This window comes from Cryptomeria japonica, chromosome 2 (genome assembly GCF_030272615.1).
Source record: "Cryptomeria japonica chromosome 2, Sugi_1.0, whole genome shotgun sequence".
NCBI lineage: Eukaryota > Viridiplantae > Streptophyta > Pinopsida > Cupressales > Cupressaceae > Cryptomeria > Cryptomeria japonica.
Window position 1 is genome coordinate 96,079,841 of NC_081406.1, and position 72,089 is coordinate 96,151,929.

A 72,089-nucleotide genomic window follows, 5' to 3' on the forward strand; every position below is an offset into this window, starting at 1 on the left:
AATCGAACGACGGCTAGCAGCAAGAAAGACTCCTATCCAGGGATAACATAAACTAAAATCCAGTAGCAAGTAGCAAATGCAGAACACCAATGATTTTCATACCTTATTGAGAAAGGTAATGATACAAACACATTAAATGCAATGATTTCGCAATTTCATTCCGAACGCGGAAAATTGGTAGATTAGACCCCCGCACGCATGCATTGAATGCATGGCGGCGTACTTTAAGAAACTGCTAGTTCCCAAAATGTTCACTTATTTCAAAAAAGCCAAAGAATGACATCACTTTACAATATGGTTCTACCTCTCTGTATTTAGCAATAAATGCACTTCTCAAAACATTAGAAACCACGGGACCCACCAACATTGAACCCGTATGAACATCTTGGACCAACTTCTTGAGTGTTCAAGTAGTTCAAGATGTACGCCGCGTCAAACTGTTGACCACTTGCCGTGTTGAACACGTTGAACATATTTGAACCCTTTGAACTCAGTTCAATAAGTTCAACACAAACGTTATATTACCGAATAGGAAAAAAAAAAACCTTTTGGAAGAGCTGCTGCAAAATACTTAGAGAAAACGTTAGTACGAAAAACTTTTTCCTGAACACCTTGGAACCTATTGAACCTAAATGAACCTGTTGAACCCAGTTCAGAACGGTTCGACGTGTTCAAGGAGTTCAATCAATTGTCTGAACTTGACTTAAATGACTAGAAAAAGGATTTGAGGACACATTAAGGACTTGAACCAAGGTAATATGGCATGAACTAGGACTCCAACATAAAAAGAAAAAGATGACCCACTCTCACCATGAAGAATAAATGACGCGGTAACACTAATCTGTTTATATCAATATAGGAATAATTACAAACTGTTAAAAATTTCCCCTTTTTCTATCTCATCAAATGCATTCCTAAATATAGCTTATAAATATTTCCACACTACAAGAAATTCTTAATTGAATTCTCCAAGATAGAGAAAAAAAAGTTAATAAAACTTTTAATTGGCAATTGTATCCACTTTCACAGAATAGCACGGCAGTTTCAACCACTACTATTACTTGAAATTCAGTTTCCTTGATTCTATGGTGAACACTTTACATCATAATTTAGGATGCTATTGGAATTTGGAAGTGCTCTGACCCTTTCCTACCTTATCTATATTTCTTGCCCATCTTGTGTTGCTTACCATTTGGTACAGATCAAATTGGTATTTAGAATCAATTCTACTCCCTTCAAACATGGCCTCAATACATTCCAACAACTCCACAACTTCTACCATACTTGGTTAGTCTTTAGGTGAATCTTTTGAGCACAAAAAAGCTACTTGAAATAGTCGAATAAGATAATTGCATGTAGAATTTGTAACAACTCCATTGCACAACAACAAGCTATCATCAACCACCTCTGAAATCCTATCAACGAAAGCCATACTAACTCACATGCACAAGCTGAGTCCATCAACATGTTGAAGTGGGTGCCTCGTACATACTGAGGTGTACGGTGAGTCCACCGTATGGTGGTTGCTCACCATGTTGTGTGGTGAGTCCACCTTATAGTGGCTGCTCACCTTACGGTGAGAGACATTGTCGTATGCCGGTGGCGTACGGGTGGCGTATGGTGAAACCCATCACGGTGTTGTACGGTGATACCCAGCCCCACAATGGCGTACGGTGATGCTCGCACATAGTTCGGTGATGGTTGGTTGGACAAGTGGCATACTAAATTTGTTGATCGTTTTGTGAAGTGATGGTTGACATACCAAAATCTATAACGAATTGTGGTGTATAAATCATTGCAAGATTCGTTAGAAATGGATTGTGAAAAAAGTCGCGTAGATTGTACACAATCAGAGCCTGTGAAAAGAAATTTGTTGTTGAATGTATGTAACATTGCTTACAATAATACAAAGAAGACACTCGATTTTTGGTGTGTGGGTTTTTTCCCAAAAGGGTTTTCCAATGTAGAATTTGGTGTTTATTCGTGTCTTGTGTACTTGTTGTTTTTCCTATGCTCTTGTTCTCCTATTTAAATGCGCATCTTAATAGTCTGAAATAGATTTAAAAGTTGCTCTTACTTACTTCCTCTGCAAATTTGGCATTTGGAAGACATTTCTGCATTATAGCTTTCCTTACAAGTGGTATTAGAGCCTGACCAGTTATTGTTATCCTTGTTGGGTAGGGTTGGTTTTTTGTGCCAAATTTGTTTTCAGTAGGAGTTTGCAAAGTGGTCATCCGTGAATTGAGATGGCTAGAATGTTAGCAAGAATAGACATTGAAAAGTTCAATGGCAGAAACTTTGAGTTGTGGAAACTTAAAATTGAAGATATGTTGGTTGACTGAGATCTGTGGATCGTTGTGTCTGGCAACAAGCCTTTAGGCGTGAAGTAGGAAGATTGGGATCTAGCGGATCGAACGGCCAGAGGACTAATAAGATTGAGCCTTGCAGATTGTGTTCTGTTGAATGTCTATGAAGAGAAAACCACACATTCTTTGTGGAAGAAGTTGGGAGACATTTATCAGGGTAAATCCTTGGTAAACAAGCTCATCCTAAGAAAGAAGTTGTACTCTCTGAAGATGGATGGAGGAATGTCTGCGACAGATCATCTAAACGTGTTCAATATTGTGATTGCACAGTTAAATTTTGTTGGTGTGTCCATTGGTGAAGAAGAGCGTTGTATGTTATTGCTGAGCTCTTTGCCTAATTTGTGGGATCACTTGGTAATGACCGTAGGATGTACTACTACCAATTTTAAAATGGATGAAGTAGTTGTTTCACTTCTATCAGAGGAGATGCAAAGGAAATCCTCTGAGGCGGCTAAAGAGGCTCTCATTGTCCGAGGCAGATCTAAGGACAAAAGCAAGGAGAAGGACATGAAGTCAAAGTCACAGGAGAGATCCGCTACTCCTAGAATGAAGTCCAAGGCAAAGTGTTGGAACTGCGGGCAGAAAGGTCATATCTGGAAGGATTGTAGAGAGGAGAAAAAGAAGAAGAATAATTGTACTTCTGACACTTAATCTTCTCAGAGTGACATTGATGCCTTTGTAGCAGCCTTGGCAGTGCCTGCATGCGATGATGTATGGCTAGTCGATTTGGGAGAATCATTCCACATGACATCTTATAAAGAGTGGTTCTCAAAGTATGAACCGTACGATGGAGGAAAGGTGTTTCTGGCAAGCAATTCCACACTAGAGATCGTTGGAAGAGGAAGAGTCAGAATCCAGTTCCCCAATGACAGAATAAAGGGAATTGATGGAGTACTTCATATACCTGGTCTGGCTCAGAACTTACTCTCTGTCAGCATGTTGAATGATGTTGGAGTTCAGGTAACATTTCTACATGATGGTTGCAAGATGACTAGAGGTTTTATTGTTTTAGCTAAGGGTGAATGCATTGGATCACTATATAGATTATATGCCAAACCAATGTGCTATAATAGTGTCTCTATAAAGTCTAATAAACCTGCTATGGCAACACATGATGTAAACTCTATGGAAGTTAAACTTCCACTAGAAAAAACAATGCTCTAGCATTATAGGCTTGGCCATATTGGTGAGAAAGGTTTAAAAACCTTGAAGAATAAAAACTTGGTTGAGGGGTTGATTGATTGTAATCTTGAGTTCGATTTCTGTGAACATTGCACATATGGAAAGCAAAGTCGTGTTCAGTTTTATTATAGTTCTCAAAAGTCTTCTGGTTTGCTAGACTATGTTCACTTTGATGTATTTGGTCTTGTGGATGTTCCTTCTTTGTCTAAGTCAAGATATTATGTGTCATTTATAGATGATTATTCAAGAAGAGCATTCGTTTATTTTATGAAGAGTAAATTAGAAGTGTTCAATCATTTTAAAGAATTTAAAAGCCTTGTTGAAAATCAGACTGGGAGAAAGATTAAATGTTTAAGAACAGATAATGGTGGCGAGTTTTGCAATGTAGATTTTGATAAATTTTGCGTAGATCATGGTATTAAGAGGCATAAGACTACGCCCTATACTCCGTAGAAAAATGGACTAGCTGAAAGGCTGAATCGATCTTTGATGGAGAGAGCGAGAAGCATGTTGAGCAGTGTTGGTTTGGAGCAAAAGTTATGGGTTGAAGCAGTGGCTACAATGTGTTACTTGCTGAACCGCTCTCCTACTGCAGCGCTAGTCAACAAAATGCATATGGAAGCATGGTCTGGTAAGAAGCCCTCGTTAAGACTGTGGGATGCAAAATTCATTCTTCTATTAACAAAGTAATCAATTAGAAGCAAGGGAAATCACGAATCCCTATCCTAATCAGAATTTAACAAACAATACAATGGAATAATGCAAGATAAAATAAAATAGGAATTATAAATCAATTCAAATAAAAATCCCTATTCCAAGATTGCATATCACTTCCATTGCTCTTCTCCTCTTTGTGGTATGATGGCTCTCAGATATTGCGCTGGTAACCTGCAAGTGACACAAAGATTCAAAGTTCATGATTTAGAGTCATTGTCCAGGATTGAGGAGGATGGAAAATGGAGATTGGATGCTCAATTTATAGAAAATTGGATGAGATTGATTGAAAGGTGGAACAAAATGATCAAGAGGTGTGAACTCAGGTGAGCTCAAATGTAAATTGATAGTTGAATTGCTGATTGTGGGAGTGAAACTCAATAGATTGAATAGATTAATGGAGTCAACTGAATGATGAAAGAGTTAACTGAAGGAAGAAAAAGGATGATTGGAGGAAATAAAGAAGATGACACAGAGAGCTTAATTTAGAAAAAGCTAACTGGAAGATGAAAATAGAAGTTGGAGAGATAAATGATTTAATCAATTAATTGATTTAATTAATTGATTTAGCATGTGCTTGCATTTAGATTTAGATTTTCAATTTAATCTTTGCATGAGATATTTATTCAAATAATTGAATTTATTAATTCAATTTAGCATTTGAATATATTTAGAACTTGACTTTGATTTTCAATTTGGTTTTTGAAATCATGCACATGTTATTGAATTTGGAAGAAATTTAGAAGAAATAAGAAATTAAATGAAATTAGAATTTGGAGAACTAGAAGAATCAATTAGTTAATTAAATAAATTAAAGAAATTATTTAATTATTTAGAAAGGGAATTTAATTAAATAATAAAGATTATTTAAATTAAAGGATTAAATCATAATTAATTAAATAATAAATATTTAATTAATATTTAGAAAAGGGTTGAATGATTAGATGATGATAGGATTGAGATAGAAATTGAGAATTAATTTATTTAAATAATGAAGATTATTGAAATTGGGGAATTAACCATAATTAATTAAATAACAAATATTTAATTAATATTTAGAAAATGATTAAAATGATTAAATGATGATAGAATAGGAAATAGAAATTGAGAATTAATTTATTTAAATAATAAAAATTATTTAAATTGGGGAATTAACCATAATTAATTAAATAATAAATATTTAATTAACATTTAGAAAATGGTTTAAATGATTAAATGATGATAGAAATAGAAAATAGAATAATTAGTAAGATTATGAGGAAATATGAAATTAGAAGAATAAGATTAATTAACTTAATAAATAATTAAAGAATTATTTAATCAATTAGACGAATAATTAGTACATGATCAATGAGACATTTTTAGGTGTCTACATTTGCCCCTCTTTGAGACAATGTCGAAACGATGTTGTTTCAAAGAAAAATAAATTTTTTTGCCCCAGTATGCCCCAGTGATACTTAGGGTGTAATGCCCCCTTGAAAGATTGTTTGTGCATTAAAGACATGAATGATCTCTCGAAAAAAGAAGAATGTGAGATGAAAGATAGAAGAATGGTTAGAGATAGAGATAGGTGACATGAAGATGACATTGAGATAGAATATGAGAGAATAGATTGATGAAAGAATAATGTTAGATGATAGAGAATGATTAAGAAAGAGATGATGAGAGAAGAATGTTTAGAGTGAAGATGGGAAATCAATAGACCATCAATAAGAAAATGAGATGAGAATAAGAATGAAATTGAATGAATCACGAACCTTTGTCACATATTTTATTACATCAATATATATTCATCACTGAGCCTTATTATTGAACAATGGAGCTTAGCACATCAGGGTATAAGGAACCAAGATGTAAAGATATCTCATTGAAGAAACAAACACGTAGCAAACAAGCAGCAAACAAACAAAAATATAATGCCCATCATGGCTCCTCTAGTCACTTGTGGACATCCTTGAGTAGCATAGGAACAATATCTGTCGCCAAATGATAAAAGATAAAGACTAACCCGAACAAAATTCAGCACCTTGTGCCTTCGTTCTCAGTTGCTTGATGTGATAGTTGATAATGTCTGATCTCAGAAATTTGCAGACCCCATTTAAGACTGTCCTGTCTGATTTCGAGTGTATCCTCTTCTGTTTAAGACAAGATAATGATCACGTTGATATGGATATGATACGATTGATAAGACAATTTGATCAATTGACTGCAGATGTTTGACTGGATAGTCGTATCCTTTGTTAACTTCGTGCGAAGTGTTTGCTAGATATCTGCTAGGGTATTTATTTCTCACAATACATTTTATTGCAAGTTTTTTGATTGACTGATTTTTTGTTTTTTAGTTCTTTTCCAAGAGCTTTTTCGATGTTTTTGGATTATGTAGATCGATATTTGAATGTTTTTGTTTGATTTTCTCAGGATCGTATTTGAATTTTTTTGGTATTTTTAGTTTTTCAATGTTAATAGATTTTGTGGTTTTCGATTTTTGTGGATTTTGAGTTTTTCAATGTTTTTGGATTTTTTAGAATGTCTTTATATGTTTTTTATAGATTTTTTCAGTACTTTATATGATTTTTGGGATTTTTTCAGGACTTTATATGATTTTTTGGATTTTTTCAGTACTTTATATGATTTTTTGGAGTTTTTCAGGACTTTATCTGATTTTTTGGATTTTTTCCAGACTTTATTTGATTTTTTGAATTTTTTCAGGACTTTATCTGATTTTTTTTTTTGATTTTTTCAGTACTTTATCTTATTTTTTGGATTTTTTCAGGACTTTATCTGATTTTTTGGATTTTTCAAGACTTTATATGATTTTTTGGATTTTTTCAGTACTTTATCTGATTTTTTGGATTTTTTTTTTTAGTTATGCCCCCAGTGTGCAGACTTGTATGACATGATGATCTGCAGAATGTGTGTGGAGACAAAGAACTTTTGACATGACCTATGTGAATGCAATATGTAGGATGAAGATGCATTTCCTATTCAAACAAGGTTGACTGTGCTTGTTTTTAGCATTTGTAATACACCGATTGAAATGAAGGTGCAAAACATTTCATAGATAAGCGGTCAATCGATCTCTAAGGTCCCTGGGAACATTCAAATCAACACACCTAGTGACTAGGATTTACAAATGGAAACACGGAAAACTTCCCCATTGGTTATTGAAACTTTGATCTTCTTTAGCCCATGTGTGTGCAGATGAGTTAATTCATGCTCTTGTGTTTACTAAAGATCCTTAGCATCCTATATGACTAGCTACATTATTTTTCTAACTTCAAAAGCATCCCGAATAGAGCCTCATAGCCAGCAAGCCTTGAGAGCTCCGACAAGGTTATAGACTGTAATTTCTCAAATATTGCTCCATTGCGAGTAGGCGTTCATAGCCTTGATGGAGTTATTTGTATGTTCCCATAGTCAAGCTTTTTTATCGCATTTGTATACATGATATTTCAGTTATATATCATTGCTCTTTTTGCCTTTAGATGGATATTTGGCATAGCTCTTTTTTTTCTTTTTATTTTCTTGCCTTGACTTGTAAGTAATGTAACCTACTTGGGTGTGACAATTACAACGGTGCTGAAGTATAATTTCAAATTTTTCACTAGTCATATGATCAACTAGGTGTCTAGAATGAATTAGAGATCTTGTTAAGGTGTGAGATATAGCAATTGATAGATTGTGGGTTAACAAGTCTCAAATAGTGAAATCACTACCCAACCATAAGTAAAGCATCGTCACAGGGTAATGTTGAGAATGAATGACCTTAGGACCTCATAGACTTCATGTCCGAATATCTAAGAAAGGAAATGACCCTTGTTTCCCTTAGATGCAAACGAATGATAAACTTGAACAGTTGCCTTGTTTTATTCATGCTACTATATGCTAATGCAGAAACTTTTGCAAATGTGACTTCTAAATATGATGGTGCTTGGAAAGAAACTGTATGCAATGCAGAAAGTAAAACCTAAACTAACCCAACATTTAGGTATAATATTTGTGTAGGTAGTTCATTGGCCTTTGTTTGAAAAGTCGGTTAAAGATGTCTTTTTCAATAGGATATAAGGACTTAGCTAAGTGTATATGTTCAACATCTCCAATGTTGATTTTCTTATTTTTTGGATTTTGTGGATCATTAGATGGAAATCCAGCTCTAGAACCCATGAATTCAGCTATAGCCTTATTATTTTCAAAGAAATCCAACCGTGGTAGATTCTCTTGCCCCCAGTCTATCAAGTGTGGGTGTATGAGACAAATTGATTTTGGTTCTGAAGTTGTAACATGAGCAGGTGTTATGCCTATTTTTATTGAAGCACTTGAAGAGTATGATGAAGTCAACCAGGTGTCATTCTCATTAGTTGGTATTATGCTTGTTTCTATCATGACATTGGCATTTGATGATGACACACATACAATTATTGACAAGTTGCTCTGTGTAGTATGATCTGGATTGGTGATTTCATTGATAAGGGGTTCATGAACAACTTGTGTAGAGGGATTGGGATGACTAGGAGAAATGGTAAATTCATTTGAGAGGAAAATTATGAAGAACATGGAGGATTATGACATGGAGATGAAGGGATGGAAGGATCTTGATCAAGATTTGGAGAAATAATGGGCTCTTGTTTAGGACATGAAGGTAAAGGTATGCTTTGATCTTGTCTTGGAAAAGGATTATTATGAAGGATGGAAGAGATGTCCTAATCTTGTTTAGGAAGTGGATGTTGGATGGGACTTGAAAGGACACTTTGTTCTTGAGATGGAAGGGTTTGATTATAAATGGAATAGAAAAGAGCGAGGGGATCATCATAAGATTCTTGGTCGGTGGGATCTTGATCAAAAATTGGGTAGGATGGAAGTGGTTGTTCTTGATCTTTATTTATTTCAGGACTCATTTCTTCTGATTTTGGATCATCATCTTGACATGGGGAAGGAGTTTGGATATTCATGGGAGATTCTTTGAATGTTTCAACCTTTTGACTTGATGAGAAAGGATTTTGAATGAGACTCTCTAAATCATGATTTGGATTGGATTGGTTTTGTGCTATGGATGCCCCTTGGGAGGTTGTTTTATTAAATAAAGATGGTGTGAATTGGTCTTGCGTGACTTCAGGGGATGATGAAATGGTGGATAGATATGGTTGATTTAGGCTTTGGTTGAAAGAGGTTTGATTTTGGTTGAATGAATTTTGATTTGGACTTTGGTTGAAAGGGGTGTGATTTTGGTTGAAAGAGGTTTGAAAGTTGGATTGATGTGAATTGTGATTTGGACTTTGGTTGAATGGGGTTTGATTTTGGTTGAAAGGGGTGTGATTGTTGGGTTGGTGTGAATGGTATGATTGATATAATGGGTTGAAAGAAAAAGAAGGTTTACATGACTCTAATGTTGGTTGAACTGAGGTAAGAACGATTTTATTGAAGAATGAAGGTTGGCATGTTTGAATGGTCTCACAAGAAGAAGAAGGTTGGTCTGATACTGATCCCCTCATGGTCATCACTTCTCTCATCATGTTTTCTAACCAGCCCCTATGGTTGTCAGGACTAGCCATGTCTGTCACTTGTTATTGCAAAGTCTTGATTTGTTGAGCTAAGGTTTCTATGGATGGCGATGGAATAGGAATGGAAGGGATGAATCGTCCACCTTCCCTACAAAATGTATAATGCCAATCCATGATGTTTGATTGTTTGGTTTGGAACTAGGATCACAACATGTATGATGTTTTCTCCATTTCTCTGGATTGGATAATGTTTGATTTGTTGAACTTGACAAACTTGTTTGAGTTGAGGTTGAGTTTGGCTGATCCTTTGATTGTGTTTTGGATGTTTGGGGTATGACTTTATAGGATGATTATGCAAATGATGATGAACTAAGACAAACGTATATGAGGTCTAGACAAGGATGTATATGAGGATGATAATGCGGACTCAAAATTTGGACTATGCAATGACTATGGATGATAATGAAGACATGAATGAGGACTACGTGAAGACTTTAGGATGATAATGAGGACGTAAGTGGGACTATGAAAAAGACTTAGGACGATAATGAGGATGTAAGTGGGAGTATGCAAAAGACTTAGGATGATAATGAGCACGTAAGTGGGACTATGCAAAAGACTTCCTAGGGTCACAAGTATGTCAGGACTTTTTTGGTTTCAAAATGGACTTTATTTTCTGTAACTTCAAGTATATGATAAGTTTTTGTAGTTTTCCAAATCTGAGAACAATTGCTGGTAGGTATGTATAGCTGACTAACTCAATTTTCATACAATCTTCGAAAATTCAGAGATACGTGGGATAGGGCTTGAAATAGCCCAACGGACTAACTCAATACTGGTCTAGCACAATGATACATAAAAAAGCACAGAATACAATCTTAGGCTAGATATTGGACACCATTCAGTGAGGCCCTTATAATAAAATACCAAAAAAAAATGAACAGATAGAGAGTTTGGCAGCACTGGCTCCACTCCACAACACACACTTCTCGGGCATGCCAGTCTCTCTTACCATGAAGATCCGAGGATCTTTTAGCTAAGGGATTCCTGTATCATAGTGTAAGGTACATGAAGGGTATCTATGGGGTACGATACGCACTCTCGGAACCACTGAACGGAGGATTTTTGGCAGCTAATTTGGTTCTTAGTATTAGGCTTTGAGGGATCCCGATCCAACGACGGATTCTCAGAGCAAGCCACTTAAGGCTTTAGTTGAGCTTATCGGTGCAGGGAAGGCCCCCACATACGTTGAATTCACTCAACACTCTAGCCGCCTAACCAGTATATTTATATAGCAGCTCGAAAAACTCACTTGAGAGTACACTGGGAGAGATGATATCCCCAACGCATCCCAATTCAAAGTACCTCTGTGGGGTGATGAAATACCGAGTCAAAGATACCCCTCACTACGTAGAACAAAAGAAAATTTGGATGTCCTTGTCACCTTCCTTCTTTCTCCCAAGAGCCCGATGGCAGGTAGAAAGTCAGTTAGTGCAACAGTAGGTCCACCCCAGAAATAATAAAAAGTTATTTTCCCTTAAGAAAATGAAAAATGATTTAATCTAATGCAGCCTAATTCACGTTCATTTTATAGCCCAAATTTAGGTGCTAGATCCGCATGTGCATGTCAATTTTAAACACCAAATCCAAGTATGAAGGCATGCATGTCAATTTTAACCATTTGTTGATTTTTAAGCACCAAAAACCAAGTATGAGATACACACATGTCAATTTTAGCCCATGTTCATTTTAAACACCAACAACGAAGTGTGAGATTATCCATGCATGTCCATTTTAACTGTTGTTGATTTTAAGCACTAAAAATTGAAGTGTGAAGTGTGCATGCCAAATTACTAATCTAATCCTCTCTGCAAATCCGCCACAGGCTGTAAAAAGAAGATTAGTAGCAAAATAAACCAACAGAAAATAGAAATTCAAAACTTGACAGAGGTGATTGCGTAATACTACCTGAGCGATTGTGTGATACTTACAGAGCGAATGCGTAAATCTAACAGATCGAATGCGTAAATCTGACAGACTGAATGTGTGACGCTATCTACCTGATTGCGTAGCACTAATAGGTCGATTGCGTGACAAAATACAGACAACAAAAAAAAAATTAAAAACTAAAAAAAAGAAAACTAAACTCTATCAGGAATCTACACAACCAATTGTGAAGCCCTAGCCAAATCCCTCATCATCCATTCAATATTGATTAGATCATATTTAACTTGATAATAAAGAACTAAGCTTTTATATCTGTCTAAGGCCAGTTATTCTTCCGAATCCTGTATCAATTTTTCTGCCTGGAGAACTTTTTGATATCGCTTGGCTTCTCTCCTTTGTTGTTTCGTCCTTCTTGCACCTGAAATCTTGAACTGAACTTTTCTTGTCATAAACTGTGTTAATCAAATCCTGAAAAAAAGTAATTTTGATCCCGGATTAACCAAATTTAAGACAGAATTATATAGAACCGATAACAGACAAAAGAAAAATAAAACAACAATTAACCCTGCGGATGCGTGACCCAAAAAGGGCGATTGCGTGATTTGGACAGGACGATTGCGTGACCCTGTCAGAATGAATGCGTGACCCCGAAGGGTCGAATGCGTAATTCTGTCTATGCGATTGTGTGATGATGTAAGCTTGATTGCGTGATGAAAAATATTTTCTCAAAATTAGTGCAACCTGTAAAAAAAATGAAAAATCCGCACAATCTGCAAAAATCACACAGAACACAGAAAAGGTTAAATTATTGTTAGTTCACGTCGGGTTCACCAAAATGTGGGATGCAAAATTCATTCTTCTATTAACAAAGTAATCAATTAGAAACAAGGGAAATCACGAATCCCTATCCTAATCAGAATTTAACAAACAATACAATGGAATAATGCAAGATCAAATAAAATAGGAATTATAAGTCAATTCAAATAAAACTCCCTATTCCAAGATTGCATATCGCTTCCATTGCTCTTCTCCTCTTCATGGTATGATGGCTCTCAGATATTGCGTTGGTAACCTGCAAGTGACACAAAGATTCAAAGTTCATGATTCAAAGTCATTGTCCAAGATTGAGGAGGATTGAAAATGGAGATTGGATGCTCAATTTATAGAAAATTGGATGAGATTGATTGAAAGGTGGAACAGAATGATCAAGAGGTGTGAACTCAGGTGAGCTCAAATGCAAATTGATAGTTGAACTGTTGATTGTGGGAGTGAAACTCAATAGATTGAATAGATTAATGGAGTCAATTGATTGATGAAAGAGTTAACTGAAGGAAGGAAAAGGATGATTGGAGGAAATAAAGAAGATGACACAGAGAGCTTAATTTAGAAAAAGCTAACTGAAAGATGAAAAATAGAAGTTGGAGAGATAAATGATTTAATCAATTAATTGATTTAATTAATTAATTTAGCATGTGCTTGCATTTAGATTTAGATTTTCAATTTAATCTTTGCATGAGATATTTATTCAAATAATTGAATTTATTAATTCAATTTAGCATTTGAATATATTTAGAACTTGACTTTGATTTTCAATTTGGTTTTTGAAATCATGCAAATTTTATTGAATTTGGAAGAAATTTAGAAGAAATAAGAAATTAAATGAAATTAGAATTTGGAGAACTAGAAGAATCAATTAGTTAATTAAATAATTTAAAGAAACTATTTAATTATTTAGAAAGGGAATTTAATTAAATAATAAAGATTATTTAAATTAAAGGATTCAATCACAATTAATTAAATAATAAATATTTAATTAATATTTAGAAAAGGGTTGAATGATTAGATGATGATAGGATTGAGATAGAAAATGAGAATTAATTTATTTAAATAATGAAGATTATTGAAATTGGGGAATTAACCATAATTAATTAAATAACAAATATTTAATTAATATTTAGAAAATGATGAAAATGATTAAATGATGATAGAATAGGAAATAGAAATTGAGAATTAATTTATTTAAATAATAAAAATTATTTAAATTGGGGAATTAACCATAATTAATTAAATAATAAATATTTAATTAACATTTAGAAAATGGTTAAAATGATTAAATGATGATAGAAATAGAAAATAGAATAATCAGTAAGATTATGAGGAAATATGAAATTAGAAGAATAAGATTAATTAACTTAATTAAATAAATAAAGAATTATTTAATCAATTAGACGAATAATTAGTACATGATCAATGAGACATTTTTAGGTGTCTACAAAGACATTTACGCGTCTTTGGCTATGAGGCGTATGCTCATGTGCTTGATGTGAGTAGGTCAAAGATAGATAACAAGGTTGTGAAATGCATCTTCATTGGCCATGACATTGGTGTGAAGGGATACAAATTATGTAACCCTCTCACTGAAAAAGTGTTGTACAACAGGAGTGTTATCTTTCATGAGATGAAACCCATCTCAGCAGATCTGTAGTCAGAGAAGACAAAAAAAGGAAAAGAAGAAGTTGAAATCCCTTTAGCTTCTAAAAGGGAGATATTACAAAACCTGAATGTGCTTGAGAATGAGGACTCGAATGTGCCAGAGGATGAGGAGAGCTCGAGTAGTTCTACAAGTTCAGAGGAACATGATCATGAACCTCATGTTGAACCTCATGAAGCCTTACCGCAGGAAGTGAGGAGATCTACGCGAGAGAGACGACAACTCGATAGGTATGGCTATTCACCAGAGAGAATTAATTACTCAATGTTGAATGTTAATTGTGCCTATGTGTTTCTTGTTGATGCTGACGAGCCGAAGAAAATGAAAGAAGCAATCAATATGCCAGATTCAAATTCTTGGTTGGAAGCCATGAAAGATGAAATGAAGTCATTGGAGAAAAATGGAACCTAGGATCTGGTACCCTTGCCTAAAGGTAGAAAGCATGTGGGTTGTAAGTCGATATTTAAGAAGTATGGTCCAGATGGTAGTATTGACAAGTATATGGCAAGATTGGTTGCAAAGGGGTATTCTTAGAAAGAAGGGGTTAACTATGGAGAAATATTTTCTCTTGTAGCTAAGCTAACATCCATTAGGTTTCTGTTGTCACTTGCAGTGGCACATGACTTTGAAATTGAGCAGATGGATGTGAAGACAACATTTCTTCATGGTGATCTGGAAGAAGAAATATATATGTCCCAGCCGGAGCATTTTGTGGAGAAAGGTAAAGAACAATTGGTTTGTAAGCTTAAGAAGTCTCTTTATGGTTTGAAACAATCACCCAGAATTTGGTATCAAAAGTATGATACATATGTTTTATCTTTGGGTTTTACGAGATCTAAATTTGATCACTGTGTGTAATATAAAGTTGAAGATGATCGGATAAGTTTATTATTGCTCTATATATAGATGATATGTTGTTTATAGGGAATAGTTAAGGAATGATCTCAAATTAAAAATCTCAGTTGTCCTTGAAATTTGAGATGAAAGATTTGGGGGCAGCGAAATTTATTCTGGGGATGGAATTCAGAAGGGACAAGGCTAGGAGGAAACTTTGGCTCAGTTGGAGCAAATATATTACCAATGTTCTTGAGAGGTTCAATATGACTGATTGCACTAGTTTTATGCAAGTGTTTTTGGTAGCCTCATGTATGCAATGGTCAGTACTAGACCAAACACTTCTCAAGCAGTGAGAGTATTGAGTTGGTTTATGGAAAATCCGGGCAAGCCACATTGGGATGCTGTGAAAAAGGTACTTAGATATTTGAAGGGTACGTTGCAATACACATTATGCTATCAAGGTAATTCAAATAGATCAGATAGATCTATTAGCATTCAAGGTTATGTGGATGTTGATTGAGTTGGGGACATTGATAGAAGAAGATCCACCAGTGGGTATGTGTTCATGGTGAATGGTGGTGCTATCAGTTGGATGAGAAAATGACATTCTATAATCACGTTATTGACAACTGAGGCAGAGTACATGGCATCTACTCGTGCATGTCAAGAAGTTGTATGGCTTAAGCACTTGTGTTCGAATGTTGGTTATGACGTAGGGCAAATTACAATTTTCTGTGACAGTCAGAGTGCAATATGTTTAACAAAGAATCCTACTTTCCATGCCAGTACAAAACACATTGATGTGCAATATCACTTTGTACATGACATGGTTGAAGATGGCAAGGTAAAGCTAGAAAAGTTTGGCACTCAGGAGAATGTTGCAGATGCATTGACAAAGTCGGTAAGCACAATTAAGTTCAAATGGTGTGCAAGCTCGATGGGGCTTAAAGCCCCTAACTCCTATTAGCCTTGTTGAGTAACTCTGCATATATCAGTAAGTACCTCGTCAAGTGGGAGATTGTTGAAGTGGGTGCCTCATACATACTGAGGTGTACGGTGAGTCCACCATACAGTGGTTGCTCACCGTGTTGTGTGGTTAGTCTATCATATGGTGGCTACTCACTGTACGGTGAGAGATAGTGTCGTATGATGGTGGTGTATGGTGAAACCCAACACGGTGTTGTACGGTGATACCCAACCCCACAATGGTGTATGGTGATGCCCGCACATAGTTTGGTGACCGTTGGTTGGACAAGTGGCATACTGAGTATGTTGACCATTTTGTGAAGTGACGGTTGACATACCAAATTCCATAACAAATTGTGGTGTATAAATCGCTGCAGGATTCGTTAGAAATGGATTGTGAAAAAAGGGGTAGATTGTACACAATCTAAGCCTATGAAAAAAAATCTGTTGTTGAATGTATGTAACATTTCTTACAGTAATACAAAGAAGACACTCAATTTTTGGTATGTGGGTTTTTTCTCGAAAGGTTTTGCCATGTAAAATTTAGTGTTTCTTTGCGTCTTGTGTGCTTGTTGTTTTTCCTATGCTCTTGTTCTTCTGTTTAAATGTGCATCTTAATATTCTGAAATAGATTTAAAAGTTTCTCTTGCTTACTTCCTCTGCAAATTTAACGTTTGGAAGGCATTTCCGCATTGTAGCTTTCCTTACACAACAAACATCTGGTTTGTTGGCCTCTTTCTTGTTAACATCTCCAATAGCATAATTCCATAGGTGTAAATATCTCCCTCTGCTGAAATCCTTGCACCAACTCCATACTCTGCATTAAACCCATGTCAATTTCCAGTTCCACCAATTAAAAATTTAAAACAGTAATAATAAAATTGAACCAGCAAGGTAAATCATGAAAAACAAGTGTTTACCAGGGGCAATGTAGCGTAGAGCACCTTTCAGTGTTGCTAATGCTGAAAATGAATCCATAGAATTTTCAAATAGTATATGGGCATTTCCAAAATCAGCTATATGTGTTGTCATATAGAAGTCCAGAAGTATATTGTTGGGCTTCAAGTCACAATGAACAACTTGAATTGAAAAATCATGATGGAGATATGCCAAGCCACGGGCAACGTACATGGCTATATGTAATCGTGTCTGTAAATCAATTTTATAGACACCCCCAATATTACACTTTCTAGAATCACAATGCAAATGCCTTTCCAGGCTCCCATTAGACATGAACTCAAAAACCAAACCTTTGAAGTCAATATTAGAGCATGAAGTTATGACTTATTATATTTCAGTGTTTGGTTTTACCGAGCACTTGGCATTCAATATTGAAACTTTTATGAGCTGCTTCATCCTCCAAATTGAGAGCCTTAATAGCTACCAATGTTCCATTATCCAAAACTCCTTTATATACAGAGCCAACACCACCAATTCCTATCAAGTTGCCCTTGCCAAATCCATTAGTTGCAGTATTGAGCTCCTTATATGAGATTCAGTATGTGACTAGAAAGGAGATAACCGAACTTATGTATTTAAACAATTTATGGAAGTTCCAGGGGCCTCCAGTTGACCCTGCACTTGGACATGTTGGTAATGAAAAAATCCTTTGCCCACAGAGTCTAGGGTTTCCTCTGATTAATGATGCCTTGAGCTTTGTAAACAGTCCTACTTTAGGAATTTATCTTTTCAACAAATTGAATGAAACATTTAGAAAGCTCAGTACCGTTAGATTTTGAAGAGAATCTGGTATTGTACCAGACAATTTGTTGTATGAGAGAGATTAAGATATTGTAGATTACTACAAGTTACAATATTACCTGGAATGAGATCAGATAATTGATTTCTAGATACATCTATTCCTTGAACCATTGTCATTTTACCGATTTCACTTGGTAGGCTTCCTTATAGTGAATTCCAAGACAGATTGAAGTAAAATTGTAAATTTGTTAGGTCTACAACTTCTGGCGGTATTTTTGCAGTGAGATTATTATGGGTTAGGTTAGCTAGTTCTAGGTTGAGAGATCTGCCAAGAGCATGAGGAATCTTTCCAATAAATTGGTTGTTATCAAGATGAAGGTGCCTTAGTTGGGGAAGATCGCCAATACTCTAAGGAATTTCTCCACCAAATAGGTTAAATGATAGAGAAAGTAGCCCTAGATGCTTAAGGGCACCAATCTCACTGGGAATGGGTCGTTGCAAGTTGTTTTGGTCCAGATACAACCTCTCTAGCATCTTAAGCCTTCCTAGTGTACATGGAATGGGGCCAATGAATACATTACTGATAAAGTTTATCATTGCCAAGTTGGTGAGATTGCCAATTTCTTGAGGTATGCTCCCTCCTATAAGATTTTGTTCCAAGGACAATACAAAGAGATTGGTAGACAACTTGCCAATAAAAGGGGACAAATCCTCCGCAAGAGAGTTATAACCCAAGTATAAAGTTTGTAGTGAAATTAATAAGTGATGTAAGATAGGGCAAAGTTCTTGACCTAGTGAGATAGTATCATACAGTAAAAGATGTTTGAGAGAGCTCAACATACCCAATTGGAGAGGCACTGTGTCGTTGATATTGTTTACGCTGAGGTAAAGAAGGTCTAGTTTGGAACAATTACCTAGAGATGTTGGTATTCACCCACTAAGATGATTCTATGCCAGACTTTGCAGATTGCTAAGCATTTGACCTAGCTTTGGAATAATGCCAGAGAGATTGTTGACACTGAGGTCAAGAGTTTCAAGTTTGGAAAAATTACCTAGAGATGTTGGTATTGGACCACTAAGCTGGTTCTCAGAGAGACGCAGTTGTTGCAGATTGCTAAGCTTTTGGAGCTCTCAAATAACGTCATAGAGATTGTTGAGCTTGAGGTCAAGAATATCCAGTTTGGAACACTTTTCTAGATATGTAGGTATTGGCCCACTAAGCTTATTCCCCCTCAGATGTAGTTCTTGCAGATTGCTAAGCTTGTGGATCTCTAGAATAATGCCATGGAAAGTGTTGAAATTGAGGTCAAGAATTTCCAATTTGGAATAGTTTCCTAGATATGTTGATATTGCCCCACTTAGCTGATTCTCTAAGAGACGCAGTTCTTTCATATTGTTGAGCTCTGGAATGGCGCCATAGAGAATGTTGAAACTGAGGTCAAGAATTTCCAATTTAGAACAATTTCCTAGAGATGTTGGTATTGGCCCACTTAGCCAATTCTCACTCAGATTCAGTTCTTGCAGATTGCAAAGCTTTTGGCTGAGCTCTAGAATAAAACCACTGAAAGAGTTAACAGAGATATTTAAAGTCTTTAAGAAAGAAAGATTTCCCAAGAAAGGAGAAATAGAACCCACTAAATCTCTGCTCTAAAGATCAATTTTAGACACTCTCATCAACTTATTGCATGAAATGTATGTCCAATTGCAGAGGTTAGTGTTGCATTCCAATAGGATAACATCTTGTTTGGATCAAAAGTGATGGAATTATTGAAGGTCAGTAAAGCTTGCTCATCATTAAAGCATCCATTTTTATGGGTTTGTGCAGAGGAACAAAGTTGAAGATAAAAGAGAAGAAAAGGCACGACCAACGCAGTAATTTTCATGGCTAATCGCTACATTACTGAATACCTTGTTAGAAGAACAATCTATAATCACCATATAATTGGGGGATTTTACCGCTAATTTCGTCGGGTTGTATGCTGGGAAATTTGTATGAGCAAATTAATCATATTTTCCTCTTTATCTCCTCAAATGCACTGAAAAAAACATGTCACCAAAGTTTTCCCAATTTATTGAACTAAAATTCAATTTATTGGACTGAAAACAATTTAGCATTGTGTAATTAAGCTAGAATATTTTAATTTAGATAATATCTAAGAAAACTCTTCTAATTGGTGAACTAATTATGTTTTGAAAAGATTTGTCTAATAGATTTGTAAGAATTATTTTGACAAAAGGTGTATTGTATATGTACTCTGATTGTTTAATAATTGCAGCAGACAATTAGGATTGTAAATGGGAGGGATGGACTGGGCTTGATGTTCCAAACAGTAGGCAATATTCCTTAAGATTGACTTCGCTAAAGTGTATGATCGCGTTGAGTGGCCATTTATTGTGGCTATGCTCAAAGCTGTTGGCTTCGACCCTAAATTAATTCAGTCTATCCAGATGTTATTCGGAGATGCCTCGGCCTGCATCACCATTAATGGTCATCATTCTAAGGCTTTTGGTCTTTTCAAATCCATTCGCCAAGGCTGTCCTCTGGCTCCTGCTTTATATGTTCTTGCGATGGAGGGTTTTGGGTACTTACTTGCTAACACCATCTCTATTGGGCGTGTCCATGGAATCTCCCTGCCTGAGTCATCTTCTCAACTTGTCAATGGCCATTTTGCAGACGACTCCTTTCTCACTCTCACTGAGGAAGAAGATAATGTTAAGGCTTCTCTTCAATGTCTGGACACCTTTTTCTTGGCTTCTGGCTTGGTCATTCAATGACACAAGATGCATAGTTATAGGCAGTCTTTTCTTCCCACCCCGCCTTGGATTCTTCAATATGGCTATAAATGGCTTCATCATGGCAATTTTTTTTGCTTTCTGGGCATTCCTTTTGCCTTTCAAGCTTTGCCTGTGGATCTTTGGAATGTTGTTTTAGCCAAGATTGAGAAAAAACTAGCCTATTGGATAACCAAGCCTCTCTCTCTAGCTGGTAAATTTCAAATTTGTTCAAAGGTTTTGGCTCCCACTCATGTCTACTACTCTTCATGTTGGGCTCCTTCTAAGGCGTCTTACATGAATTTGGAAAGACTTATGCGGGCTTTTCTTTGGGCCTCTAGTTCCGACCATCAAGGTTTTCACAGAGTCGCTTGGGAGTTTTGTTGCCTTCCCTAGGAGTCTGAAGGGCTCAACCTTATTTCTTCCCAGAAACAAGGGCTTGCCTTATGTGCTAAATAGATCATCAGAGCCTTATTTGGTGACGAGGCTTGGAAAATCCTTCTTTGGCATTGCATTTCTTTGAGATTTCCTCCCAATAGGCCGGCTTGGAAGGGGATTGGTTATCAAACCCTGCTCATTATGAAAGACCCAGTTCAGATCTAGGGTACTTTTGTTGTTAAAAGCATCTGGTGTGCTTGGGAAGCTATTAAGCCTTGGCTTCGGTGGACAGGTGATGGTTTTCATGATGGGATCTCCATGAATCAACACAACCTCTAGTGGTCACCTCTTTTTTAGGTGCAAGGGTTACTGCTGGCCAAAATACAGGGTGTTAGTGATCTGCGTTTTTACAAACATGACATTCAAACACCTAAGGATCTATTTTCTAGAGTTTCTATGAGTCTCCGGTCATGGGATGACCTCCAGGTACAGTTTCATTGTCTCAACCTGATCGACAGACTTATGACCTTCTGGTTTCGGCCTTACCCTCACATTTATTACATAAGCTTGGCATTAAGTGTGCCAGACCTTGGTGGAAGGATTGGAAGTGGTATCCTTGGGCTCCTTTCACCAACTACAAACCAAAAATGGGTTATCTCTGGTTGGTACCCCATTTTCCTATGGTCCTTATTCTTAACCAGCGGTGGCATTTGCAGTCTTCTCAGAAATCTTGGAGACTCAGGTTTCTTGTTGTCTGGTCTGCCACCAATGAACCCAAGATTGCACACTTTGCTTGGTGTGTGCTTTTTCAAGGGCTGGCTTTAGGTTCCAAACTTAAGAATTTGGGGGTTCCTGATCCCCGGTGCCCTTTTTGTGGTCACCTAGAAACTTGTATGCATATTTTTTGGTTCTGTAGAAGAGATCAACAGTATTGGAGCTGGATCCATGATTTCTTTCGGCCTTTTTGGCCTGAGCCCTTTTCTTGGCATATGGCTCTTCTAGGAGATTCTCCTAGAATCCCCTTCAAGTTGTCCTACATATGACATGCTTTCAGAATGAAGATCCTATTTACTCTTTGGAAAGATAGAAATGCAGTTTTTTTTACTCACAACTCTTTGGATATTAATGTCTTGCTTTATGTTGAAGCTTGCATTTGTAATCATGTATTAATGCAGATTCAGGTACAAGCAAATAAAGTGGCTCTTGAGGTGGGCCACTTACAAGAGCTAGTCCTTCAGCATTGGGGCAATGCCCCCTATGCAGTTGCCAGAGTGCCACCAGATTTTGTTTCTATTGACTGCACTCTGCCCCGTGGTCGAAGTTCCTCTACCCGACGCTCTCAGACCCCGCGGTCCGAGGCTCCTCACCACTCCTCTAGTGGGAGAGACAATGCATGAAGGCGCCACTCGACTTCTCCTCTGCATCATGGGTCTAGCTCGGGGCAACCTTCTGTTTCTCTTATTTCTTTGACTCCTGTTGCAGACGATGGCTCTAGGTGGCCTATTGCCACCACCTCCAAATTTCCTTGCCTGGCTCTAGCTATTTCACCTCCCAGGTGCGGGGAAGGAGAAGATGAAAAAGACCCTAAAGATGGATGGTCCATGTCAAACCCGACTCCTGGCCCTGTTGATGTATGGGGCAAGAAAGATAATCCAGATCCTCCCCCCTCGGTTGCCTCTGCTTTGGCTGCTTGAGGAATTTTTCTGATCATTAGCTTTGTTTTTTGACTCCAGCTTCTTTCTGTGTGACTCTCGCGGGGTGATCTTGTATCCCTCGACCTTTTTTGTGATTATGTACTTTGATATTTTTTATCTAATAGAGAATGCCTATTCATCAAAATTAGGATTGTAAATAATGTTTTTTCTTATCAAAGCTCACGTTTGATGAAAGATGCATTTTCTACGATCTGCATAATTTAAAAGTAATTTTTATATCCTTCAATGTTGGCCTCTCATTCTTCTCCGATGCCCTCCATTTTCTTTTTCATAATCCTCATGCAATGGAATAGGAATTATAATAGCCAAACATAAAGATTTATGTCGTAGTTAGCTCATATTAATGTTATTTAAGTGAATGTTTTGTGTATGTAGTGTCTTCATTGCTACTTTTAAATTTATTGTCTTTTATGGCAGCAAATATATATGAAATATAGGGGAAGAATACCAGTTACAATAACTTCTCACTCCTTGTACACCCAACCCTTCAATTATTAACTTTTAAATAATCAAAAAACAAATAATAGAAAAGTTCATTAATAAATTACACATGTAACAATATCTGCTCAATTTTTAGATTTTTTGGATCATAATTGACCCATTTGGGCACCTTTATTGGTACCCATAGCACACAACTACTAGAGCATTTGTGCATAAGTATTGGCAATTTTAAGTGCACGATTATTGGAGCATCTTTAAGTAGGTTTCTATGGGTGCACAAACTTAGCTATAATGACTACTAGTATGCTTTTAAATCACATTTCATATGACAACTAGGATGATGAATAAGAATTGAAATATTGTCCATGTGTCTGACACAAAAATCATATCAAAAAATAAGCATAAGAAAAGAAATCAAAAAACAAAATTGATAAGAAAAAGTTAAAATTTAATTTTAGAGTCATACACTAATGGTGTATCCTAAATGTGAATACTTTTTATTTATGTATATTTATATTAAAATTGAACATAACTTATTTATTAATAATATTATAATTTTTTTTTAAATATAAAATAAAATATCTTTGTTATTATTATTATATATAGTCGATCTAATTTATATATATGACATTGTTAACAAGTTTTATATTTATATATAAAAAATATGTTGGAAATTAAAATATTATCATTCATTTATAAATATGTGTATATGGTGAAAATGGAAACAATAATAACGATATTGAAAGGCTAAATGAATTCAACCACAAAACTCTAGCCTAACAACAACAAAGATCCACCATAACATATGAAGATTACCTAAGACAATGCAAATCAAATGAAATCACAAAGATTATACCATCACATGTCCAATAGGGTTTGGATCTCCATTCTTCCTATCTCCATTGATCTTGCTTGATATATTTGCTCTCAGATTTTATGTGCACAAGAGATCAACAAAGAACGGAATGTGGTTGCAAGTAGGATCACATATGTTCAAAAGCGTAGTGTAGTCAAGTAGTCAATGGGGGGTTGAATGCATAGTTGAGTAGAATGATTGATTAGGATGCATAGATTGATTAGGGTTGATAATGAAGGAAGCATCTCCTTATATAGAAGACACTATATGAATTGGAGGAATAAGATTGAGAGGTGTAAGAGATGTCGGCTATGATTAGAGGGTAGGTAGAGGAAATACTAAAATAATGAAAGGGTAGGTAGTGTATAAATTAAGAGATGAATGACATGTGTCATGGGTAGAAAAGGTTAATGAATTAATTAAATAAATAAATATTTATTTAATTAATAGAAGAAGTGGGATAATTAAATAAACAAGATATTTATTTAATTTAGAAAAAGGAAAATTTAAATAAATAAATGTATTTATCTAAATGAGAAATAAGGTTAGAAGAGGATAAATGAATTAATTAAATAAATAAAGATTTATTTAATTAATAGAAGAATTAAGCTTAGATAATTAAATAAATAAAATATTTATTTAATTAGACTGGACAATTTTGGGTGTCTACATTTTGCCCCTCTTTGAGACAATGCAGCCTGTCGCGTTGTTTCAAAGAAGATAATATGAACTGATACAAAGTTGCCCCAAGATGGGAATGATATGCCCCCTCGAGAGATTGGATGAAAATGTCTGAAAAGATCACAGACAATCTCTCGATAAGAAAGGAAAGCTAGAATGGACTGACCGAATAGGATAGAGTGACAGAGTCACGGGGTAAAGAGGACTGACTCGGGAGACGAGAGCTAGGGCTAGGGCTAGGGTAGTCTATAAGATAGACCACGAGGACAAAAAATCCTCATTGTCATCCACACATCCAAGAGATAAGAGTGTAGAGAGAGAATTGAGCAACAACAGTCAGCAGCGATGGCATTTGTGCATAGATTCGATCGCGTTCGCCGATATCAAAGGCCAACAGATGCAAGAGAGCTGGTAAGTACCACAAAATCTCTTTGTACTTTGTCGCAATAAACATTGTCATAAATGCATGTTAGGTAGCACATTTAATGCACATTAGGTATGTCTAGAAAAATGTCAAAAACGTGTAGGCGTGTCTGTGTCAAAAATGTGCATTTATGTCTTCTAGGGAAAATCAACAGTTCTGTGATGAACATACATTGTTGATTGGATAAGCTGCTGAGAGGATACACTCAAGTAGGTCCTCTAGGGAAGACTGGGATAGATCGAGACACTTTGTGATGAACAGTGAGTACCAAGACAAAGTACTTTGTGATGAACAGGGAGTACTAAAAAAAAGAGCAGCACTTTGTGATGAATAGTGAGTACCACTAGGATAGAAGCAACACTTTGTGATGAACAGTGAGTATCACTAGGACTGAGATGATTGATTTGCTTGACTACAGGAGGATCTACCTATGCTAAAGTCACGAGAGAGGTTCCCTTTGACTCAGAGTTTACGAGCAGAGCCGACAGTTGAGGAGAGAGCTGCCATTGAGGTTATGGGTTTGAGATTCATTCTGTATGTGCCTGAGTTTCAGGTGAACATGGGATTGCTGACTGCGCTGGCTGAGAGATGGCACTCAGAGACATGTACATTCCATTTGTCGATGGGTCAGATGACAGTCACCTTGGAGGATGTATATAGGATACTGAGGATACCGATCGATGGGGAGTTAGTACCCTACGATCGAGATGGAGATATGGATGCCCTTAGATGAGTGTTCTAGGATCCAGGACTGGAGATGAGGGCGGGACATGTGGCATGGGATACCATGACATGGACAGGATTAGTACTACCAACAGTGTTAGCAGGAGTTATTAGTGGGTTCTTTTGTCCGGATAGGGTGACACGAGAGGTGGCTGCAGAGGACACAGGGGCCAGGAGAGATGATCTTGGGGCGGGTCCTTCTAGGGCTCAGACTCCATCGAGGCCAGCCGACTCTGAGGGAGGGAATTCATCATAGCCATAGAGGGCTCCCTATGTATCAGTATTGTACCATTTTTGTATGATGATGTAGACACCCGCGGGTGATTGTAGCCATATGATTTTGACATCATTGTATCATGACACTTTATATATATATATATATATATATATATATATATATATATATATGAGATGATTCATCTTTGCGGTAGCTATATGCATGTGTACCTATGTGATGAGATGTTCTTATGTGATGCTTATGATATGGATGCAAATATGTATACGATGCAATGCAATATATATTTTTTTTGTTCTTTTATGTTTTATAATGTTATGCCAATGCAAATGTGAATGTATGAAATGTAGATGAATATGATAATGCAAATAATTATTTACATGATGAGAATATAAAATGTGCTAACATGTGTTGTGTGTAGGATGTGATGCAATTGTGATATCTATATGTATGTATGAAATGCTTAATATGTGGTAATGCAGGTGCAACTATATGAAATGCAAATGTTTTTGGTGTGTCATTATACTCAATCATGTGATAGCAGGCTATGCGGACTTGAGAAGGACGATAGAAGTCAATCAAGAAAGGGGGATGAAAGATAGAAGATATGAAAGTGAAAGAGCTTCTTGTGCATTATTATCATTGAGCTTTATTATGGCAAGTAGGTTATGGCATATGTTTGACCCAGAAAGTCATTGTACCTATTTGTATGGAGATAAGATAGGCACAAACAAAGAATGCCCCAGTTCATACTAGACTCACAGTGTCCTCATATCCTTGGACAAGTCATAGCATTACTAAGAGACAATCCATAGACAACAAAGAAAAATAGGTGATGATACCCCATCCTCGCCTTTCTAGTCAAAGACATCCTAGAGATAGAATCTCTAGTCAGAGACATCCTGGAAAATCTAAAAGACATGTCACCAAAAGATAAAATCAAAAGAAAACCAAGACTCGACCCCAACATCCACTGTAGTCCTCAAGTTTAGTATCTCTTGTCACTTGTATAAGTCTTATTTGATTGTGGTCGCAATGTTTACTTTCACAAAAGGATAGATCGTACTGAACCATAATGTTGTCCGAGTCTGTCGAAAGATTTGATTTGTTGAAGCCCATTGTTGCTGTTGTGTCTCATCTAAAACTGACTGAATCCATGAAACTGATACTTTATTGTGGAGAAGATGAAACTTTATTGTGGATTGGTGAAGCAGATGTTGCTTTATTGCGGATTGTGCGTGGCTAGACTGAAGAAACTGTACTCCTTGAAACATGTGATGCTCTCAGTTCCACACCCATCACTAGATGTAGGATTATCCTTAGCCACAGATAGGAGCTGATTTATTATGGATGGAAAGGGTTGTGAAAAAGAATGTTTATTATGAATGGCGAACCAATCTTGGGTAGATCAATAACAAGCCATGATGGGAATGTGTAAGTTTATTATGAATGGATAGGTCGTGAGTGTGTGCAAAGTGAAGTGATGAAAGAGAATCCTGAAGGAGGGAGGAGCAATGTCACTACACATGGCGCTGGTGACCCAGTTTTCACCATGGTACTTGCCGAGGGTGCCACCAAAGTGGTTTTCACCGTTGGACAAAATTATTTCTCTTTACTTTTCTTGATTTTTTTTTATTTTTATTTTTATTTTTTTTGTTGTCACAAGGCGCCTATTTGCCAGGTTTTCACCAAGTAACGATTTTTTGTTTTATGATTTTTTTTGTATTTTTGAACTTTTTTTTTTTTTTTTTTGTATTTTTGATATTAGGATACTCTGAAGAGCTATGTGTAAAACATGCGAAGGTGCATGTTGTTGATAGGATCCTCCAAAGGTTCACCCTCTGTAGTTGAGAGCTGATATGCACCAGATCCATATGTTGTTATGATGATGTAAGGACCAAGCCAGTTTAGTTCGAACTTGCCCTTCTTCTCTCTGTCTTGTTGATTTTTAGGATTTTCTTTGAGAATCAAGTCACCTACCTCAAATGTGTGAGGCTTTACCTTGTGATTGTAACTGCATTTTTCCTTGACTGAATTATGTGTAGCTCGAGTGACTATCATCCTTGATAAAGGAACTGAGATAGAATTACTAGTGTGTGGACTACACAGGCCCGTATGTGTGTCACCTGAAGAAGTTTGGGCATCCCTGATAACAAAGTCCTTTGAGGAAGTTCCATTAAAGGTCCATGATGTATCACCAAAAGGGAAAGGATGTGCGAAGCAAGTGGATGAGGAATGAACGCTTATGATTGCGAAAATAAGTGAAAGTAGGATAGCATGATGGAGACTTAGGATCAACAAGTATGCTTTTTGATTTAAAAATTTAGAACTTTTGCCCTCGGTTATTTTGATATTAGGGGAGATCAACTCTTGCTCTTTTTTCTTCATAGAATTTTTATCCTTGAATTTGATTTTTGTAGAGTCCAATAGCTTTTGATATTGATTTGGACTAAAGGACTTCTCTTTATTTTTGACTTTTAGATTTTTCTTTTCAAAGCTTGATTTTTTATCCCCAATCAGTAAGGGCTTTTCTAATTCTTGTTGATCCAAGTCTAGGAGCGGAGTGGAAATGGAATGAGTGGATGATATGGTAAGGCTCTGTGATTTCTCAAGAGGGCTGGCGATACACTCAATAGATTCTTTATTGGAACCACTCTTAGGACTATTGATATCAAGAGTTGCTTGCACCACTAGAGGAGATTTGCATTCAGACTTAGTAGCCACAACACTAGGTGGTTCACACCCAATTCCTTGGCATTGCAAATTGTTTGTAGTTTGTTCTTGTTGACTGAATGTCTTAGCAGATGGTGGGAGTTGAGCAACATGAAAGATATACTCATCACATCCCAAGTCTTTAAACTTGAACTTTTCTTTGAGCTCTGTTTGTTTTGATGCTGAAGGTTTCAAGGATTCTGGATCCACATATGTCAAGGATGGAGTTGCTTCTCTATTAACTGGAATTGTTATTTCTGATCTAGGTCGTAGATTGTTGCAATATATGAATGGATTTGGGTCAGCTTTGACGATTACTTCAACTCCATTGTGTGGAAGCTTGATAGATCGATGATATGTAGATGGGACTGCCCTCATTTCATGAATCCATGAATGTCCTAGCAATATGTTGTATGTGAGATCTAAATCTAGGACTTGACAAACCACATCCTTTGTAACTGGCCCAACTCTGAGAGGTAAGGTGACTGTGCCCTTGGATGAGCGCTCTTCATCATCATATGCCTTGATGGTAATTTTGTTTGTAGAATTCACAGCTTTGTTGGAATATCCCAATTGTTTAATAGTGCTCAATGTACAAATGTTTAGACCTGCTCCTCCATCTATCAGGACTCGTTTGATTCTATGTTTGTGTATGAAGGCTTCAATGTGTAAAGGTACATTATGTGGCTGACTTACGGAGGCATCATCAGCTTCTGTGAATGTAAGGGAGTGTGGAATGGAAATGTATCCCAGCATGGCTTGACACTAGTCCATGTTCAGATCAGTAGGAACGACAGTTTCTCTCAAGATTTTGTCAAGAATGGATTTATGTGCGGGGGATATGCGTAGGAGCTCAAGAATGGAGATGAGCGCGGGTATCTTCCCTAATTGTTCTACAAGGTCATACTCAGGTTTGGTTGATGAGGAAGCGGTGTTCTTGGCTAGAGCACCTTGCAAAGTGATTTTACCTCGACGGGTTGTAACATGACATTCAGAGGTAGGTTCAGAAGAAGATCCAATGCCTTTTAAGACAATCTTGGGTCTCTAGGTAGAATTCTCAGGGTTTTTGTTCTTGATGATAATGGTAGAGATGTAATTGTCCACCGAGATGTGATTGATAGTTGAATCATAGTTGTAGGATGCTCTGGTATAGTTGGTTTGATCATCTATGACTTTAGCTTTTCCTTTGTCATGTTTTGAGAATGGTTCCTTAAACATTTCATGTTCTTGATTGGATGAGTGTCCTTCAATCTCAATGTCACATCTATCAATGAGATCTTGTATGATGTTCTTCAGTCAATGACAATTTCCTGTCTTATGACCCTTGCTCTTATGAAATTCACAATATTCATCATCATTCCACCAATTTGGTTTAACCTTTAGTTCATATGGAGGAAAATCTGGAATAGTGATTACCTTGTTTGCCACTAGCTTTTTGAAAACTGACTCAAGTGGTTCTCCCAATGGAGTGTACTTCCTTCGTGATTTAGAAGTTGTTTGAGTATTCACCTGATTTGATCCAGAAAAAATGAATTTGGGTCACACTATATTGGCATCAACAACACCATCATTGACTGTGTTCTTGTTTTTATTCCAAAATCTTGGCTTGTCTTTTCCTTTAAAGTCATCTTTGTTTTCCTTGAATATCTTAATGACTCCTTGTTCAATTAGGACCTTTTCTATTGCTAAGCCTTTTTCAATGACATCCTTGAAGGTAGACAAACAAGCTTTCCTTAGATCATAGCCAATGTCTTTGTTAACATTTTAGGTGAACATCTCTACCATTTGTTTTTGTGGAATTTCACAAGAGCATCTACTAGCTAGATTCCTCCATCTTTGTAAAAATGATGAAAAAGACTCTCCATCTTTTTGCTCGGTGTTGCACAAAGTAGTGACTGATATGTCTGTCTCTATGTTGTATGAGAAATGTTGGATAAATGCCTCTGCTAGATCACCCCAAGACTTAATTCCAGGTGGAAGTTGGGAGAACCATTCCATAGCTTGATCACCTAAGCTTTGTGGGAATAATCTCATCAAATATATCTCTTCTGAAGCTACCTCAATGCAAGCTGTGAAAAACTGTCTTATGTGTGCCTTAGGATCTCCTTTTCCTCTATATTTATCAAACTTAGGTGTCACAAAGTATATAGGAAATGGAGGCATTGGAATGCTCTTGTCAAATGGATAAGGACATATGTCTCTCATTGTGTATGTTGGCTTCGGTGTATTTATGTCCTCCATTTTCTTTTGTAAGTCCCTGATTTGTTGCTCCAAATTGCTCTTAGGTGGAGATTGACTTCTTGGACCATACCCCATCCTTGAGGCACCAATTGGAGGAGAAGCATGTTGCATATATGGATGATATTGATCATACACATGTTCATATGGAGGAGGTCTATAGTGATGCTGCATATATGGACCACTTGGTATAGATTCATGTTGAGGAACGAAATATCTATTTTGTCCATGTATACTATACTCTACAGGCATGTCATGTTCTAATGTGTTGCCCCCAAATTTGACACGGGGTTTCCTTGTGTCCAAATTTTGAGCATGCCTTTGAATATCCAATTGCTTTAGTGGTTGATCCTTAGCATTGATATGTGATTGAGCATATTTCTCTGCATAAGACTTCCATAATGGTCTGCAAAGGTGAGTATCATATGCTTGACCATGTGTATGTGGGACCTCTGGTTTTTGAAACAAAGATGATGGTGATTCAGGCACAAGATGTGGTCTTCTATTGCCTCCACTATTAGGCCTCCTTTGATCCATGTTGGAGTGAGGTTGTTGCAAAGGTCGATTTTCCATTATTTGAGACATGTCAAAATCATGAGGTATCTTGGCTCCACTTTGTGCCATCATTTGTAAGAAGTATTGTCTATCCCTCCTCATTATTTCCTCAACCAATCGATTGAAACGGGGATCCATAATGGATTCTTCCACATCTGCTGATGTACTGAAAAGTTGTCCATATCATCATTGTGTGTATCATTGTTGTTTGTAGTGTCCATGTTCTCAACATTTGGAATGTTTCTATAGGCATCCATGTCAGGTAATGTAGTATGATTAGAATTGAAAAAGATATCATTGTCATACTCATAAGCACTCATGTTTGCGGACTCTTGAGCCTCTTTAGTTTCTCTCCTAGATTTTTGAAGATGAGTTTCAACCATGAACTAGGTATTGACCGAGATGTGTGAGACTAGATGAAAATGGAAAAAGTATGGGAGACCAAGAGTTGGATGGAATGTAAATGAATCTGAGGTGTACTTGCAATGTCCAAAGTGTAAGACCAAGTATGTATGTAGTAGAGTAGGTGTGACTTCCAAAGAGAGGATAGTTTCTCTTGATGAGGTAAGTTGACCTTGACTCTAAGTAAGACCAAATGAGACCCAAAGGTGATAGACCTTGATGAGGGACCACTTAGCAAAATGTTGTTGTATGTAGTGTGTTGACAAAATATGATGAGGACAAGCAAGTGACCTTTTGACTCAAGTGTAGACAAATGTAAATTTAATGCAAGATGTAAAGCAATGATGGACTTTGTGAGAGCCAAAGATAAGTTGAATGCTAGATGAAAACCTGGAGAAATAGCTTAGGAAGCTCAAGAATTCTGAAACTGATTGCTCTTGTTTGTTGGACTGTAAAATTTTTCCAATTTGTGAAGTTGTTGGTTGTGACCAAATCTAAATGTTTGACTGTTTTTCGTGACAAGAGGACACAATGTTGATGAGGACTCAATGTTTGCAAGTGTTTAGACTCAAAATGACCCAAAGTGTTTAAAATAAGTCAAGCACAATTCTTATGGCTGGCCAAGACAATAGTTGTTGATCCCACATGAGGTTTTACCCCTGAGGCTACGCTATTCAGAGTGGATACTTAGATGCTTCACCTCACTGGCTCCACCCTCGGCACTCACTTCTCAGGTCAGCCAAGCATCAGTCCCCATGAAAACTCCTCGTGGTGAACTTTGTATCTCTACTAAGAACTGTATGTGTGTGGGCCGCTACTAGAGGTCCGACCTCCTGCCTCAACAACTAGAAGGATTTTGGCTTCTAAAACAAAAAGGTGCTAGTGAGGGCATCCGCTCATGTGGCCATACATGCGGCACTTTCAGCTCTATTATAGAAGGCTCCCAGCCGATAGGGGTTATGCCCTACAACTGATCAAATAAATTTGATCAAACAGGTTTATGGGGAGACATAGTGTCGGTATGAACTAATCATCACACATTATCCATAGTTTTAACCATGAATACAGTTGTTTATAGTGGTTCGGAAGAGGTGGGTTTTCCTTGCTACCACTTGGGTCGTTCTCTTCTCACTAGTAGTCCTAATGACCACACGGGAAGACAAGCCCTTTAAAGATTAAACAAAAAGAGCCTATTGCTCAAGACACAAAAGACAATGATTCAATTTTAGTGCACCAATTGAAGTGTTTGCTAGTCTATGAAAACAAGGCACACAATAAAAATCCAGAAACCCTTTCCAAGGACATGCAACAAAGATTTATTAGTAGTTTGGATTGTTTGAAATAATCACCCCTTCCTGCAAGCACACAAGTTAGGTAAATTTTAGATCCAAAAGACTTTGTGAAATAGGGGCCTTCAACAATGCATTTTGTTGACCAATTCAAAGATCTGATTCATCATAAAAAAAGATCACCTATAAAATTTCAAGAGATTTCCAGAAATGTAAGAAAATCCAAACAATTTGGTAATTTGCTCCAAAAATTAATTTTTTATGAAAAATCATAAAAAATTCATATAAAATGCAAAATCAATCCAAAAAATCTAAAATTTTTACTGGAGAGTCCTGATGGTCTTCCAAACTTGCATAAAAAAATTTCTGCAACAAATTCAAGTAGTTTGTGAGATATGAGTAAAATAATGCAAAACCCTAATTTTCAAAGATCTGATTTTTGAGGAATAATTTTGCATCAAATTTAAAATCACAAAGAACAGATCCTATATATAATTCTGAGATATTTTCAAAAATTTAAGAAAATCCAAAAAATTCACTAATTTACTCTCAAAATTAATTTTTTATGAAAAATCATAAATAATTCATATAAATTGAACAAGTGATCCAAAAAATTTGAAATTTTTACTAAATCCTTAGGATACTTTTCTTGACCTACACAAACAATTTGATGCCAAAATGCAAAGCCGTTTGTGAGATCTGATCAAAATAAGGAAAAACCCTAATTTTTAAATATCCAATTTCTAGGGAAATATTTTGCATCAAAATTAAAATCATAAAGAATAGATCCTGTGTATAATTATGAGAGATTTCCAAAAATGTAAGAAAATCCAAAAAATTCTCTCATTTTCTCTCAAAATTATTTTTTTTATGAAAAATCATAAAAAATTCATAGAAAATGAAAATGTGCTCCAAAAATTCTGAATTTTGGATTGAGAGCTCTTGATACTTTCATTAACTTGCCAAAAAAAATTTGGTGCAAAATTTCCAAGCCGTTTGTGAGATATGATCAAATCTCTCCAAGATCTTGATTTTGTGTCCAAAACCCTAGCTGCACAAAGTTATTCTCCAAATTGTTTTACAAAATAGCAATATAGGGTTATAAAAATCTGCAAAAAACACAGATCTAACAAAAATCCATGTCCCACGAGGCGTGCCAAAATGTTTATGGTGAAAATGGATAACAACAACATTGAAAGACTAAATGAATTCAACCACAAAACCCTAGCCTATCAACAACAAAGATCCACCATAACATATGAAGATTACCTAAGACAATGCAAATCAAATGAAATCACAAAGATTATACCATCACATGTCCAATAGGGTTTGGATATCCATTCTTCCTATCTCCATTGATCTTGCTTGATATATTTGCTTTCAGATTTTATGTGCACAAGAACTCAACAAAGAACGGAATGTGGTTGCAAGTAGGATCACATATGTTCAAAAGCGTAGTGTAGTCAAGTAGTCAATGGGGGGTTGAATGCATAGTTGAGTAGAATGATTGATTAGGATGCATAGATTGATTAGGGTTGATAATGAAGGAAGCATCTCCTTATATAGAAGACACTATATGAAATGGAGGAATAAGATTGAGAGGTGTAAAAGAGGTCGGCTATGATTAGAGGGTAGGTAGAGGAAATAATAAAATAATGAAAGGGTAGGTAGTGTATAAATTAAGAGATGAATGACATGTGTCATGGGTAGAAAAGGTTAATGAATTAATTAAATAAATAAAGATTTATTTAATTAATAGAAGAATTAAGCTTAGATAATTAATTAAATAAAATATTTATTTAATTAGACTGGACAATTTTGGGTGTCTACAATATGTATTAATTTATTATTTTTTAAATATTAAAATAATGATCTATTTTTTAGAATTAAGTTCTTAAATTTAATTATCTTTTACCATGTGTAAAACATGTTAAGTTTAATTAAAAGACTAGATTTTAAATATTAAATTTAAGGAAACTTTTCTATATAAATAAAAAAATTTAACAAATTAAAATTTTATTTTTTTAATTAAATCATTTTTTTCTTAATAATATCTAGTATCATTGTGATCATAAATATTTCATGTCATCTAGGCGCTTTCAAATTGAAAGATTCAACCAGTAAATTTGTGTAATATATATTGTGTCAAAATAGATATAATATTTAATATTTTTTTAACAAATATTCTTTCTTACAAATGGAAGTAGGTCTAGATCCATCACCTCAATAATATTGTTTTTTTAACTCTCAATTTTCTTACAAATTTTGACGATTCTTTTTTTTATTCTATTGAATGTAAAGTTGTACCTTATTTTAACATCATTTTTCCCATAAATTTGATTGGTTTGCTATTTTATTTGATATATATATTATGACACTCTACTATATTGTTGTATTTATATTTTTAAATATTATCGATTGTTAACATATAAATTTTTAAAAATATATATTTAATAAATTAATTATTGGTAATCTTTTTTACTAAGGTTTGAGTCATTTAATATGTTATTACTTATGATTTAATATATTTATTTTAAATATATTAATTATATGATTTAATAGGCACCTATTAAATCATAATATATTAGTATTATTTATTTACTGGTATTAATGTCTTTAATAGATATTGTAATGATATCAAGTTTACGTAATCCATTAAAGTTGTTTTATTTGATTTGATTGTGTGGTACTTTTTTCATACATATTTATTAAATACCAAACTAATATGTATAAAAGAAATATGTGGTTTTGATTATATTTCATATATTCATTGTTTGAATATATTATAATTATTAAATATTTATTTAATTACTTTTATAAGTAGTAGTTTGATATTTTTTAAGTATCAAACTAATATGAAAAAAAGAAATATATGAATTTATTACATTTCATATATTTGTTGTTTGGGAACTTTTAACTTAAAATATTATAAGTATTATATTTTCTACCATTCATTTACTTTTCTCTATAAGTAGTTAGGATAAACAAAAATTAAAAAATTAAAAATTCTCTTATTTGCATATATTTTTGGTATTTGTTTATTTGATTGTTAAATTATTTGAATTTGATTCTTTGTTCATAGAATTAAATTCTTATTCTTTGGTTTTCATTTTTTATCAATAGATTATTTCTCTTTTTTTTTATTAAGTTAAGTGGGGAAGGGTCCCAACCCATACAATTCAACACTTAAAACATATAATAAAAAAAATGGGCTTGGAGAGTAAACCCCCAAAGTCAAAGAGGTTTAGCCATAGTACACAACAAAAAATAAACAAAATAGTCTAGAGAACAAGAGTCACAAAAAAAAGCAAAAGAGCACCTAGAACTAATAATAGCCGAAGAAACTATAGGGGCACTAAACAAGGTAACCCCAACTATCCAAAATATCTTTTATTTTATCCTCTCATAGGAGAAGGTTACTATTCTTTTGTGCCTTCAACCTTCCACCATCCTTTGTAATAAAGCCCTTTCATTTCTTCTTCCTCTCGATCTTCTAAAAGATAGTCACAACCCACATAAGACATTTTTAGATTAGGTAATAGTTGAGCTTTACTAGGTCCTTTATATCATCCTCCAACTTCTTTATCCAATCCCTGTTTCTTTCACATCTTAGATAATTCTAAGGTGTCTCTAGGTCCTTCACTCTCACACTAGGGTTCTCTATTTCCACAACAATCCTCTGTCAGTCATATCATTCCTTAGGTTCCCCTTCAATGTCTAGATCCTCATCTTCCCCATAGTATTTAAGGCTACTCAATCCTTCCAAACCTTCATTTAATTGGCCTCTCATTGAGGGTGAGTGGGACAAAGAGTCCACCAAAACCAAATCAATAGGGTCCTCTTGATTTTCCTCACTACTTTCAAAGTCGGTCTCATTGAAAGTAGAATCCTCAGACTAATCTTCAATCTTCTCTTCAAGGGGAGATTTCTCAATGGTTCCAATAATTTTAGCAGTTGTAGATAACTTGGCCAATCTAGCTGACCTACCTCCCATGAGGAGTTAGTGGTACTGTATTTAGTAGGCTCATCGTCAGACAAGTCAATGGGAGGGGGGAGGAAAATGGAAGGGTTGTCTTTAAAAGACATGCAAACCATTTTTCCCTTACCATTAATAGACTCATAATGACCTTGCTACCAAGGTTTGTCTGTATTTACTTGCCTTTACTCAGGGTCTTGGGTCCAATATCCACAATCAGAGGGGGAGTATCACAATTTGGGTTGGGTTTTTTCTTCTTAATGGAGCTTAATAGAATTTTTTAGAGGGAAATGGCATGTGATGAAGATGATGCTTCAACTTTAAAAATGATTCTTTTTTGGAATTGCAAGGCGAAGAGGGGTTTTGGTCTTGGTTGTCAGGGGGATTACTGGGAGGGGTTGGATTCATAAGATGGGTGTTTTCCAAATAGAAATTGTAAAGAGTATAAATTAGACCTTGATGCAACAAAGGATAAACCCCCTCAAATGCACTTTTTCCCATTAAAGAAAAGTGAAAGTAGGAGAAACTTGTTTTTTATGATGAAGGTGATTTAAGATAGGGAAATGGTAGCCCTAAATTATGGAAAACCTTCTTTCCAAGTTAAAGTTATTAATGAGGTGGTAACTCACAACACCCCAAGGAGGTGTTAAGTCTTCCCAACTAAACCCATTTTGGTGTCTTTTCAAGAATTCATCTTTCTCCAAAAGAGCACCATGTAGTCCTGATATGCCTACTTTTGGCTCAACCTAGAAACCTTTTCTCCTTCTCAATCCAGACTTGTATCTTGTGTAATGAGTTCCTCTAACAGTTCCATATTAACACCTGTAACTCCACTCTCCCATTTCTCCAACTATTTATGAATTTTGAGGACAAAACCTCATTACTCCCAATCATTGCCTTAAAAAACAGGATAATTCCTCCTCTGTCAAATATATCCCAGACCTAGGTATTTTTCTTGAGAGAATAAAATGAGGTATGTTCAACCCTTAGTCTTTGGCCACCCATGGTAGTAGCTCTTTCTTTCCAAAAATAAGAAATAGTATTAGCAAGACCAGAAACCAAAGTAGAAGATTTAGTGATGTATCTTTTTGGAAAACCAACAAAATCAATATTGCAAACCACCAACAAAGCCTTTCTTCTTTTTTCACATGAGAAAGGGCTTGGGCAAAAGCACAAAACTATGTCACGTTTCAAGCCAACTTATTAGTGTAATGGAGGGAATTTGCCACCTCAAGGATGATGCATCCTTGAGGACAAATTATCCTTCTGAGTACCTCTGTGAACTGGCGCTAAGATGAGCTAGGGGATAAAATAACAAACCAGGGAAATTGCCCACGATCCGGGACTCATGGATGGCTTTGTCAAACCTCTGTCCTGAGGATGAGCGTGCGACACATTGTCATCCCGTACAGATGAAGTACAGATCGGATATGGAAAGTTCCAAATACGAGAATAATGCAATGAATAAAATAAACCAAGAGTTACGAGATGTGAAATGACTAAAATAAAACATAAAGGAGAGAGATAAAAACACTCACAATCGGTCCACGATTGAAGCCTCCCGCTAAATGATGATTCTCTCACCTTTGTGAACCTACACACAAGCAAGAAGGGAAAATGTTAGGGTTGTGTTTTGGATTCTTCCTAAGTCAGACTCCCGCTTTGGTGTTTCCACCTCCATGGACAACCCAAGAAGCCATGGGAATAATAGTATGATAAAGATAACTGAAAGGATGCAACGAAAGATTGATAAAAAGGTATTCAAAAATGAAAGAAAGATATTAAGGAAACTCCCCTTTCATAAACAATTGTTGGAAATGTCAGTGTAGTATGCTTGAGATGCTGCAACAATGGTGATGTTGATGGAATGTTGTCCAAACTGGTTTCCAAGAGCTTAACCTGCAAGAAGATTGTCAAACTTGCCAAAAGATCCTTCCAAAATACCTCCAAAGTAAAATTTAAAGGCTCGGGAAGGAATTCGGACGTCGGTGGGCACATGCAGAGGCATTACGCTTTCTTCCAGGCACATACGTAACACTCAAATGACCAACTTTAGACTGTCAGATTTGTGGGACGCTAGCGCGTCGTGCATGTCTCCCCGAAGGTGACATGTTGGCAGAATTGGTAATGCTTCGGCCAGAGCTAACATGGATCGTTTGAGTGGACAAAAGGACATGATGGAAGATCCTCACCTCCGATGACATGGAGGAAAAGTGTCATTTGTCACATTAATTACAAGGGATAATATTTTTTATATTACATTTTGGCTCCACTTTAGCGAGCATGCCTTTGCCGAGGTATGCGAAGATAAAGTAGAGGAAGATACAAAGATTGAACAATCACGATAGGGAGGCAGATTTTTGTTGATCAGACGAGGTTGCCCCCTATGAGATGATGTTGAGATTTGGAATAAATATTGGTACTCGGTATATCGCAAACACGCTAGCTACAAACTAGCTTGATGGATGGTAAGGTAAAGGAAAGGATAAGATAACTTAACAAAAACAAACCTCGCCTTGGAGGAAATCCCCTGGCTATGGAAAGATATGAGATAAGCGACCATCATTGGTATAAGATACGTCGGTATGGGTAACAAGATGCATTATACTATATGACCATATGATAGGGCGTGATATGTCAATATGGATAACCATATGATAGGGCAGATAAAGACAAATTTGCTAACATGGGTAGCGACACGCTAGATAGCCATGTGATAGGGTAGATAAATTTGGTAAGTAGTAGATTTCCCCTAAAAGGGCACTCAATAATGGTTTGGCCCCCATGTAGGCAATCATGGGAAAAGTCTAAAAGATCAAGTAGTTTGGGCCCCACCTAGGCGATCTTGGAAAAAAAAAAGATTGAGACGTTTGGCCTCCACCTAGGCAAACAAGGAAAACAATCGATAAAAGACACCAATGCAAAAGCCGAAAGGATAAATGGCAAAGCTAAAAAGATAAGTACAAATATGATGCCCCCCCTTAGAATGATAGGCATGGAAGGCATGTGATTCTAAGGAGAAGAGTAGTTATGACACGTCAACATAATGAGATGTTTCCGTGGAATGCCACCAATAGATAGTGACACATAAATGTCCACAACATAAAAAGATGCAATGCAAGAGGATAGGGGGATCCGATAGTTTGGCATTAGAACCCATAGAAGTTTCAAAAAGATATATAGTATCACTGCGAGATGGGTGTATTGTCGTAGTGCCAACATTCTCAAATTTCAAGAAGAGCAGAGGAAGACAAAGATAAAATGATTTTTTTTTGGGTCAACATGGAAGAAAGAAAAGAATGCCCTCAACGCCTTGCATCGTCCTTGAATGTCGAAAAGCAAGATACAACAAACGGAAGAAGGAGGTAGACAAATAGAGGAATGTGTACGACAGGAAATCTCCTGTATCCGAGCACCTACGGAGTAACTCGGGTCCTTCAGGAGAGCACAACAGATAAAAATAGTCAATCTCCTGTATCCAAGTACCTATGGAGTGACTTGGGTCCTCCAGGAGGGAACAAATAGATAAAGAAAGCATGGGGGAACACAATCACACACACATGCAAGCAAATGTAGATGAAAGATAAAAGCCCTAACAATCAGCCCTTATGAGGTGATCGTACTGCAGGCGATCATCATCCTCAAGAAGAGCCTTGTCTGCCAAATCGAGGTCATAGGGAGAAGGGGGCGAGCTCAGAGAGGGACTATCGAAAGGGCCACACAGAGTGCCTCACCAGTAGTGAGAGAAAGAGACGAAGCAATAGTGATGTATTCATCTACAGGCTCAGCAGGAGGCAAGGATCAACAATCGCGTGAAGATCGTAGACAAGTTTGAGATGTCCTCCAAGGAGTCGAACATGGAAGCTTCCGTGGAGGAAGCAGGTGACTCACTTGGGGAGGATGAAACAAGAACATGATTGTCAGCCTTTGGAAGAGGGGTAGTGACAAACTCAGGAGAAGGGGGGGCCTTCTCGATCATGCAAACAGAAACAAGAAAACCAATAGGCACTGAGATAGGAAAAGAAAGGGATGAAGAACATACCTGCAAAGATTTGCATCGTTGGAACTCCAAAACAGGGCCCTGCTCAAATTTGCATTTACACGGGATAGGAGTGTCAGACCTCCTATCGATCGTAGTAGGTTGAAGGACCCCAGGAAACCTCGGATGCTGGAGTGGTGGCGAATCAGGCGGGGCAGACAAAGTTGTACTAGGTACTACCTGCGTATGTGACATGTTAAGGGGTCGGGACAAGGGAGGCATGTCCGACAAAGAAGTGATAAGAGGTAGCTCCAAAGAAGGAGCAATGAAAACCTGCACCCGTTTAGAGGGAGGTTGATCGAAAGCCTCAGAAGTAGTAGGGAGCGAGACTGAAATAGGTGTAGAGATGGGAGGAATTGAGGGAATAGGCTCTTAAATAGCAGCGCTGGGTGTCAGAGCCACAATAACAAACTATAAGGCAGTGTCATGCTCTCGAGCTCAAGCCCGTTGAAAGTGTTTATGCTCACGCACATGTTGGTTCCGATGGAGGTCGGGACCACCAACTGGAGTCAGAGAGGCTTCAGGACCGTCGTGCTCCATAGAAGAGACCTCTGGAATGGTGTCAAGGGCAAGAGAAGGCCCAACCGATGAAACAAGAGGTGCATCTTGGATGTTGTAGGAGCACCTGGAGTCTAGTAAATAGGTTTTGAGTCTTAGGAGTTAGGGTTAGGTCTATTTTGATTCAATAAGGTCTGTTGAGACCATTTGTAACGTATTTCATGTTTTTGGGTTCGTTTGTCAAATTGGAGTCATGATTTTCAAATTTGTAAAGTTGCTAAAAATGTTGTCATTACTGTTATTGGGATAGGTTAAACTGATAGGGTTTCATTGTTGTTATCAGGATAGGTTATATTATCAGATTTGCAAAATTTTGTTCGACTAATTTTGAATGGCTATTTCGATAAGGTATCATTATTGGCATCGACATAGCTAACCTAATAAAGCATCATTATGATAAAAAATTATCACCGAAATAGTTAATCCGATAAGGTTGTCATCAAGATAGTTTACACTATTGTGATTGCACAATATTGTTCAGCCGACTTAGATGGGTTATTCCAATAGGCATCCACATGTCTTGTTCGATATAAGCTATACTGAAATTTGATATCAGGGTAGTTTTTTTGTTGGGATTACTGGAATTTGTTGCTTTGCCTTGAAGAGTTATTCCAATGGGAGATTGAAAGTCATGATCCGAGTTGTTGTTCTGATATTGATACCCAGTGTTGGTATATCAACTCGACATTGCTATTCCAACACCTGTGTTCGACAATGATTTATCAGATTAGGAAATTGAATATTCAGACAGCCAAAGGTCACCACAGGAAAATTCAAATTTGGTATAAATTGTATGAGCAATGGATAGAGAAGGAGAGAGGTGAAGAATGGGGATAATTCTACAAACTAATTTTGTAAGTGTTTTTTTTTCAAATTTGAAATCATTGGCACTTAATTGGAAGCTTATTTTCTGTAAGTCGCTTTGTTTATGTAATTTTCTCTAATCTTGTATTTACATATTGTTGTTTGGATTCAAACTCTTTAAGTGAGCTAGCACATTTGGGTGTATAGTGGTTTGTTATCTTCCATTCACTAATGATTTGTTAAAAAGATTTTGTAGATTGTTCACGGGGTCGCCTAGTAGCTAGACTAACTAGGGTACTAACAAGAATTTTGATAGTTTCTCCCTGATTCGATTGTTAGAACATCTTGAAACTTGGTGTGAGGACCCAAGAGGGATAGAGGGTAGCTATAATTACAATTATGGTTTCTAATTTTATGAGCATATAAGTTTGTTTTGTTGTAATCTAACTGTTAAATTTGTAGCCGAGAGTCAGTGAAAGGGTTTTTTGTGTATTGAATGTTGTGAATCGGAAGAAATGAGTTTTTTTATTGCATCACTGGAGAGGCACCACATCCACAACAATGAGCACCAAACCTTGTTGTGCTCGAGGAGTGGCTGGAGGAACAAAGGGTGTCGACATAGGCTGTGACAAAGGGACATAAGAAGAACACTTCCTTTTCTCATAACGAGAGGTTTGAGGAATATCGGCCATGATCGAGAGCTTGAAGGGAGGACGGGCCACAGACTTTGACAACATGGGTGCCTTTCCCTTGGTTGCATTGGGCATAGTCGTAGGAATAGCAGACACTGTTGGAGGTTGTGCGGTCCTAGATGGATCCAGAGGTCTATTCGAGGGAGAAGGCTTAGCCTTGGCCCCCGATGATGAGGAGACATGAGGCACTACCCACTCCAAGATCGGAATCAATGGAGGAGAGGTCGATGCAGGAGGTGGAAATGAAATACTAGGTTGCACAGATTTAGGGGTTGAATCCCCATTTTATACTGATAAAAAGCGTGGTACATTAAATTACCTCAGGGAAGGATGGGCCCCACCGGAGTAGGCCAAAAGTGATCCAACAGAAAATCCCCATGGGCGATCAAGGGTCGATATCCAGTATCCTGGATGACATGCATTGTGCCCTCATGGGGAAACTTGAGACATTTGTGCACAACCAAGGGGACTGCTTCCATAGAAATCAGCCAAGGAATGTTGAGCTTAACTCAAAAGAGGTCCAATTCAAGAATGAAGACGAACATTGAGGACACTACCTTAGGCCCTACAAGGACCATCAAGGTGATACTACCCAAGGGGTGGACATAGAACCCATCATGCATCCTCAAAGTTGAGCGGCATTCATCATACACCGGTCTATGTCAGTCATTCACAAAGAGAGTCTCCTTTGTGATAACATTGACTCTGCTAGATGGGTCAACCATCACACGTGCGACAGTTTGACCGTTTAGCTTGGTAGAGATGTAAAGAGGAGCAGGCTTTCCACAATACGGGGCATCTAGAGGGGTAAATGACAAGGATAGATCAGATACCTTCCCCTTCGGGGTCAGAGGTGAGCTACTGGGGGTGATGGTGACCATGTTCACATATGGACCATCATCCGAAGAAGGATTCGATGTAGAGATAAAGTTTGCTGAATGCGAAGGGAAAGGATTGGTATAAATCTGCAAGTTGTTGGTTTTATCAACATACTTGTTTGATTTGTGCTTTTGTGCATCCACCTTGATTGCACCACTGTCGATGTAGTCTTGGACAACATGTCAAAGACAGTAACATCACTCAGTGTTGTGACCAAGCACACGATGATAATGACAAAACTTTGAACCATCGTACCAATGCAGATAAGGCTGACTATCAAACATTAGTTCGATTTATGGAAGGATAATAAGGTTGTCTTTCAACAACCGCTGCATTATGCTCAAGTATGAGTCATTCAACTTAGTGAACATTCTATTTTGTTGTGGAGCTTGCGCAAGAGCCATCTGAGGAATAGTCATAATATTAGCAACAACCTTATTCTTTCGGGACCCATCCATGGTTGTACCTGCAAAGGATCCACCGTGAGGGTTCGAAAAAGTATTTTTGAACCATGACATAGTGTGTTGGTAATTGGTAAGAGCAGAGCACATGTTAGTGAAGTTTTGATATCAGTTAAGAGAGAGTTTCTCCCTCAATGCAAACTACAAATTCCGATAAACATCCTTTGCATATCACTATCTGGTAGGGCAAAGGGGATCCTAGTGGAGATAGCTTGATATCTCGAAATGAAATCAGTAATGTTTTCATTGGGCTTTTGTTTACAATGAACAAGGTCAGCGATAGTGACCCTACTACCAATGTTTGCCTGAAACCGCTTGAAGAAAAGATCCATAAGATGATCAAAGGTACGTTGTACCCTTGAGGGAACGCGAGAACAATTTCAGCAACACAAAATCTAGACTATGGTGATCACTACACATAGTAATGAAAGAATCTATGTGCACATTTGGGTCCCCAATACCATTGAACCTATTGAACTTCAAGGATTCAGTGACAGTTGGAAGGATAGTATTCAGGATGGTAATGTCAAGGGGACTCTTCATGTAATACTCAGGCATAGATGATTGACTAGAAGCAGAGGCCAACTTTGTTAGCTGCAACTCCAACTGCCCCATGTTCTGTAAGATTTTATTCAGGATAGGATTACAAGGTAGAGGAGGTGGAGGTGGGCCAGATCCCCTGCCACCTCCACCGAAACCTCCAGAAGGACAAGTGCCACCGATAGATGTAGTGCTAGCGCTGATTGCTGAAACCTGATACTAGCCATGCATGTGTAGCCCAAGGGAGTGAGTGAAGCACTAACACTAGGTATGATGGAGTCCACCATGTGGGCACTCAACCCTAGAATGCTAACACTAACCTGGGAACTGAAGGGATCATATTGATTATCCACAGGGGGTGCATCCGCCATGGGCACATGGCTTTTAACAATCATGGATAAAGCCCTCAATATCTCCAGGCCTCTCTTGTCGGAGATTAACATATCTCTCAAGGTACTCACGACATTCCCAGCCTAGGGGAGGACATTCTCTTAGTTCAAGAAACCCTCAAAGTCTCTCAGATTTTTCTCCAACATATTGATCTTCTCAAAGTCTACAATGACTGCAAAATCATGATTGACCACATGAGGGGAAGATGGGGTAGAACTCCTAGGAGAATTACGTTGCGAATTAGAAGAAGGCCCCCTAGTCAGAATAGATTTCAGATTATGAGAGGTCAAGAACTCATTGGGATCATATGACTGCTCACCCTGCATGGTGTCGAGTGGAGGAGGACTGTAGCGATTAGGGGTAAAACTCCGCCTAGACGACCTCCTAACTACGGCTTTTGTTGTAGTCTGAGTCATAAAGCCCATAGAAAAGACACACGACATTTAGGACCACACTACAAGGACACCGAATGATATAGTTGGTTTTAAATGATAAACGGAAAATGTAGAAATTTAAACTAAATGGGAATGAAGGTTATTGTTTTTGGTTTTCCTCTTCTTCTTTTTTTAGATTGTTTTCAAATTTTTAAACTTTCGAAAATTTAAAAGACCAAATGTACCTAAATGAAGCAGAAAGCAAGTAATGCAAAGATAATCCTATTTCACGTTGGGTTCACCAAAATGTAATGGAGGGAATTTGCCACCTCAAGGATGATGCATCCTTGAGGACAAATTGTTCTTCTGATTACCTCTGCGAATTGGCGCTAAGATGAGCCAGGGGATAAAATAACAAACCAGGGTAATTACCCATGATTCGGGACTCACAGACGGCTCTATCAAGCCTTTGTCTCGAGGACGAGCGTGCAGAGCTGGGACACTAGTGCGATGTGTTGTCATCCTGTACGGACGAAGTACAGAGTGCATATGGAAAGTTCTGAATATGAGAATAATGCAATGAATAAACTAAACTAAGAGTTATGAGATGTGAAATGACTAAAATAAAATAGAAAGGAGAGAGAGATAAAAACACTCACAATCGGTCCACGATTGAAGCCTCCCACTAAATGATGATTCTCTCACCTCTATGAAGCTACACACAAGCAAGAATGGAAAATGTTGGGGTTGTGTTTTGGAGTTTGCCTAAGTCAGACCCCTGCTTTGGTGATTCCACCTCCACGGACAACCCAAGAAGCCACAGGAATAATAGTATGATAAAGATAATTGAAAGGATGCAACGAAAGATTGATAAAAAGGTATTGGAAAATGAAAGAAAGAGATTAAGGAAACTCCCCTTTCATGAACAGTTGTTGGAAATGTCGGTGTAGTATGTTTGAGATGCTGCAACAATGGTGATGTTGATGGAATGTTGTCCAAAGTGGTTTCCAAGAGCTTAACTTGCAAGAAGGTTGCCAAACTTGCCAAAATATCCTTCCAAAATGCCTCCAAAGTGAAAGATAAAGGCTTGGGAAGGAATTCAGATGTTGATGGGCACATACAGAGTTGTTACGATTCCTTCCAGGAGCAGGCGTAATGCTCAAATGGCCACCTGTAGACTATCAGATTTGTGGGACGCTAGCACGTCGTGCATGTCTCCCCGAAGGTGACAGGTTGGCAGAGTTGGTGATGCTTCGGCCAGAGCTAACATGGATGGTCTGAGTGGACAAATGGACATGATGGCGGATCCTCACCTCTGATGACATGAAGGAAAAGCGCCATTTGTCACATTAATTACAAGGGATAACATTTTTTATATTACAATTAGCACAAGTGAATTTAAGTAATTCTAGCTAAAAATTAATTTTAGTCTTGAGAATATGGTCTATAAAGATTCATTATAGCTATCTTATATATGGGCCACAAATTTTCCAATTGAAATTGTCTACTAAATGTATATTTTAGACCACTTTGGGTCTAATTACCAATTTTTATTTATTTTTTTGAAAAACTTGATGTTTCAATGACTCCTATTGTTATAAATAATATTGTTTTTTAAAATGTAAAAATACCCTTTTATAGATCTATAAGTGAATTTTCAAAAATATGTATCTTTTAGTATTTTAATTGGTTTTTATATTTTATATTTTATTTTTATTGAAAGTAGGTCATCAACACTAAAATATAATGTTGATTATCTTGTCAAGGAAAAATAATAAATATTTGAAAAATTTGAAAAAAATAAATGCACTAGAGAAAAGAGTCTATGTTAAGATGATATAATTATTTTCTAATTTGGATAAACAATTAAGAAAAAAAAGGTGATGCCAAATGGAAAGAGTTATATTTCAGTATACACAACTTTTCAAATTTATTAAAAAATATATATACATAAAAAATAGTTAAAATTATATTTTTGCACTAAAGTTTCAAGTTAGCAATATACATTAAAAAATTGAAGAAGCAAAGGTAAAAAGTGTGACACCCCGTGTAACTTCAATTTCAGTATTTTATTAGCAACAAAATTATAGTGTTTATTTTATAAGAAAATATATTCAAATATTTTTTAATTTTTGTAAAAAATTACAAACATAAAATACACAAAAAAATATACATTTTATTAGTTTACATCGTTCCAAAATTCAAAACACATATTTCACTTTCTATTAATTCAATTTAAAAAGTTGAATCAACATTGGCCATTTCCTTTATAAAAGTGTGACACATCTTTGTTCTTTTACCCTCTTAATATATTTAATTCATTTTTACAAACTACACCTTTCCATAAATAGTAACAAGTATAGCCCATCTCTCTCCAAGTGTTTATGTACATCTTCCTTGTGTGGGTGAAAATATTCTCTAACACGAAATCCCTGGGGTAGATGGAGATGCCATATTTGCTATTATTTCTTTTCTCATTAGGAAATATTTTAAAATCATCAAGATATGTCCCTGTCATATCAACCTTCATTGGACCATACAACCTATAGTGTCAAGTGGTCATCCACATCACAAACACAGTGGACAATATTCCTAGCATATTCTTATTCTCCATAGTTAACATATCTTTCATTCATATCATTAAATTGAATATCCCTAATGTGGCTTGAGACCTTGTCTTCACTGGTCCAAACTTCCATTCTCCAAATTTGAGTCCTTCTTTAGCTAAGGCATCAACAACTTCATTTCCCTCCCTAAATATGAGTGGACTTCTTGTAGGAATAATGACCAATTATAACCTTTCTATACCTTCCACAAAGGATTGGATAGATTGAATTAATAATATCTATTATTAATTTAGAATCTCCCTTAATTAAAAATTTATTAAGACCAAATATAACGTTCTCTTTATGCTCCACCACAAAGCCATGGCTTCTACCTCATTATTGGTCTTAATCCCCACATGTTTAATAACCCTTCCAAGACTTTGTCATTTGAATCTCTTATAACACTTGTTGTGGCTGCCACCCCAAGGTTCCCTTGCTACACTCATCAAAATTTAGTTTGACCAAGTCTAGTTCAGGCTTCCTCCATCTCACATGCTTTCTCAAATTCTTCTTACCAACTTTAAGGTTGCCCATTCTATAGGCGACTCCCCATTCTCTCCTTACAAGTATTTCTAGGAGCGTTCCACTCTGAATGGCCCTTGCATGGTTCATCAGGCTGATGTTAGTTTTTACTACACTCTTCACCATTTGGAAAACCCCTTCATTAAATCTTTGGACTCATCTCTAAAGATAAAATTATTTCTCTCCTTCTAGACACACCAAGCTAGGAAACAAAGGACCTAACCCTAGAGATTTTAAAGCACAAGATGTTTGAAGGGGTAGTTGTCCTTCTAGGATTCAATCAAGTTTCTTGTATTTCTAGGAAGCACCCAACATACATGGAAGTTCATGAACACCTTATTCTAGATGCGTCTAGTGAAGTCATAGTGGAAGAACAAATGATATGTCGAATCTTCATGTTGTTGGCAAAGAGGACATTTGTTGACAAGCTGAAACCCTCTCCTAACAAGGTTATCTATGGTGAGGATCCTATTGTGGATGGTGGTCCACTAGAAATGAGCAACTTTTGGAATGATATTTCAATCCCAAATAAGCTTCTTGATGCAATCCATGTTCCCAACATTATATTATCCCAAATTATAGGCCAAAGAAACATAAAAGATGCCTTTTGAATTAAGGAACAAGGCTGCCACATCCTTCCTATTATGATTAAAAAATGACAATCACCTATAGTTTCTAGAAACAAGGACCTCAACTGCCTTCTGGGAAAAAAATGAGGGAATAACTTCCATCTGGGTTTGTCCTCCTTCCAATCCACATAGTCATACAAATTAACTCAAAAATGTTGAGAAAAAGGAGAAATAAGGTCTCTAAACGGAGGTAAGGAACTGAACACAAAATTGCCTACCTAGATATCTTCCCAAAAATTAATCGAATGACCATTACCCACTCTCCATCTCAGGCCTTGTTTTTTGATCCTCCTTGAGTTAAGGACATTATTATAGATCTCCAAACCTTTGGGAGGAGAGGAGCATATTAAGTTTTGTTGCATAGGGTATTTGACTTGAACAATTCTAATCTAGTCATTATCTAAGGATATGAGGTTCCAACCAATCTTAGCAATAATGGCTTTTCTGAATAGCTGCAATCTTCTCAGACCTATTCTACCCATATTTTTAGGTTTGTACATAGTTTCCCATTTTATTAGGGCTAACCTTTTCTTCTCTTCCACTCTTGACCATGGAAAATTCTTTTGTATTTGTTAAATTTTTTTAGCTATGAAGATTGTAATTTTAAACAGTGACAAATAGTAAACTAGGATATTCTAAAGAATGGCTTTCAAGAGCTGATACTTCCTTGCCAAATTAAGAAGCTTAACTTTCTAGCCAACAAGTTTTCTCTATATCTTTTCCATGATCCCAAAGCAATAATTATGTGCCAACTTCCTACTAGCAAGTGGAAGACCAAGGTAGGTTGTAGGAGAAGACTCCTTCTGACAACCAAGAATATTAATGACCTTCTCTTGTAGGTCGACGTCAATAATAAAGAATTATAACAAAATCTTATTGTAATTAATGTGCTAACCCAAAATATTAGCATACATATTGAGGATTGACTTCCATTGTCTAGCTTCATGAATAGAAGAGATGTTAAATAAGATTGTATCATCCACAAATCGATGGGATGCAGGGGAGAGATATGAAGTAGGTTGAACACCCTTCAACTTGTTTTGACCAATGAATCTATGAATATTTCTTTCCAACACTTCAACAACAAGGATAAATATATATGGGGAGAGTGGATTCCCCTGTTGTAGCCCCCTTTCATTTTTGAAGAAGCCTTTGGCCACCCCATTAACCAAAACTAAAAACCATGGATTTATCGAACATTCCTTAAAAAGGGTTAACACACATTCCTTAATAATTTTGCTATACAAGCAAGTTACAATTGGACCCCAAAAATCAGTCAAACGAAATTATTTTTAAAAAAATTTAAAATCTCCACATTATAGAGTTGACCACCTTATAAATTCATTTAATTTTTTTTCAAATATTAAAGTTTCCTTCTAAAACTAAAGTGATTCTTATTATGTACTAATAAATAGCGGGGCACTTTAGGGTTTTTTTAACAAGGTTTTAATGTAATGGTTTTTAACTTAAAGTTAAATTTAGCAACAAGACAAACAAATAAGTTTTCATGGTTATTGTTTTGAATGGTAGGGAGGTACATCAACAGGGTCGACAAGATTTTTTCCTACAAAATCGTCATATGAAAGCCCATTCTAGGAAACCCTTTTGACCCTTTTTTCTTAGACTCCAAATCTACCAACAACCAATCATAATAGTAAACCCAAATGCCATGTCTTGATTGGACATGCTTTGATTAATGATATTTTTAAAATTAATTATTAGTTATCATGCATATTATGATGATGTAAAAATAGTTGTGCAATTTCATTTTGATTATGAATGTTGATTAAGCTAGGAATGAAAATGTGAGTGGAAGTGTATGAAGGTACCATTGAAGGCGAGATCATCTAGTTGAGGTAGAGGCGATGTAGATTCTTGGTTGTGAGTGTAAATGATGTTCAATTTACATTCAATATGCAAGTTATATTCTACTTAGTATTATCTTGTTTTATCTATTACTGAGTTATCATATGAATCTGATTACCTTCTTTTATGTGGCAGGTGAGAGGAGCATTTATAAATTTCGATGTCCATTCTCACACATACCATTTGACATATATAGTGGGTTGGGTACGGTCAAGAGATGCCTTGACCGGCCATGTCTTTTGGACATGGCCGATCAAGACATCACTTGATCGTGCCCCTTCACGATAATGGTGTATGACGTTTATTAACCAATCGTTGTTCGTTCAACACCCGAAAACTATCGGTGTATGCCAAATGGTGTATGATTATATTTAATACTTCGAACACTAGCCTTAACACCCGATGTCAATCGGTGTGTTTAATATACCACATGATATTTAATCGGTGCAAACATAAACTAACATCGACACTAATCGATGTTCGGTCTAACTGATAATCACTAAATCGTATGTGCAATGGTTAATTCGATTTGTCAATCGGTGAATATGAATAGATTATCAACTCGGGATTCTATGATAATGAACAATTAATCATCATAAATAAAGAATGTTTATCAATTGAATGCTTGAGGTTATTCATTTTAATAATCGATATGATAAATGATTGAATGAGAGACTTCATTTATCTCTTGTTCAATCATTTATCTTACCAAAGCTATTATGCATTAACACTCCCTCTTAGCTAGGTAAGATGAATGAGAGTAGTGTATCAAGCATCACATTTCAATTGATAGTTAGAACTCTTTTACATAATTTAATTTTCTAGGAGATCATATCACCTAATCACAAGGTATGAAGTATCACCTAACCACGCAATACAAAGAACTATCACATTAATCTTGTGATGACAGGATATCACCTTAGCACGTGATATCAATATTGCCTAAGCACACAATACTTAAGGATAATCATATGAGAAAATATTCAATTCTCATCTTTATCCAGGTTATGGTAGGTGCACTAACACTTCATATAAATGTTTTACCATAACACAATCATGGCTTTATCCATGATACACCAGAGATCGAACATGATGACTAGTTTGGACATTATAATATCGTCATCTTATAATGTCTCCATACAAGTGTTCATTATCTTGAGAGATCGTCACCTCTTAGATATGAACCCAGGGGATAAAATCCAAAAATTTCCTATCATGACAAAGAAGTTTACACATTAAACATCTTATAGATATGCAAATACAGATTACAAAGCAAATTACCTTTCTATCATACCTAAACCTTTTCTGAAGTGATCAACCTTTACTCTAGAAATAGGTTTGGTTAGAATATCAGCAGTTTGATCTCCCGTACAAACATATTCTAATTGGATTGCATTCATGTCTACCATTTCTCACACATAGTGGTATGGAATCTCAATATGCTTGGATCTATCATGAAACACTGGATTTACTAAAAGTTTTATGCAGCTCTGGTTGTCATAGTGTATAACAGTGGGTTTCATAGGTTCTCCAAACAACCCCACAAGCAACTTCTTAAGCCATACTGCCTCTCGAGCAGCCATAGAAGCTGCAATGTATTCTTCCTCGGTGGAGCTTTGAGCTACAGAAGACTGCTTCCTGCTGATCCAAGATATCATAGTTGAACCTAGACTGAAGCAACACCCTGAAGTGCTTTTCCTGTCAGTCACACTTCCAGCCCAATCTGAATCTGTAAATCCATGTAGGTCTATATCAACTTTCTCATATTTGAGACCAAGGTTTAGGGTACCTTGTAGGCATCTCATAATGTGTTTTAATGCAACCAGGTGTATCTCCTTTGGTTCACACATAAATTGACTTAGAGCATTAACTACATAACAAATATCTGGTCTTGTATTTACCAGGTACATCAGGGACCCAATCATCTATCTGTATTGAGTAGGATCAGTGGGTTGTGACTCTGCTGCTGCTTCTTTAAGTTTATGTAAATTGGTTTCCATAGGAGAGGTCATGGGTCTACAGTTTAGCATTCTGAATCTCTTCAAACTATCCAAGGTATACTTTCCTTGGTTTAGTATAATGTTGTCAGAGTTCAGCCATACTTCCAATCCTAGGAAGTAATGAAGGAGTCCCAAGTCCTTCATATCAAATTCTTTGGATAGATCTTTCTTGCATTGATCTATAAGGTGATCGTTTCATGTGATTAATAAGTCATCAACATATAAAATTAATATTAGCATATCACCTTTATTTCTTTTGTAGTAGAGATTAGGATCTGCATCATTTTTGGAGAAGCCTAGTCCTAAGAGATAGGTGTCAATTCTTTCATACCAGGCCCTGGGAGCCTATTTAAGCCCATAGAGAGATTTCTTGAGTCTACACACATGAGACTCTGCATCATGAATTTCAAACCCTTCAGGTTGCTCTAGGTAGACTTCTTCTGAGATCTCACCATTTAGAAAATTTGTCTTAACATCCATTTGGTGTACCTTCCACCCCTTTGCTGCTGCAATGGCTAATACAACTCTTACTGATGTATACCTGGCAACAAGTGCAAAGGTTTCTTCATAATCTATTCCTTCCCTTTGTGAGAACCCTCTAGCTACAAATCTGGCCTTGTGTTTTTCAATACTTCCGTTTGCAGCATGTTTGATCTTGAAAAGCCATTTAGATGAAACCACAGATTTCTTAGTTGACATAGGAACAATCTCCCAAACATCATTTTTCATAATGGATTGATACTCTTCAGACATGGCATCCTTCCATACTTGATGTTCAAGTGCATCTGATACATTGTTTGGTTCATCTTTAGAGAGATCATTCATAAGGGCAACATAGCTAGTGAATTTATTAGGCCTTTTGCTTTCCCTGAAGGTTCCTAAAGGAGCAACAAACTTCTGAGCTTCTTCTACAGTCTTGGTGGCCCATATTGGTCTTTTCTTGAGGTTTTCTCTAGGTGGAATTTGAGTTTCACTTATAGTTTCCTCAGGATTCTCCCTCTGAAGCTCAGGAGTAGGATCTCTATCTAAGCTAGGGTTGGGGATATAGACTTCAGGGTCTAGAGAGCTTTGGGCTCTTTTGAAGGCTAAGTCTTCTTCAAAGATCACATCCCTACTTAGTTCAATATTCTTTTGACTAGGTATATATATCCTGTAGGCCTTGGAGGTTTCACTATATCCTACAAAGATTCCCCTTTTTCTAGAAGGCTCTAATTTTAATCTTTTCTCCTTAGGTATATGAATATAGACAGGGCATCCAAAAATTCTAAGGTGGATAATATCCGGTTTTGATTTAGTAAAGACTTCCTCAAGGGTCTTGTCTTCAAGATGAGACTGAGGACATCTGTTTTGAATATATACAGCAGTGCTAGTTGCTTCTACCCAAAGATTGATATTTAGATTTTGATTAAGAATCATAGCTTTGGCAGCTTCAACAATTGTCCTATTTTTCCTTTCTACTATCCCATTTTGGTGAGGGTTGTAATGTATTGTTAACTCCCTCTTAATCCCTGAAGTTTTGCAAAACTCTTTTAATAATTCTGATGTGTATTCCCCCCCATTATCAGTTCTTAGGGTTTTAATTTTGTTTCTTGAGTAGTTCTCTATTAGTGATTTGAATTCTTTAAACCTATTAAGGATCTCTTTTGATTCTTTACATTTCAGAAAGTAGATCTAGGTTTTCTTAGAGTAGTCATCAACAAATATTACATAATACAGAAATCCCCGCAATGAATTTATAGACATAGGTCCACATACATCAGAATGAACTAACTCTAAAATTTTACTTGTTTTCCTAGTACTACTCTGAAAAGCACCCTTAGTATTTTTACCTAGGGCACATCTTGTGCATGCCCCTGAATGATATTGCTTTAGCTTAGGTAGACATATGAAAAGGTCTCCCATTAATAATAAAGCTCTAAAATTTAGGTGGCCTAGTCTTCTATGCCAGATTTCATTGGCATCTGTAGTTTCATGAATTAGGGCTAAGTTGGGCTATGTGCATAGCTCATACAAGTAGCCTTGTCTTTGACCAATTATTTTAGCTTTCTTGATGGATGAGTTCTTTGGCCAAGCCAATACTTTGTTGTCCATGAAGGTCACTCTGTATCCATTGTCCTCTAGTGCTGATATTGAGACTAGATTCCTCTTAATGCCAAAAACATATAGCACTCCTCTAAGTTGTAATGATACACCTGACTTTAGTTTGATGGTGCAGTTTCCAACCCCTTTGACAGGGTGTGTAGAGTCATCTCCGATGGTTACCTCCTCATCATTCTCCTCTTTCATGGAGTCTAGTACTTCTCTGAATCCTGTGACGTGTCTGGATGAGCCACTGTTGATCACCCAGGAGTTCACTTTGTTTGATGCTTGATTTGTGAGAGCTGAATAGAGTACATACTTCTTAGAGTCCTCTTCCCTTTTGGATTTTCCTGTTTTGGCCAATGTGGCTTGTTTAGCTCTTTCTGGACATTTGGCAACAAGTGCCCAAATTTGTCACATCTGTAACACTCAATTTGAGAGAGGTCCTTCTTGAAGGAGTTCTTTCCATGATGACCTTTTCTCTTCCTGAATTGCTTTTGCTTGCCTTTCTTGTTTGAGTTCGTATTTAGAACTTGAAGATCTTCATCTATATTCTTTTGTTTGATCCCTTTCTTATTTTGCCTTGATTCCTCTTGGAGACAGTCAACCTTTAGCCTATCAAATTTTGGGAAGTTATCCGTTGCACTGATGCCTTGAACGAATGTTTCCCAGATGCTAGGCAACCCATCTAAAGCAATGAGGGTTAATTATTTTCTTTGGATCTCATATTCAAGGGTTGCCAGTTCATCCCTTAAGGTAAATATTCGCATGAAGTAGGCATTGACTAATTCTCCTTTTATCATGGCTCTGTGATTTATCTCTCTTTTTAGAGCCAAGGTTCTACTGGCATTCGATATTTCAAAAGCATCTTCAAGTGCTTTGAACATGTTGAAGGTTGTTTCATGTTTCTTTATAATGGGCATAATGTTGTTCCTTATCCCATCAACTATGATTTTGATAGCCTTATCATTTCCTTCTTTCCAAATTGCTTTGTCAGGTTCAGTCTTAGGTTCTTTAGTTTCAATCTTTACAAATGATTCAACTTTGTTTTCTTTTAGAATCATTTGAATTCTGAATTTCCATGTGGAGAAGTCGTCACCTCCTACGAGTCTATCTTCAAATCTGATAGCGCCATCCATTGATAGGATTGTGATGTTGAATATATGCTTGATTTGAATTTTACGTAAAATTGAACAACCTCGGGTTTGATTTAACTATAGCTCTGATACCATGTAAATGATGTTCAGTTTACATTCAATATGCAAGTTATATTCTACTTAGTATTATCTTGTTTTATCTATTACTGAGTTATCATATGAATCTGATTATCTTCTTTTATGTGGCAGGTGAGAGGAGCATTTATAAATTTCGATGTCCATTCTCACACATACCATTTGATATATATAGTGGGCTAGGTACGGTCAAGCGATGCCTTGACTGGCCATGTCTTTTGGACATGGCCGATCAAGACATCACTTGATCATGCCCCTTCGCTATAATGGTGTATGGCATTTATTAACCAATCGTTGTTTGTTCAACACCCGATAACTATCAGTGTATGCCAAATGGTGTATGATTATATTTAATACTTCAAACACTATCCTTAACACCCAATGTCAATCGGTGTGTGTTTAATATACCACTCGATATTTAATCAGTGCAAACATAAACTAACATCGATACTAATCGATGTTCGGTCTAACTGATAATCATTAAATCGTATGTGCAATGGTTAATTCGATTTGTCAATCGGTGAATACGAATAGATTATCAAATCGGGATTCTATGATAATGAACAGTTAATCATCATAAATAAAGAATGTTTATCAATTGAATGCTTGAGGTTATTCATTTTAATAATCGATATGATAAATGATTGAATGAGAGACTTCATTTATCTCTCATTCAATCATTTATCTTACCGAAGCTATTATGCATTAATAGTGAGTAGCATGAGGGGATCCTATTCACACACTACATAAATGAGAATGTCACATTTAAAGTGATTAATTATTCTATGTTTATCATAAGACTTGTTGTATGGGAATTTACTTAAGATGCATGTAAATGTATTAAATGTTTGATCTTTTGATTAATAATATTATTAATTCTAACTCGACATGATAAGTATAGAATGTTTATGAGTATGATGTATCTAATATTTATATTTGTACAAATTAAAGTATACAAGTTCATAATAGGTGCATTGTGCATATGAACGTATACATATTTATTATATCTAGTTATTATATTTAATAATCATGCTAAAAAATAAATGCTTGCATATATGGCGACAAAGTTGATTTAATGATACACACACATAACTATTAATATAAATATATATTTAGTAAGCATGAAATTCTTATTCAATGTATTTTAAATACTGTTGCAGGGTAGCGTAGTTCCTGCCTAAAAGTGCAAGGGTGGTTGTGGAGTTGTTTTGTTTTGATAATGGTAGAGTTGTAAGGATAAGCCAGCTAGTTGTTCTAGTAGTGCTCCTCATTGCAGTAGGTCTCATCTAGCTACCACTCTGCCATCTTAGCAACAACTAAGCAATTGGCAGTAAGTCAACCAAATTATGTTGGAAAATTGAGTTCCTAAAAGCTATTTTACATTTAATGCTAGTAATGTTCAACATAGAGTACTGAGGGCTTTGGAGAGCAGGTGCCAATGGGGAGAGTTGGATAGCCTGATGAAGTGGCTCCATCTTATGTTTTCCTAGCATCACAAGATTCATCCTATTTTATTGGCCAAGTGCTTCATCCCAATGGTAATTTTTTTCATAGATTTATAAACCATTGGTTTCTTTTTCCTCAATTGTTTTTTTATAACCATGAAGCTCTTGTGGTTTCAGCTGTAGTTATTGTGAATACATGAGTTTTTACTGTGACTTAACAAAGTACATCATAAAAGCTTCATTCTATGGTATAGCAGGTCAATCATTTTGTAATATTGTGAATACATGGGATGAATTTCATCTGAACAAACAAACTCTTATGCGTTGTGTAATTTTTTAATGAAGGAGTTGTTTTCAATCTGCTACGAGGTTGGATACTATTTAGTAACTAGAACATATATGTTTTAACATAAAAATGATGCATATGTAAATATAGAAGTCCCTTTATTTTGACTTAAGAATGACGTGCATGTAAAGATGGCAATCTTTTTGATATTAACTATTTCCTTAATAAAAAATAGATTTTGGTCATGATGTCTTTGTTCTATATTTGTCCCATCTAAATCCCTATAAATTCAAAATTCTAGGATAAAAGGAAAATGTGACAATATGATGAAATTTAGAGTACTTCAGTCTCCACCTTGTCAAATATTGTTTCATATCCACACAACAATAAATCTTTTAAATGATTCCTCTCAAATTCATGAAGGTTTTTACGTTTCAAATGGTTGTTGCATATGCTCAAATATTTCTTTGATATTCTTGAAATTTACAAGTAATTTTATAAGTGCCAACTTTATTTGATATTTTTGAAATAGAAGATAGTTGGAAAAGCTACATATTGCCTAGACGATTGAATTCCAACATAAAAAATTAAATAGAAAGGTCCATGTAGCTGCAAACTTAAAGTTTGTTTAGCACTTCAACTTAGCCAAAAAAATTTAAAGAACCCTACTTTTAGTTGGCTATATAAATATACATTTAAAATTTGCATCTTCGGCTATAGTTTGAGCTACAACAAATACAAATTAATATAACTATACTAAAATCATAGTTTCGTAAGAAAATTGAAAAAAATGGTTCACATATCTATAGACTTAAAAAAAATATAACACTTCAACTTAGCTAAACTATTGAAAGAACCCTAATTTCAATTTACTATGTGAATATGAATTAATAATTATTTAAAATTTGTAACTTCTGCTATTGTTTGAGGTAGGCACTAATTAATGTTAGAAATATACTCATTCCCTATGAATCATAGGAAACAAAAGTATAAGAAAAAACCATTATATATAACATAAATAGATTAATATAAGTTTACTAAAATCATAGTTTCATAAAAAAATTTGAACATAATGGTCCATGTAGCTACAGACTTGAAGATTGTTTAGCACTTCAATTTAGCTAAAAAATTGAAAGAACCTTCATTTTAATTGGATATATAAATATAAATTAATCACTATTTAAAAATTTGTTGCTTTTGCAATATAGCTTGAGACTGACAATGATAAATGTTAACAATATACTCATTCCTTACAAATCACAAGAAACAAAACCACAAGGATATCAAAAAGGCACTTTATATAACATTAACATATTAACATGACTGCACTAAAATCATAGTCTAATTTATCAACACTTTCTTTGGCATGAGAATATAAATAATGTCATTCAAGTTTTATGAGATCTTATAACAAAGAATTCCGAGATGCATTGTCCTAGTCAGTAGTGGTGAATGCGTTGTTTGTGCTTCAAAATATGGAGATTTTGGAGCCTTCCTTGATGAATGAGATCTTTCCTTTTTCTGAGACATATCTGTTGAAAGTGAAATTGATAAAGAATTTAGCAATGAAAAAAATCTTTCTTAAGGTTATCTTAAATGATAGTTAATTGTAAAATTGTTATGGCATTTTCCTTTTGTTTAAATAATTTAAACAAAAAGCTACATATTGCCTCAAACGATTGAATTCCAACATAAAAAATTGAATAGAAAGGTCCATGTAGCTACAAACTTAAAGTTTGTTTAGCACTTCAACTAGCCAAAATTTTTTAAAGAACCTTACTTTCAATTGGCTATATAAATATATATAAATATACATTTAAAATTTGCATCTTCGGCTATACTTTGAGGTACAACAAATAAAAATTAATATAACTGTACTAAAATCATAGTTTGGTAAGAAAATTGAAAAGAATGGTCCACATATCTATAGACTTAAAAAAAAATAGCACTTCAACTTAGCTAAACTATTGAAAGAACCCTAATTTTAATTGACTATGTGAATATGAATTAATAATTATTTAAAATTTATAACTTCTGCTATTGTTTGAGGTAAGCAATAATTAATGTTAGAAATATACTCATTCCCTATGAATAATAGGAAACAAAAGCATAAGAAAAACCCATTATATATAACATAAATAGATTAATATAAATTTACTAAAATCATAGTTTCATAAAAAAATTTGAACATAATGGTCCATGTGGCTACAGACTTGAAGATTGTTTAGCACTTCAGTTTAGCTAAAAAATTGAAAGAACCTTCATTTTAATTGGATATATAAATATAAATTAATCGCTATTTAAAAATTTGTTGCTTTTGCAATATAGTTTGAGACTGGCAATGATTAATGTTAACAATATACTCATTCCTTACAAATCACAAGAAACAAAACCACACGGATATCAAAAAGGCACTTTATATAACATTAACATATTAACATGACTGCACTAAAATCATAGTCTAATTTATCAACACTTTCTTTGGCATGAGAATATAAATAATGTCATTCAAGTTTTATGAGATCTTATAACAAAGAATTCCGAGATGCATTGTCCTAGTCAGTAGTGTTGAACGCGTTGTTTGTGCTTCAAAATATGGAGATTTTGGAGCCTTCCTTGATGAATGAGATCTTTCCTTTTTCTGAGACATCTGTTGAAAGTGAAATTGATAAAGAATTTAGCAATGAAAAAAATCTTTCTTAAGGTTATCTTAAATGATAGTTAATTGTAAAATTGTTATGGCATTTTCCTTTTGTTAGTCTCTGCCTTAAGCAGGGAACTAATGTTTTCACCTCCACCATTAACTTGCTTTGGTAACTGTGCAAATTGAAAAATTTAATCTTATCTCAAAGTTTTATTTTTGTTTTTATTAAACTGTTTTAAAAATTATTAATTTTTTGATTAATCATTGGCTGTTTCATTTTTTGCTGCGGTTTATTTATTTTATTTTTAAAAAAAATAAAGCTGTTTTTCAGTAATGGAGTGTGAGGACGTGCATTTATATACTATAGTACTCTTTTTAGTTTTCGGCAGAAATTTATTCGATTGGCTAATATCGGTGACAAATTAAGGAATAATAATAACATTTAAACACAGTTCCGCTCATTACTTTGCGCCACGTATACTAAGACTTTCTGTGGGACCGCCACGTGTTTGTACCACTACTATTTTTCAGCGGATCAATTAAGAATGTGTACGGCCTTCCACGATCCGTCAAATTGGAGCTAGATTTTGTATGGAATGGTATCGATGCAAACTAAGGGATTTGGGCAAAGTATGATATCTTGTCAAGCATTAATAATCATTTTTTATTTATTGTTAGTTGTGCCCAGTATCTAATATACTGATTTTTAATAGTACTTGACATGATTGTAATGAATGTGGATTAACCTTTTTTTATATTGGCAGGTATAATTTTCGTGGAGTTTTTAGTTTTTTTCTTTAAAATTAAAATAGTTGAAGAATCAACGATGAGGGGAAAAATTAGTTCTAATGTTTTATGTAAAAAGAATTTATCATATAATTTTTTTTTACCATGCATCATGCACCGATGGTTGCACTTTCTCAAATTTAGATTTTACATGAAGGAGTTCCACCATAATTTAAAATACCCTCAATGTCCATACTTGAATATTGTTTATTTAAATCATTCTTTAAAATAATTTAAACAATTATTACCCACTTTCAACACTTACCAGACATGAAATAAATTTGAAAATAATAAAAAATATTTATTTTCATTATATTGTATGTATTTATTTCTTTATTTTATAAAGCAATTTTTTAACATGATAATTATTAAAATAATTTTAAAGATAAATTTTATATTTATATAAAATAATTTAATTTAAAAAACTAGATAATTGAAATAAAAATATTAAATAATTTTATTTTGTTTTCACTATCATTGATATTAAAATTTATTTTTCTATTATCTTTTTCCAAATTTAAAATTTCATATTAATTTAATTAGCATTAAAAATTCATATTATTATTATATTTTCTTTAAAAATTATTATATTTTAAAAAAATTCTATAAAATATTGATTATAAAAATTTAAAAAACTTTAACAATCTTTGAAATTATCTATGATATCAAAAGATAATAAAATAATTACATAAACAAATATAATTTTTTTAAACCTTCATAATATGTTTCTTTGTATTATTAGCTTTTTTACTATGATTTTACTAATTTTTTAATATAAAAGTTCAAATTTAAAATGCAATAGTTTTAATACAGTTTATTTTATTTTTAATCTTAATTATAGTTTTAATTTTTCAAATTTCATTTATTTAATAATTTAACTATATTTATATTTAATTTTATGATAAAAAATTATTTGTTAATATTAAATTTATCATTGAATTAATGTTTCTTTTTATTGGAATCATTAAATTAACATTATTCTTGTTTGTAATATCATTACTTTATTTTCTTATTATTAATCTAAATTTAAATTTTATAAAGTATAAGAATATAAAGTATTGATATTACAAACAAGAATAACATTAATTGAAAGATAAATTCAATATTAAATAATAATTTTTAATTAAAAAATTGAACATAAATATAGTGAAATTCTTAAATAAATTAAATTTGAAAAATTAAAACTATAATTCAAGTAAATGATTAAAAATAAAATAAACTATATTAAACTGATGCAATTTAAAAAATAGTTTTGTTAACCATTTTAATATAATAAAATAAAATAATATAATATTGAGATGCTCCATTTAAAAAAGAATCAAATCTTGATATAATAATATCATATAGTTAAATGTTATATATTTAATTTTTATATAAAATTATTATTCAATTAAATTTATTTTATTTTAAAAATATATAATATAATTTATACTTATTATTATATGCAATATTTTAATATTATAAATTATTATATATTATATTATATATCATTTCTTATATATTTATCTCTTTCACTTCTATCTCTTCCACCTTATATACATGCTTTTTCATCTCCTTCTACCTCCTTATAAAAAATATAATAGCACATTGCAAATGGATCCTTATTACTCTCTAGCACTCTATATCACCATGTACATTTATCTTTCCTTCTCTCTTCATCTATATCTTGCTATCTCTTTTGCTTTTTCTCCCTTTTTGTCTCACTCTCTCTTCCTCCTGCTCCCTCTATCTTTAGACATGTGTCTATCTATTCATTTACGTCTCTCTTTCTTTTTCCCTCTCTGCCCCTCTTACTATTCTTAGGCCTCAATATTTATATCGCATTGTATCTTTATCTCTATCTCTCCATACTTCTCCCAACTCTCCCTTTATCTCTATCTTGTTACCTTGTCCTCTCTCTCCACCCTTATATCTCTCCCTCACTCTATTTCTATCTATATATTACTTCTTATCTCTATATTTATCTTTCTCTATCCCTAGATCTCTACCTTTCTACCTCTACATATTTACCTCTTTCATTTCTATCTATCCCCATCTCATCTCTTTAATCTCTCTCCCTCTCTCCTCCTCTCATTCTCTCCATATCCCTTTCCTCCATTTCCATCTTTATCTATACCTTTTTTTATCTCTATCTTCTTACCCGCTCTCTCCCACTCTTCCCCACTCCACCTCTCCCTCTCTTTCTATTATGAACATAACATTAGTTTAATTATCTTCTTGATTCATAGGTTTTATTTCACTACTGATTGGATCTTTATAAATAGATTCTTAGTTGATTTGAAGATACCATTTCTTCATTAACACCTTTGTTGCACAAACAACATCACTTGCTAAACATGGCCTAACAATTGACCTCATTTAATACACAAGAGTATGCAACTAATAGATACCTCTTCGGTGTATCTTAAACATTATTCAACACAAACATAGAACAAATGTCATTTTTTTGGCAAAAGGCAGGGACTCTAGCTGCATCACAGCTCTTGTTTAAATAATTTAACAGCTGTTTTGGGAGATGTATCTCCAAAAGCTTTGTCATTTAAGATAACTTTAAGGTTATCTTAAAATCTTTCTTAAGGTTATCTTAAATGACATGAGAGCCTACCAAGCAAATGGAGATGTATCACTGTTTATTATGGAATGGCAAAGTTCTTTTACTTGATATCGGACACAAGTCTTCAAAACCTCCACAAGTATTGGAGAGGAAGCTGAATCCTTCGGAACAGGAGGATAAGGAGCATTCTGGCTTATCCGATCTGGCATTTTCCAGTGGGGATAAATTCAGGGCGATATGGACTGGTAGTTGGATGCATGAGTAAGGATTTGACAGGGGAATATGTCTACCTAGTCAGATTTAGTTAAAATATGGGATTGCATGGTTTTTGGGTTGATTAAGCCCCGGGCAAGACCGAAGGTTTTCTTGTCTGTTCTTTCCTACTGGTGCCGAACGGTCTCATCTATTTTATAAATAATAAATTTTTGGCTTCGACCATTTATCGACCAAAAAAAAAGAAAGATTTATTTCACACTGATATGACTCTGAAATTTTGATAACTACTTGAAAATCAAGAAAAAGATGGAAGCTACAACAATTTAAAAAATGATTGAAAAGATTTATTTTTCAGTAAGATAGCTGCTAAATTTTTAAAATATCTTAAAAGTCGAGGAAAAGACGGGATATATCAATTTGGGAGTTCATAAATCTCAACAAAGAAAATCTGCAATTCTAAATGCAATACTTTGAAAATAAATCAAATCTGTTGTGATTTTGGCAAGGAAATAAAGTAGAATTTGAGGTGCAATGCAGTGTGCAGAGTAATTCAAAAAGAAAGCAACAATTGAGTACCATTGTGTGAATATAATGAAAAGGTGGAGATGGTGAAAGCAAATAACAGGTAAAGCCAACAAAATAGAGCTGGCGTTACATTGTTTCTCTCCACTACTTTCATCTCATATTGTTGAGAAACATGTGTCTCAATCTTGCAGTCTTTTTCTGGAAAATTCCAGAATTTGTTTGAGGTAGTTTTCCACATGTTTATGCATTGGAAAATGGTTAGTGAGTTGTTAAAAATGAGTCTTGTCCATAGTAGAATATAGGTGGGCCATTTTTAGAGCCTTAATGACTCATTTTGTGACTTTTAAGAGGGTCTAAGCTAGGGGACAAAATTATGGACGGGATTACTATTTTAACCTGGTTTTTTCCATTTTGGAAATGTAAATGTCAAAAATGGGCACCATGTGGCATGGTGGTTAAGCCCATGGTTTTGTAAAACCACAAGTGGTTTCCAGGTTGTAAAATCACTATAAAAGGAGGGCTTGTGGAGGAGTTTGATCATTGAGTTTTTTGCAAAACTGGATGCTAGAAGGAGTCTCTCTGAGTTCGAGTTGTGGTGATGCGCTCTTGTAAGAACTTGCATTGCAAGTGTATTGTAATTAGCTTGATTTGATAATACATTGTGCGAGTTTTGGAGGGTGGGGTTTTTCTCCCAGAAGGATTTCCCCACGGTAATCACTGTGTTATGTGTTCATTGCTATTTTGTTTATACTTTATTGTGCATTTCTTGATATCTTAGTAATATTTAAGTTGAAAGTTGCATAACCGTCCTCTCAAGATTAGCGTAGGAAGCGTTTCCGCACACCTTTGCTTCCTTACAAGTGGTATCAGAGCCTGGCCAGTTTTGGTTCTATTTGTTGGGTACAGGGTTTTTTGAGCTAATCAAGGTTTGAGTGGAAGCTTGTGTAGAGTTTTTCATTTCTGTGTTGCAGGATTGAAAAGATGGCAAGCATTTCAGGGAGGATTGATGTAGAGAAGTTTTCTGGCACAAACTTTGAGATGTGGAAGCTGAAGATGGAAGATCTGTTGATTGATCGAGATCTATGGGATGCGATTGATGAGAATAAGCATAGGCCCACAGATCCGACTTTAGCCGCACAATATGATGTGACTGATAAAAAAGCTAAAGGTCTCATAAGATTGTGCCTTGCAGACTCAATTTTGATTAATGTCCATGAAGAATCTACTACAAAGAAGCTTTGGAAGAAGCTAAGTGAGATCTACCAAGCAAAATCACTTGTGAACAAGATCTTCTTAAGGAAGAAATTGTATTCTTTGAGAATGGAAGAAGGTGGACGAATTTCTGAGCATCTGGAAAGCTTTAATATGTTGGTAACTTAGTTGACCTCTGTTGGGGTGCCAATGGATGAAGAAGAAAGGTGCCAAATCCTACTATGTTCGTTGCCAGACTCATGGGACAGCCTTGTGATGGCCATAGGGAGCACTGCAGTCGTCTTGAAGATGGAGGATGTTGTTGGTTCTCTACTTTCTGAGGAGATGAGAAGGAAGGTTTCTCTGAATGCCAAAGAGGCTCTAAGTGTTCGAGGAAGACCAAAAGAAAGAGGCAAGAATGAAAAGCAGCATGGCCGTTCTAAGTCCAAGAATAAGGGGAGATCAAAATCTCCTGGTAAGTCTAAGGTAATTTGTTGGAATTGTGGAAAGCCCGGACATTTCCGAAAGGACTGTAAAGAAGAAAAGAAGAAAAAGAAGAAGAAGCAAGATTCTGATTCTGAGTCCGAGAAGGAAGATGGAGATGCTTTTATTGCAGCCTTGGCCACTCGTGCAGGTGACAATGCATGGTTAATAGACTCAGGTGCATCTTTCCACATGACTCCTAATAGAAACTGGTTTAGTAAGTATGAAAATTTTGATGGTGGTAAGGTGTATTTGGGTGATAACTCAGTACTTGATATTGTTGGTCATGGAAGTATTCGTGTGAAATTTTCTGATGGTAGAATTAGAAGATTTGATGGTGTCTTGCATATCCCGGGACTAGTAAGGAATTTGTTATCTGTTAGCAAGCTAATAGATGCGGGTGTGCTTGTACAGTTTTCTGAAGCAGGTGTGAAAATGGTAAGAGGTGCTATGGTGATAGCAAGAGGAAGCAGAATGGGTACATTGTACCAGCTTGATGCATGCACAGTTGAGTGCAATAGCACTTCTGATAAGACTATGATAAAGACTATGTTGGAAAAGGAGAGGGTGTCTCTTTCAACAGATGGTCGTGGTTTTTGGGTACCCAAGGGTGCTCTGTCTACCGAATCAAAGTTGCTTGCAGAGAAGACCATGTTATGGCACCAGAGACTTGGCCACATAGGTGAGAAGGGTCTACGGACCTTGAAAAATAAGAACCTTGTTGATGGGTTGAATGATTGCAATCTTGAATTTGATTTTTGTGAGCATTGTATCTATGGTAAACAAAACCGCATTCAGTTTTACTCGAGTTCTCATAAGTCTTCATGTATTTTGGATCTAATCCATTCGAATGTATTTGGTCCAGTTGATGTTCGTTCTATTGGTAGATCAGTTTATTATGTTTCTTTCATTGATGATTTCAGTAGAAGAACATGAGTTTATTTTCTGAGGAGTAAAACTGAAGTTTTCAGTCGTTTCAAAGAATTTAAAGCAATGGTTGAGTTGCAGACTGGAAAGAAAATAAAATGTTTGAGAACTGATAATGGTGGTGAATTTTGCTCCAATGATTTTGACACATTTTGTAAAGATTGTGGTATTAAAAGAGAGAAGACAACTCCGTATTCTCCACAACAGAATGGAGTTGCAGAAAGAATGAACAGGACCTTGATGGAGAAGGCTAGAAGTATGCTGAGTGGAGCTGGACTAGAACAAAAGTTCTGGGCTGAAGCTGTAGCCACTGCGTGCTACCTGATAAACAGGTCTCCTACATCAACTCTTGTTGATAAGACGCCAATGGAAGCATGGTCAGGCCACAAGCCTTCACTTAGACATCTGAGAGTGTTCGGTTGCGAAGCATATGCTCATGTGCCAAAGGAGAAGCGGACAAAATTGGACAACAAAGCTGTTAAATGTATTTTCATCGGATACAGTTATGGTGTAAAAGGATACAAGCTTTGGAATCCTGTTGAACAAAAGGTATTTTATTTAAGAAGTGTTATTTTTAGAGAAACTAAGCCTTCTTCTGTTACAGTGCAGCCAGAACAAACATAACAAAAGAAAGATGTGATTCAACTACCTGCTACACCAGAGAAAGTTGAATCGAGGCCCTTAGAAAGACAAGAAGTCGAGGAGAGCTCTATGAGTTTTGAATCATCAGAGGAAGAAGAGGTACCTAAAGCTGAACCTGAACTAGATCTTGCTCGAAGGTCTACTAGACAAAGGAAACCACCTGAAAGGTATGGGTATTCTCCTGATGATTGGAGATGCATGTTTGCATTGAATGCTAACATTGATGAACCGAGATCTGTAGAAGAGGCTCTTGGTATGAATGATTCAGAGTCCTGAAAAATAGCCATGGATGAAGAAATGGCAGCTCTTAAGAGGAATGAAACATGGGACCTTGTACCATTACCTGAAGGACGAAAGCATGTTGGTTGTAAATGGGTGTTCAAGAAGAAGATGGGTTCAGATGGAAGCATTGAGAAGTATAAAGCATGTTTGGTTGCAAAAGGTTACTCTCAGGTTGAGGGAGTAGATTATGGTGAGATTTTTTCTCCAGTAGCCAAAATGACATCCATTAGATTTTTACTTTCTATTGCAGCAGCCTATGATCTAGAGATCGAGCAAATGGATGTGAAAACAACTTTCCTTCATGGAGATTTGGAGGAAGAAATTTACATGACACAGCAAGAGCACTATGTGATGAAAGGTAAAAGTCATTTGGTCTGTAAGTTGAAGAAATCCTTGTATGGTTTAAAATAGAGTCCTAGGATGTGGTACTAGAAGTTTGATACATATGTGTTGAGTTTGGGATTTGTGCGATCTAAATCTGATCACTGTATATATTTTAAATCTGATGGTGATCGTTTCTTGGTCATTGCCCTGTATGTCGATGACATGTTGTTTATTGGCAAAGGAAAAGGTTTGATTGCAGAGTTAAAATCTCAGCTCTCGATAAAGTTTGAAATGAAAGATCTTGGTGCAGCTAGGCACATTCTGGGAATGGAGATTGTAAGAGATAGACAAAACAGAAAGCTTTGGCTAGGCCAGAGCAAGTATGTTGGTACTATTTTGAAAAGATTCAATATGTAGGATTCAAGACCATTGAGTGTTCCTATTACAATAGGAACAAAACTTTCTAGTTCACAGTGTCCTACATCCCCATTGGAGATGGAAGAGATGAGTCGAGTACCATATCAGAGTGCTGTTGGAAGTTTGATGTATGCTATGGTCTGTACAAGACCAGACATTGCCCAAGTAGTGGGAGTTCTTTCTCGTTATATGTCTAATCCAGGAAGAGCACATTAGGATGCAGTAAAAGGAGTTTTCAGATACTTGAGGGGTACTTCAGAGTACTCGATATGTTTTCATGGAATAGGAAATGAGCATTCCTTAGATATTCGAGGCTATGTGGATTCAGACTGGGCTGGTGATGTTGATAGAAGAAGATCCACCAGTGCATATGTGTTTACATTATTCGGTGGTGCAATCAGTTGGATGAGCAAGCAACAGGCTGTGGTCGCTTTGTCCACTATTGAGGCAGAATATATGGCAGCTACTCATGCCTGTAAGGAAGCCATCTGGCTAAAGAGATGGTGTTTAGATATAGAGTTCAAACAGGGTGCAGTGACAATTTACAGTGACAGTCAGAGTGCAATCTGCCTAGTGAAGAACCCTACTTTTCATGCCAGGACCAAGCACATTGATGTACAATATCATTTTGTGAGAGATATGATTGAGGATGGCAAGGTGAAGCTGGAAAAGGTAGAAACTTTGGTGAATGTTGCTGATGCATTAACTAAGCCCGTGAGCACAGAGAAATACAGATGGTGTTCAGAGTCTATGGGCCTCTTGGCCCCTAGCAATTAAGTCCATGATATTTTGGATCCCCTGACTCTTGCAAGGTGTTCGACAAGTGGGAGAATGTTGAGAAACATGTGTCTCAACCTTGCAGTCTTTTTCTGGAAAATTCCAGAATTTGTTTGAGGTAGTTTTCCACATGTTTATGCATTGGAAAATGGTTAGTGAGTTGTTAAAAATGAGTCTTGTCCATAGTAGAATATAGGTGGGCCATTTTTAGAGCCTTAATGACTCATTTTGTGACTTTTAAGAGGGTCTAAGCTAGGGGACAAAATTATGGACGGGATTACTATTTTAACTTGGTTGTTTTTCCATTTTGGAAATGTAAATGTCAAAAATGGGCACCATGTGGCATGGTGGTTAAGCCCATGGTTTTGTAAAACCACAAGTGGTTTCCAAGTTGTAAAATCACTATAAAAGGAGGGCTTGGGGAGGAGTTTGATCATTGAGTTTTTTACAAGACTGGATGCTAGAAGGAGTCTCTCTAAGTTCAAGTTGTGGTGATGCGCTCCTGTAAGAACTTGCATTGCAAGTGTATTGTAATCAGCTTGATTTGATAATACATTGTGCGAGTTTTGGAGGGTGGGGTTTTTCTCCCAGAAGGGTTTCCCCACGGTAATCACTGTGTTATGTGTTCATTGCTATTTTGTTTATGCTTTATTGTGCATTTCTTGATATCTTAGTAATATTTAAGTTGAAAGTTGCATAACCGTCCTCTCAAGATTAGCGTAGGAAGCGTTTCCGCACACCTTTGCTTCCTTACACATATGTCATAGACAGCCACTAAAGTCCGATCAAATTTCTGTATTAAAGTTTAGTAAAGGGTGATGCTATTAGCTATGCAAAACATGTTTAATCAATCTTTAAAATGAGCCTTCCACAATAGTTCATATAAGAAACGGATATATGTATGTATATATAGATCATATAAAAAATTTATTTTTTCTTTAATTAACAACAATCTAAACTTAGATGCTTGACAAATAATAGATATCATTCTTAAGCTGGTGGAACAATTTCAGACTTAACTATAAGAGAATACTACAATCTTGTGAATTCAAAATATTTTGAGAATGGAAACATCTCAATTTCAGGAGACCAAATTTCTTTGAGGAATTTTGTTAAACAGTTCACGAACCTTGTCTATTTGCACATTTTCCATACATATCCATGAGAGCATTTCCAACTATAATATTTGACAACAATCCCCCTTTTCTTATTCTTTGATGGTTGTCTATAATGCATTCCAAAGCTCCCATTTTGGCACAGGCGGGGAGAATGCTAGCTGTAAAGCTAGCAATTTTATGTACTTCGGAAGTTTCTATATCTTGTCAACAAATCCATTTTGTTCATATCCAGCAATCATGGAACTCCATGAAACCAAATTTCTTTGAGGCATATTGTCAAACAGTTCGCGTGCGTTGTCTGTACTTCCACATTTTGCAAACATGTCCACCAGGGCGGTTGCAACTACAACATCTGACAATGGGTATGCATAGCCTGTTCCAAAGCTCCCATTTCAGCACAGGCAGGAAGGACACTGGCAAGGGTTGAGGAGCCTGCCTTTACGCCTGCATTTGCTCGAAAGCTTCTAAAGCCTTTTCAACAAACCCATTTTCTGCAGATCCTGCAATCGTAGCATTCCATGAGACATTTTTGAGGCGTTCAGTCAAGCAGTTCACGTGCCTCATCTTTGCTTCTACATTTTGCGTAAATGTCTACCAGTGCATAACCAATTACCCACCTAAGCAATTAGAGCTTAGAGTGTGCTGGTTAAGCCCAGACCTCTGATTGCAGAACTGTTAAAACAAGTCAGATTTGCTTTTATT

The 72,089-nt window shown here is 35.8% G+C and overlaps 1 protein-coding gene across 1 annotated transcript; it reads right to left on the reverse strand.

Annotated features, from left to right (window-relative positions):
* Positions 1-16,705: 16,705 nt before the first annotated feature.
* Positions 16,706-45,515, reverse strand: LOC131054756 (putative receptor-like protein kinase At3g47110). Its single transcript, XM_059212921.1, has 5 exons — positions 45,393-45,515; positions 44,994-45,285; positions 17,313-17,438; positions 16,922-17,251; positions 16,706-16,818 (listed from the first exon to the last, which is right to left on the reverse strand). Exons 1-5 carry the CDS (start codon positions 45,513-45,515, stop codon positions 16,706-16,708), a joined length of 984 nt encoding a protein of 327 aa, XP_059068904.1.
* Positions 45,516-72,089: the final 26,574 nt, after the last annotated feature.

Excerpts from the sequence above, each read along its gene's own strand:
- LOC131054756 (XM_059212921.1), bottom strand. The coding sequence starts at position 45,515 with ATGTTAATCTCCGACAAGAGAGGCCTGGAGATATTGAGGGCTTTATCC. Across the intron at positions 45,286-45,392 it reads ATGATCCCTTCAGTTCCCAG|GTTTCAGCAATCAGCGCTAG; the intron begins GTTAGTGTTAGC and ends GGCTAGTATCAG. Across the intron at positions 16,819-16,921 it reads TCTACGCTACATTGCCCCTG|AGTATGGAGTTGGTGCAAGG; the intron begins GTAAACACTTGT and ends GGTTTAATGCAG.